At 35.0% G+C, this 72,089-nt stretch overlaps 1 protein-coding gene across 1 annotated transcript; it reads left to right on the top strand.

Moving 5' to 3' along the window:
* Positions 1 to 9,037: 9,037 nt before the first annotated feature.
* LOC128988449 (paired box protein Pax-6-like) lies at positions 9,038 to 59,428 on the top strand. Its single transcript, XM_054409741.1, has 6 exons — positions 9,038 to 9,316; positions 35,445 to 35,597; positions 42,062 to 42,202; positions 55,597 to 55,842; positions 57,041 to 57,237; positions 58,946 to 59,428. Exons 1-6 carry the CDS (start codon positions 9,070 to 9,072, stop codon positions 59,426 to 59,428), a joined length of 1,467 nt encoding a protein of 488 aa, XP_054265716.1. The 5' UTR covers positions 9,038 to 9,069.
* Positions 59,429 to 72,089: the final 12,661 nt, after the last annotated feature.

Consider the following 72,089-nt stretch of genomic DNA (forward strand, 5'->3'; position numbering starts at 1 on the left):
GGGTTCGTTCATGGGTCCGTCGTTTTCTTAAATGTTCATGAATGATCTGCCTCCTGTAGTGTATAATTCCAAGCTGCAACTATTTGCTGATGATACTGCCTGATTGATTCCAGTCCAAATCATTCACAGCTAGAGTTCCAAACATTTATTGAGAGTGGGCTAATTTTGTTTTCCAGCGGCTTCGTAGAACTTTCTACGTGTTTAATCCTCAGAGCACGTCACTTTAAGACTTTCGTATACGACAGAATTCATCTAACCCATAACCCATCTGAATCAAATTTACCTGTCGACAACATCAATATTATCTCATCTTGTGTAACATATTTAGGAGTAGTCATTGACAGTTGACAGCAAGTTCTCCAGCCACATCAAGAAAATTCACAATAGGCTTAGTACTAGTGCTTTCCCTCTTCGTAGGTTCTCCTGTTATCAAGAAAGACAGACACGTCCTTCTGAGAGCTTATTACGGCTTATCTTGTTTACCATTTTCTTACAAATTGTGTGCCCGTTTGGGGCAACGAAAACTTCTAAGAAAATATTTAAACTGAAAAGAGAGCAATCAGCAGATTAATCTTCAACCAAAAATATAAAGAGTCTTGTAGATACGTTTTTCGTAGAAATAATATGCTGAACAGAACTTCCCATCAATTTTCATTTTTAATCTTGGTCCTTCTTGAAAAAAGTTCAACAATGTTTCATGAGTCATTGACCTACCTATTCCACTATCTCGTACCACTTAAAAAAAAAACAGTCATTCTCCATGTGTATCGTCTTTTCAATTATCTTCCTAATGCAATTAAAAAGGCGAAAATTATTTTAAAAAATTAAGCATGGTTTGAGGGAATATTTGAGAGTTTGTAAGGAATGTTACAGTGTTTCTTCATTTTTTTTAAAATGTAATTAGTATTTAGGCCTACCTCTTGAAGTCTTTATCTCCATTTAAATGGGTCTAATTTTAGGCTACTTGTTTAGTTTTAGTAACTTTTTTCCTGTACATTTTTGTATTATTATGGCAATAAAACGATTCTGATTCTGACCCTCGTGCTTGTAGTATAGTTCTATTATTTAAGAGTTGGTCGGTCAATTGTCCTTAGAAAACTATTTGTAGTTGTGGTTTTGTCAGGACATATTTTACTTCATACAAGTTATATAAATCTACCCTACCAACGATCACGAAAACCCAAAACCCAAGTATTCAAGTTTTGAGAATTTAGAACCCCAACCGGTTCTAAAAAGTAATATTCAAACACCACCAGATAGGAATACAACTTTTCATAATTCTTTTGACCAACAATTCAAGGTCCAACGCTTTCATAAGAATCACTCCGAGCGAACCTTTGATGTCCACCGAAGCCAAAGGTGCCGAGAGACTCGTAGATCCTAATACGTCTTATCCCCAAAGAACAGCTTTTTTCTAAGCTCTGAGAGCGAGCTCGGACCCGTCAACTCGAGTAGCGAAGTGTCTTTGACGAGTTTGCTCGCTGTGCTGTCCCCACCCTGGCCCCGCCTCGCGTTCTCATTGGTCGTCAACCTAGTAGGCGTGGTTTCCCCCTCCCCTCACCGCGACATTGAATACATTGCGCGCCCCGACTGCACGACACGTATCTTGCATTAATTTTTAACCCTGGGATGTAAATAAGTTGGCCAGATAAGACTAAGCTGTATCGGGGAAAAGCGACTACTTGAAACCCTTGGCTTGTTGCTGCTGGTTAGTGAAATACGTCTCTGGGTTTTCTTATTGTGCAGACGTGCATGCAAAGCAATCTGGCGAATGGTTTGAACTAATTGGGGTGTTGTTGGGGTTGTAGGATTACTTATGTTTAAGTTTAAGGATTATAATTTACAATGGCTATCGCCGAATCACCACTTAATTAATCAATGGTTTCAGCTTAGACAAACTAGGCCTACACGGTAAGAATTGTAGATGACATTATTTGAGTAGTAAAAATGCAGTTTAAAAATTATAAAAAACAACAGGTATTCAAACTTCTTTAATGAACATAGTGAATGAGTGTTAAAAAACAAAAGTCGGATGGTGACATAATGATGTGATAAGGAAAGAAATTTCACAAACACAAAATAGAAGGGGAGATCAATTATAACAATATAAATAAACGGTATCAGCATTCTGACACATACATTCTCCCATAAGCTTGTCAACAACCTTTATCATGGGTAAGCGGTGAGAGTAAATAAATATATTTTATAGTTAAAAATCACAAAAGTTGCAATAACTTTTGAACGGTAATTGTTACAGCAATGGGTTGTTGTACTATTTTTTTTAGAATTATAAGGACCATAATATATTAATTTCGAACAAAACCAGCTTTTCTCCTAGAATCTGTTTTTTTGTTATTTTATGGGTTTTTTTATGGGAAAATAACATAAGTTACAATAACTTTAGAACCGTAATTTTTACGGAAATGGGATCAGAATTTATAGGACTAATTTTTTAAGAAAATCGTTCGGGTAAACTTCGAGAGGATCAGATTTTCCGTTATTTTACGGGATTTTATGGAAAAATCCCCATTAAAAATCAAAATAAAAAAAATAAAAAAAAACATTTACAATTTTAAGTACCATAACATACTAAGTTAAATCAAAACAGATTTTTTCTAAAATCCTATTTTCTGTTATTTTATGGGGTTTTTATGGGAAAATAACATAATTTACACTAGCTTTTGAACCATAATTTTTACAGAAATGGGAGTCATACCATTTTGTTAAGAATTTAAATGACCACAACATAAAAAATTTCTGTCAAAATCATTTTGCCATTTTTTAGAAATTCCGATTTTTCTGTTATTTTATGGAAAAATCAACATTAAAAATCAAAATTTGAAAAAAAATAAAAATGCCTGGAGATACCATGGATTTGAACCTACACACCAAATTTCATTGAAGCCGGACCATAGGTGTAGTCTGAACGTGTTCCATTTGAAAATTCCAATAAATTTGCTACTGAAAAAAGGTTAAGTCTCTTTTGGGGGATATTAACGCAAATGAATGAAAATATATTTTTTAGCTTTTTAATTTATAAAAAAATTTTAGACATTTTAAACGATGGTTGACTGAAAGTACTGTCTGTACGATACTACAACTACGTTTCACTTGCTTACATTACTATGCATTTGGTCTGCACCAATTTATTTTATTTTATAAAAACCATAGTACACAAACAATTTCTGCATTGCAAAACTCCCTCTATAAAATCCCAACTATATACACACTATTAACATAACAACATACCGGAATATCAATTGCAAAAAGCTGTGTATTTAGGATGCACAGGTGATTATACGAATTAGTATAACCAGGTGACACAGTACCAATTAACAGGCTTGTTACAGTCGCAGTTAGTATCAACTCTGCAGTTGTCTATGTAAATGTATGTGACTACGTGTGATGGGAATATTCTGCTGTCTTTAGGATAGGTAAAGTGTTTTTAGCTCAAGCGAAGTGTCTTGGGGGGTTTTTAATGCGTAGGCTGAATAAGTACAATGTAAAAAAAATACTAAAACACATTTCCTTCATCTGATACACAATAAGAATTACAATATTTTAATTAAAATGCATAATATAATATGCATATTTAATAAAAAAAACTCTTACCTTGTCATCAGATTTCTAATAAAAAACAAATTACATATTTAACTCGAAATAAAATCTTGTTTTAATTCATTTACAGCCAATTCTATTTAACTTTTCTTCTTATATTTAACAATTATCTATTTGAGAGGACGGTCTAAGCCCCCGGACTTCGGTGTGAGAGGAACAGGCTCGAACCCCTCTATATATATATAAAAAAAACTGAGAGATTTGACCAGATTTAAGTTACAAGAGTTCAAATTACCTTACAAAAATCCATTGGTGTAGACCAAAAAACACTAAAATATTTAGCGCTCGATTGTGGATATTCTGTTGGTAGTGCAAACCTTCAATTTCTCCACCCCCTTGAAACTCTAGAAGGAAAGCTCGCAGCTAGGGAACTTTGATGTCTCTAATGGCGGACTGTCCATTATGCGAGATAGACACCCGATACCACCACCTTGGCGACCAGGAGTGTGAAGGGAAGCCTTGCAACGTCCCTGCGAATCATGGGTGCCTAGAGCCAGAGAGGAGGCAGGTCGGCTGTCGCAGGGGAAGTTTAGAGACGGTGGAACAAGGATTGTTATGTTTTGTGTTCTTTTGTAGAATGGGTATTTTACAGTTTTAAGTGTTAACATTAGTTGAATACGAGTAGTTTACCTTGAATCGCAAAGATTGTAGAAACATATAGTATCACCATTGATTCAAGTTCATTACTATCATATGGTTTTAATAAATAATTAGTAGGGACACAAGCTAATGCAAAACATATTATTGTTATATTTAAACAAACTACGAATAAAATGATATTTCACGCAGCAGCTCTGAGAATTGTTAAGTTAATCATTTTTTGATCACTTTAGTGAAAGCAGAACTCTCTCCCATCATCCAGCTTGCATCTAACTCTCACAATTTTAATTTTATAAAATCGACTACAGAATATAGATAGTCCCAAAAAAAGGACGAATGCATTTTTCTTAACCTAACAAAAATTCTATTTATTTATTCGAACCTGCTGTCTGAAGTTCCAATATAACAAGTAAAAGTAAAAATTATTGCTAAATTTCCAAAACGTAAAAAATATAGAAATTGCGGATTTGCATTTCGTTAATATAGAGACGATTTATACTTACTACTTGAATAATTAACTCAGAAATTTGAAAGCCTTGGCTAGATTATAATAGAGTTAAATGTTAATAATGGCACTTAACTGTTAATTTGTCAAGTGTCTAAAACTTTCGATGACACGTAAAATCGTAACTGTTAATTGGTTGTTAGTATTGATTGATATGTCTCATATATAAAAGCTGAAACATTATCGATTATGTATTTAAATCGCCCTGTTAAGCACCTTGTTTTAATAACACGCATTTCCTCTCAAATAGATTCCAATGGTAGCCATACAATTTACATACATACAAATAATTCAACTTAGTTATCCATTTGGAAGTTTTAAATTATTTTAATCATTAACAGTAAACTAACTTAACATTAACAGTAATTTAACTAACAGTGACTTTTTTATATATTATTTTCATATAGTATTTTGAAATATTCGTTTTATTTCATATATTTTATGTTTCTATTTTATATGTACAGTATTATTTGGTAATATATTATGTTTTATGTTTTTTAACCGAGTAAAAAAATAAATAACAATATCTCCTTTAATGCTCACTGATATAAATGTTGTCAAGTACCTTTCTGCAAAATTATTCTAAATGTGGGAAAAATAACTGTATATACTTTAAGTGAAATTTTACTCATCACGAATACAACAGAACTTTGAGTGATCTGTTATGCGGTTTTCTTAGATTTCATAGGTGAACGTGCGTTACAACTAAACAATTAACACAGCCAGTTTTTTTTTTTTTTTTTTTTTTTTTTTTAACATAGTTGTTTTTCATTTCATTAGAATCCTCATCCAAATTTTGTTTATTAATTCTGTCTAATAAGATGAAAATGCAACTACAGCCCAAGTTAATTGTTCTACATAGGCACAGCCTTTAAAATATTTACATGTCTTCAGGGCATAAAATATAATTATGGTCTGTGACCAATATGATTTTTTAAACTCTTTATAAAAAAATCAAACCTTATGGAAATATTGACATTTGAAGCTGCCTCTTCGCTGGCTGCTTCTTCTTGCATTCGAAACTTCCTAACTACACTCGATTTCTGCATTATTCAGTGATAAACATTATTGCAGAAATAAATAAAAATAGAATAAGTTAAAGGAAAAATATGTATAAAATTAATTATAAATTACAGTATATCAAAATTAAATAAATAAAAAATAGATCCGACAATTATAATGAGGTATACCTTTTGTGTTTCTCATTTTATGCTGGTTTAAATACAGAATGACTTAATTACTACATGCTACAGATTTCGAAGACTTCTAAATAGTCTAGTCCTAAGGGAAATAGAGTATGTTTTCAGTTTTCAGTAGCATTTCGCTCACTAGATTTAGTTATCGAAGCAGCTGATTCCTCAACATGTCATCATAAAACACGAAGTAATTATTAATTATTAATGGAGATGATTTAAAGTATGTAAATGTATGTAAAGATTATGTAAGGAGGAATTTTTATTTAGCCGAATTTCGAGCTAATGGCTATCGCCACAATAATTCAGCTCAGCAACAAAACGTTGTAACATCATTATATTCTTCTAAGCACAATTATTATTTAGTTGTCACATACCAAATCATTGGACAAAGTATTATTTGCGACTCCTTATCAAAGTGTCTTTTTACACTCGATAGGTTGGCACACCCAACAAACCTCGAGCTTCAGCATTTTCCTCTCGTTTAACAAAGTTCCAATTAGCTCACTAGTTGTACTAATAACTATCGTTACTGACTGTTCTTCGATCTTGTACTGTAGTTTCAAAGCTACGAGAATACCCAAAGGTATCAATCATATTCAATTGAACCTTCTTCGTTAGCTGCTTCCTATTTAAGCTTATTAGAATACAATACTTCTTTCAAAACACTTTATGGAAGTTTCTTAAAAGCCTAAACAATAAACTGTACACCTACACTCGCAAAAAGTACTTTACCGATAAACAAATCCAGAACCGATTTATACCTCATTAAACTGAAACGCAACCGGTTTCGTCGAAGAATAACAGCCAGGTATAAAGGATAGGAGCAAAACGGCGAGATCTAACAAGAAGAAGGAAACATAAATAAATAAAAACAAGACCAGTGGTACAGTAAGGTAGAGTCTAGAGGTAGTGCTAATAACCGCGCGACGATGTACGTGTAAATCAAGGGAGCAATGTAGCTACCCACGCTGGACCCTGGACGGCTGCCTCATGCATCAGAGATAGCAGGGAGGAACAGAGAAGGCGCGAATGCGACCAAAACCTAATTCATTGTGTACAAAACTGATTATTACACTATTTTTTTACACCGGGTGTAGGGGTAGGTAGAGAATAGATCAAGCAAAGAAAATGGAGGACTTGATTCGATGGTAACTTTTGTCACAGGAAATAAGAACGAAAAAGGCACGAGTTCCGAACAAGGGTGGTTCTTTTTGTACATAACTCAGTTTCATAGTCATTGTCACCACAGAGAGTAGAGAAGGGATACATGTTCTAATCCATTTTATACTTAGCACTTACGTTTTGACCAGCAGGGGAGGAACAAGTCCTACAAAGATGTAATTTATTAATAAATATCATCAAATTAAACTTATTTTTATTTCAGGATGTAGTGTTAAAAAAGGCACAAGCTTTATGCAATGAAAAATTGCCCTTTTTTGGTTAAAAGCTAGGCCTACAAGTCCAACGTCAGTGGAATCCAGTTTATTCCCAATACAATCGCTTTTGCAACGGTGTGGTGTACTGCCTATGGTACTTGCCTCGGGACATGAAATTCTGAAAATTGAATTACTCTAAAATGCAATGTTGTAGGTTTGTCAATTTCCTTCAAAAATTCAACAAGTTTTTACTTTACTTTAAGTTTTAATTCGTGATTTACAGTAGGCTATATAGTAATTGTATTTATATGTAGTGGAAAGATAAAACCATATCGAGCAGCATTTTTAAGAAACTAGCAGAGTATCCGTCCTTTGTACGGGTGTTTGGCGTATAAGTATAAAATGCTTACTGAAGTAATACTCGTGCTTTGCGTTTGCAATGGGGAACGACAGTGTTTGAGAAAATAATTAGGCTCTTTAAATTTACACTAGTATAATACATCTACCATAGCAATAATGATCTATTACTGCTTCTAACAAAAGAAAAGAATAAATCATCAATTATTTGCATAATATCACAAATTATTTATTAAATTAAAAACACAATCATAAACAATCCTATTTTGTAAGTTCTCATTGTGTATCACAGCTTTTTGTTGCTGCTTTATTAAAATTAGCTGTTGTCATAATTGCAAAAACATTAATAGTGCTGCACCCTGTAAGTAACCATTTAAATTTTTTAATGATATTGATTAACATAGAATCAACATGATAAGTTAGTTGAAACAGCTGACAAAATTCTTTTTAAATATGAATAGGCCTACTCATAAGGTTAACCCCAAAAGGATTTTTGAGATAAGAATATGCCTATATGGTAGTCGGGAATGTGAGCTATCATCTTGCCAAATTTCAGTTTAATCCGACCAGTAGTTAATGCTTGATTGAACTTCAAACAAACAAACATACAAACAAACACACAAACATTCACTTTTATAATATTAGAAAAATTAGTAGGATGACACAAAATGCCAATGAAAAGAGCCAGTATAAGTTTTGACTGTTTTGTGACACAAACATAAACTATAGATTATTTCCATCGATAACATCGTTTAAGCGCTAAACGAACACTTTTGTCCACTTGCCATGGCTTTAGATTGTACTATTTGTCTAGTTCGCCGCATTGGAAAGCTAAATTACCAACTATCAAAATTCAATAAAACACTCAACTGTGCAATCTGCAGCATAAAAATCGCACCAACTAATTGAAGACAAATCCGCAACCCCGCCCGTTATCGCTTATGGCGTACTCGCGGTTGTAAGACCATTAAACGCGAGGATAAAATGGAGTGGGCAAGTAGAGTGTGCACAGTGGGCAATAAATAGTGACAGTAGTGAGCAGACTATTGGTGCCTCCGTGAGCAGGTGGGGGAAACTGACCCCCTCCCCCCAGGTAGCTGTGCGCGGCCACCGTGAGCTTGAAACTCAAAGACTGCCAGAGATCCGAGCGCTTCGCATCGCTGCTAGACCTGTTTCCGGCCTCTGATTTGTTAGTGCGCGTTTTTGGTGTTCAACAAGGTTGGGTGTTGGGACCCTGATTTTTTTGGACTGTGATGAGTTGTGTAGTGAACTGACTTTGTAGTTTTTTGACAACGTTGACGGGTATATTTTTGAAGGAAGTGTTTCTGTAGTAAATTCTCACATAAACTAACTTTAGTTTACACTTGGACAATAATGACTGAAGTTCCTAGCTAGTCAACTATCCTTGGACGTCACCATGTTGATTTCCACCACCAACACTTCCACTGCCAACACCAACAACAACTCCTCCTCCACGACGGGCAAGTGCAGCGACTTCTCGGTCTCCAGTTTGTGCCGCGACCTCAGGACCTCCCCTGAGGCCAAGGAGGAGAACACCCCCGCCGTCATCGTCGGAGGTACAGGAACCAACTGGAAGCTGGACATTCCCGCTCACCCTCCGGGACTCAACCCCGCGCTGCCTGTCACGCCGCCTCAGACACCTGGTGAATATATTCATCTTCATGTTCAATTTGAGCATTTATGATCTTATTGTGTATCTTGTTGATCTTGAAGGTACCACACATTTCATTAATGATATTGCATTTTATCTATACCACAGAGAAAAAAAAACTGCTACGTTTGCAAAGTTTATAAGCTGGCTCAGCTTCATATTTTAAAATACGGTAATATTTGTATTAACTTTGCCAACCAAGAGAAGTTCTCATAAATAAGAACAAGCTTGAGTACTCTGATTAAAACGACATATTTAACTTGATACTTTAATCAGGACAAACATTTTACCAACAGTAAACCTTTTCTTGTTCTAAAGAGTCTACCTCAGAGAAGGAGTTGCTATATTGGGTGATATAACGCAATTTGTATGGTTGACTGAAAGTTTAGGCTTGGGTATAATTTCTTTCTCTTAGGTACATTGAAAGTACACAATTAAGGGGTTTTAATGAGAAGAATTTATTCGACGAATGTTTGTAGAACTCAACTAACATTTGATACAAAGCGATGATACTCAAGAATAGATCATTCGCAATGTTCTTTATTCTTTCAATGAAATATAAAATACATGAAGGAGCCTCAAACATACTGTGATAACTTACTAGTAGACCACAAAAAGTAAATACTGTAAAACAATAAGATATATTAATTGAGAGTCAAATAGTTTATCGAGAATATTTAACTAATGACATGTCGACAATACCAATTAGATATTAAAATTTGACAGGTTTAATAATATAGATAATTACATGTTATAATTACACCCCTTTGTAGACATAAATGGCTTTATGAAATCAGCACAACGTTATTTGTTGAATAATTGTTAATGTTAGAAAAAAAAAAAATTATTTCAAACAATGCAATAATATTTTTGTTTTTAGCACATTCTTATTAAATAGTTTTTTGGTAGTGCATGTGGTGGGGGGAGGGGTAATTTAATTCAATGTTATGCCTGTAAAATGTTTAAATGTATTGAGCACGACTTTCAATATCGTAGTAAATCTTATTGAACTTTCTCAAACCCATGCATGTAAAATGTCTTAAAAAGTTCAACATTCTCAAGTTTGGATTTTTTTTACTTCTATAGAAACTTCTATACAATAGAATATTATATTTATATGGGATGGATGTGTCCATTATCATAAATGTAATATCATCTACAGTATAAATGTTATTTAGGTTCTATATTTTATTGTTTTAATGCTATAGTTCGAATGCATAGATGGGTTAGTGTATGGCCGGTGGCCTGTTTTATCATTTGGGTTATTGACAAATTATGTTGCCATCGAACTTGCGTATCAGTTTCATCACAGATTTAGTGTTCTGAATTTTAGTTTCGTTGACGGTTTTGTCCTGTTATACAACATGACCAATGATGAGGTTGTGAAACTTTTAACTCAGCAATTATATTTAAACAAAATATTATACTATCCTACTAAATTATACAAGGATATTAAATATGTAACATTAAGTAATGATCACTGAAGATTACCATTTCATAACTATTATTTGTAGTCTTTATGCAATTGCATTTAGATGCAGCTTAAACGTAACGAGTAGAGTATTGTAAAGAGTCCTGAAAGTATAAAACTAAAGTTTAGAAAGTAAACTTAATTTAATTTTAGTAAATTTATACTTTTTTGACTAAAATAGAAAGGGTTTTCCATCATTAGTTCATTTTAAAGTTTTTATTTTATATATGTAACTACTATTGGATTTTATGAGGTCAATACCAATAAAAAGCACATGAATCTAATTTTTTTATTTTAATTTATTTTTGCCAATGGTCAGTTTATGTTATTTGACATTTCATTGAACTATTGAGGACATTTCAAATCACGATTAGTAAAAACAAGTTTTTGGAATCAGATTCCAGATTTCAAACACCGTGGAAACATGTACTACTAATCGCGATGGAATATGTTCGCAATAATTCCTCAAATAGAGAAGATCTCAATGTAAAACAAAAGAACATGCATTCATCTTTGCTTTAACGCTAATAGCTTTACCTTATTTTTCTTGATAAAATGTTATTAGTTGTGTTAGAATAATGTGTTGATTACATTATATAAACATTGTAAACATTATAGTTTTTTAAATAACAGTATACTGAGTATACATATAGATTTTTTATTGGAAGCTATATGCGTATAAATTAATTAATGTTTGTTTAAATGACTTTCGAATTCAAAAGAAAGAGTCATTTCAATGAAAAACAAATCAAAGAAAATATTCAAATTACCAGTGGTATGAAATTTCAACCATGATTATTACACTAAATTAGGTGTAAAATACAATTTGCTTTATAATAAAACAATAAACATACATATTTTTAGGCCTATTCCATACAATATTTAAAATACAAATGTTAAACATATATATTTTGATAAGGATCTATTGGTTTTCCTTCGTATTCCAAGTAAAAAAGTATATCTTCGAACGTACCTATACACGATCACGTAATTGCTATACCGAAATACAAATAAAACTTTAGATTTTAATTGATTTATCGATGTAGGGCCTATTACTAACAATGCAATGCGATATCGAAATTTGCTTTATTCATTCCTAATAAATTACCTTCTAAACGTGTAAAGAGTCTTAAGGATAAAACATTTATCGAAACATTTCAAACGCTGCTTTTAGCGTATTGACAAATTTGTATCACACTCATTTGACATACATATCCTGACATGACGATGATTTGCTTCCACCAAGAGGGTCGGGCACACGGGGTAATCTACATATGACTTATGCTCTCCCCTCCTTTCTAAGGGATGATAACACAGCTGTTATCGTAACACGTGAGTTGCATGCAACTTAGCAGAGTGTTAAGCGCTAACCCATATACACATATGTTAACCACTCTACGAGGGGTCTTAAGGGCAAATAAATAGATGGAGGGATAAGGATGTCACAAGAAAGGTATAGAAAAGAATTCACATTTGTGTTGCCTCCAAAGCTGATTCTGAAAGTATAAAAAATGCCTACTCATAATTTTGATAAGCGGTTTAATTTCAACTGGGTAAGGTACTTTTCATCCTGTGAGATGCTATAAAGCTAAATATAAAAGCTGATAATATATTTTTAAATTTCCATGAATTGATAAATGGATAAATTAGTTAAGTTATTAATTTAAGATTGTCAACATATCTATTTAGTATTCAAACTTCCATTTCAATGAATACATAGTTAATATAGTAATTCTTTTATATAAGATCTACGTTTGTTGTTGCTGCTTGAGTTCTTGTAGGTAAGATGTGTTCTTATGCATTTCTCCACCTTGTTTGGCGTCTAAAATAAGCTACACAACAACAACAATGTTAAATCTGATATAATCGAAGTTCTTGAAACTGAGACATAAAAAAAGTAATTTTTGGTTATATTGTAAACCTTCATGGTTTTTCTATCCCATGTGCACTAAAATACCATTATTCCTCTTTTATTTGTATTAGCAAAGTTCTTAAATCCAAGTCATTTTATTTGTTCTGTTTTACAAACTAGGTACAGTACAAATTGAAAAAAAGGATATCACTAAAGATATTCAGAAGTCGTAGCCTTTTTACTAAATAATTTTAACCAACAATACAACAATAAGAAACATAAACAAATTATCTATTGGAGATAACCAATAGCGAATAATTTTATCCTACAATAGTCCAAGAATTTAAAGTCTTTCAACCATATTATATTTATATTGTAATAACAGGTACATTTATATTTTATATGACTCTTGGTCAAATATTTTAGACAATGTAGTCCTTACTTCTGGACGTTTGTGCCTTCTGAAAATTGAGAGAGTGCAGTTAAACTGCCTAAAATGCCAAGAGACTTAATGATTTTAGGGTAGAGAGCAGGAAAGGGGCAAAAACTATAACATTCATTACATATTTACACTTTATGGTCAAGTCGCATTAAATGAATACAAATTTCCTTGTACATAGCACAACGTTTTGTAATGAGTGGACACCACAGTAGTATTAATATACAGTCGATATAACATGAGTTTTAGGTAAAAGATCATATCAGTTAACTATGAGACAGTGAATAACAATCTTAAATAATGTGATGTACATTAGTAATTTAAAGTGAGTACTAATCATATTTTTTTAACTACGAATAATTTTTACAGTAACATAATGTTACCGAATATATCCTACTTGACTGTAATATAAAGATAAGGCTCTGTAACGATAATATTCATAGCGTCGATAATCTTATATTTAACATGTTATATCTCATTTAAATCTTAACCTTTTGTTTTTTTTCCTAACGCATGGCCAAGTGACTGTTTATTTTTTGTAACCCTATTCAATGTGTTACTTTTCATTTAACTATTTATGATATGCAATTACTATTTTCCACATGACTATTCATTTATAGAACCTTACCATCACCCTTCCAGTCTTAAAACATTATCAACACATGTTTACAAATCATAAAGCATTCAAATCCCGGTTGAAGCCTAACACCAGTTGGTTTTCCAAGATTGGTCTGTGATGGTCCCAATACCCTGTGCTAAGCCCTCATAACTCATACGCAAACTGCCGTATAAATAACACGGGAGATAATCCTGGATTACAATCACGGCACTTGTACTGACCGATCTTCATGGTCGTCAATCTTCCACAATTATCTTCTTGTCGCCAGCAGATATCTTCATCTGGTCTGATTTAAGGTCTGAATCGGTTGTGATTCTCGCTCATCTGGAGAAGAAACTGGTACGTAGAGTCCCGCAAACTCGGCGTAATGTGGACTATAAGGGTGCCGAGTTTGTGAAATGCCGGGCTATTGGGAACTAGGGTTAAAAATAAGAACTATACAATTGTAAAGCTTTTTAACCGCCTTTTTTATTTATATTTATATTACAAGTCAGTATTAATTCATCAGATATAGTACAACAAATCCTTGGTACGAGTTGTGAATGATTTGACTTGAACTGGCTTGAGTCCATCTTTAACTCGGACTCAAAAAATCACTAATTATCTGAGCCAGGTGATGGCTGAGTTATCCAGACTGCCGGGTTATCGAGTGCCGAGTTTGCGGGACTCTACTGATGTAAATACAGCTTGTATGATCCTTTAGCCTATATCTATTTCGGTTGATGATTAACAACTCTTGGGTATGTTATTAACCACAGAAAAACTCAACTTAAGAAGAAAAAAACAATACATCCTTAAATATAACGTTATTGATATACAGAAATTAAATAAAAATACGTTTAATAACACTAAAAACTTATACAGTGTTCAAACAAGGTCGGAACATAATTCACGTGGTGTCCCATAAAACAATTCTTTATCAAGGGTCAAAATAAATAAGAGTAAAATCAGCAGTAGAACTTTTTACAAAATCGCTTCGTTAACCAAATATCCGAAATTTTCTGTTTGTTACACTGTTAAACAATGTGGTAAAATAAAGATCATGCATATCGTGGCTTAGTAAAATCAAAGAATATTATAAAAGATTGTACAAATTTGTATTTATACACTTTCTTTCAAAATAACTTTTTTAGCCAATAATAAACAAATATAAAAAGGCTAAATGATTGTGTCTATATAAAATTATTCATGATAAACTCGGAATAAATGTGACGGATTCAGAATACAGGATTTAACATTTTCAGTTATTATTTCCTATTGGCCCAATGAATTAATAACAAAGAATAATTATTAACAACAAGAATAATAACATAGAAACATTTCAGTTAAAAAATTGCATACAGAAATCGTTTTGTAAACAAACAAAAAATTGCATACAAAGATTTCTTAATTCTGAGTAGATTTAGTGATGTTATTGGTTGGTAGTAAGTGGTTTAAAATAGTTAAAATCGTGAATCTAATAAAAGAGAAAACGCATTGATAAACACAGATACAAATTTAGTTTTATATTATGTTGGTCTATTATACAAGTTTATTTCATCAATCGTTAATCTCTTGTTTATTATAAATTTGTGAATGTTACGAGTATATATAATTTTGCTGTCCAAAGCTTAGACAAATTTTAACATAAACTATTTTTCCAATATCGTGCATATTAATGATTGCATTTTTGAATTGTTGATTCATATCTTTAAATAAATGTAATCTAAATGTTTGTACAGAATTACAGAATTTAGAGATTCACAAGGTAACAAATAACCACAACATGGTTTCAAAATTCACCCACATTTATTATGGTTTTTAAACCTTACCTCCCAGAAACACCCATCCTTTAGAGAGTTGATATTTTGATACTAGGTTAGTCATCCCATCCATTGGGAGCAGCACAAACCAACTTAACAATTAAAATAGAACAGTCAACTTGGCTACTTACAAAGTGTTCTACCGTTAACACTTTTATATTTCGATAACACGATGTTCTATGAGATATTAAACATGAAATAGCCTAAAATGAAAACCATTTAGTTTTGCCCGAATATAAATATAAGGAAATCATATAAATTTGAATGTATAACTCTTTAGCAGTCAGCATACCATGTCGGGGGCCGTATTTAATCATACAGTTTTATTTTATAACTGACCAAAGCGTATGTGCATAAAATACATTATTTTTGCAATGAATAATTCAAAGATTTTGAATAGCTTAATACATTACGTAAAATACTATAACCAAATCTAACGTAGATGTACACCATAGCTGCAAAGGATACAGATGTTACTTTTATTATAACTGTGAATTACTTGAAAGAAGGGTCACAAATCCGATTCTTTTATTACACAACTATAATTTATAATATTTACAATCAACATTTAGTTGGAGATATAAACCATTACGGAAGCCAGCCGTGGTCTGTCGAAGGTAGCCGTGATATTAATTGTTGATTGCAGTATTGGATTGTCGATTTCCCAATTCATGAGTAACGATCAACTGAAGTAGCCTTGGTCTGGTTTTGTTTCATTGGTTGTTTCATTGCCAATCCTTCTTTCTCCAATAGTAAATCACTGGGAAGAGGCATTTATTCTTAATTTCGTCCATAAGGGATTTCAAAATAGGTCAAGTTTTGTCTTGGTTCATTAAACAATCTGACTGCTGAAGAGTCTGTTCGAATATTAGCTTTTTTAAATTACAAACACAAATTTTTTTAATGAAAACTCAGTATTTTTACACAACAAAATACTGATAACAAAATTATTTGTAACCTAACATATATTTTATAAATATAGTTGAGCAATTCAAGCTAATACTAGTTAAGGTTATTAGCAAAAGTTGTATCCCTATTTAGATAGCCCCTCGGCCTGTTTGTAAAAAGTATAAACATTCATATGAATGAACTCAATACAATCCAAAATAGGTTCATACTGTATTACATTGACGATTTTTCACCATCGTAAGTTATGTAATATTTTTACCATGGATAAATGCTACTCCTTAGTTAACTTTTTATATTTCTGTATAAGAGAAATAGTTATTTGTGTAACTAGTGGGCAAAGTGGCACTTTGCTGCACATGAGAGCAACGTTAGTTAAAGCTGTAAAAATATCTTTGATGAAATAGTTATTTGTGTAACTCTGCGGAATGATCTCGAGTGCAGCAAAGGCCTTTTGCACTCGTGTTACACATTATATTTTTCCTACAGTCACTATAAAGCATATAAATAATTAGTCTTTCAAACACTATACAACACGTTTTTAGGTTCAGCTGGCAACACAAATAGGTGCCCTATAGAAAGTAGTACCCGCGGTTCGTATCACTCCGCTATTTTTCCTCGGCATGAAATGTGCTCCGCGTTTTGAGAATATAGTTCCGTATGTTTTTGTAATTTGAAGTGGTTTCTGTGCCTAAAAAAATGCGTTAAAGGTATTTTCTTGTTTATTAAGATCGTAGGAATGTTTTATAAACGTTTAAAAGAAAAGTCCAGAAAGTTCAGAAATACCGAAACTATAAACACGAAATGACAGGTTAAATCGTAATTATAATAGTATATCAGCTGCTCATAGTATTATTATCTTTAAGTGTTGCCAACCTATTTCCAAGCGTACAGAATTACGTGCATAATAGAACCACGCTGTTTTGTGTTGTTTCGTTGGAATCCTGATGTGCGGCAAAGTATAAACCGTACGACAATGTATAAACCGTACGGCAAAGTATAAATATGCAGCAATTAGCAGCTTTCTGTACTATAAACAGTACAAGGAAGCCAACTTTGTAGGAAATAGTTATTACAATACACCTTGAATTTCCTTTTTAAATATTAGGTATTTTAGAATGAATTCTATGTTATTTCATCCTTTATATTTGAAGAGTGATGATCCATGTGTAGACGGTGGAAAGAAGATCGTAATTTAATAATTATTAGCTACAGGTAAATTATTACTGGTTTTTGTAACATATGTAATTTAAAGGTTATACTATTTAGGAATACGCCGGAATAATAATAATATACAAAATATCGTAAAAAGCTATAGTTTAATTTAATTGTGTAGAAAATATTTAAAATGGAATTTTTAAAAATTTTATTTTCTACGGAGTTTTGAGTTCATAAGTGTTACTAAATGCATCGCTATAATAATATAGCTCACAAAAAATAACGCAGTTAAAACAATTTAGAAAGCAGCCCACTTAGCCTATTTGAATATGAACAATGAACGTATTTTAGACATATTTTCATGTTCGTATATATAATTTGATATTTTCTGAAGTTAAAAACAATTATATTTAAAAGGCATCTGCTTTTCGGGTGTAGTTAACTGATTGAATTAAACTATTTCGACCAATTAAAGCTGGCACATTAAAAGGTCAAATACTAAAATCAGTTTATGATTTTACGATATGCCTACTATATTACTAAAGAAACGAAAATTACTTCTCAATCTGAATCAAATTTAACCGACATTAAATTGACACAGTTACAAAAATTAAAAACTGAAATATAATAATAACTACGATTAAACGTTTGTGTATTAAGCCACAACTCACTCAGAAGCTTGTAATTAATTGTGGTATCAGTATTTAATATATGCAATCATTTTCATCGATTATCTTCGCCGAAAACCAGAAGCTAATGGATTTACATACGATAATTGAACATCTGTGAACACCGGCCAACGGACCCCAAGTCAAATCTCTACCGGCTACTGTAAGACTATCTTAACTGTTTGAAATTCATATATTCACTAAATCAATGAATACGAAATGCAAACTAGAATTATAGCATGAAGCATTTCAATTAATAATAAAAGGCAATATGGGTTATACAATATACTAAACATACTCCCTCATAGAAACCTACCAACACATTCATAGTCAACGAATACACATCCTGCTTCGTGGAGTTATCATCGTTACGAATCAGGTAAACACAGTTTTATAAACTTAAACTATTACTACCCAGAAAACGATCTTCATGGTCAAAACTTACGTTCTGGTATTATAACTGAGGAACGCACAAGGTAAAACTGCTCTACAAAAAGCGGGAATCATTTCCTTGGTAACAGATCTCTCGAGCAAAAGTGGACATGAAAACACAAACAGGCTTCAAATGTTACAATACGATTAGGAGTCAACTAATCTTGACCCAAAGGAAATGGCTATAATAGCTGAAATATTTTGATTTTTGATCACTTAGTCATCTATCCACAAATGTTTTATTCGTACGTATTTTTGACAATACCAGAGAGATAGACTAGTGGCATTTCTTCAACTTTTGTCTCACAGATCCAGTTCGCTGTGGACACTGTTATCATGTACTAATATTTCATTACGCTTGATTTCGTTTATATTATTGTAATACTTATTACTAAGAATTTATTTTTGGTGTTTTGCGTACATGAAATATCACCATATTTGTACAGCAACTTACAACCTTTACTCTACATTTTATAGCAGAAATAAATATTATGCTTTTATTCTCAAAATAATTTGTTAACTACTTGATGCTACAATATATTTACTTACTACAAAACACTTTGTCTTTGCTTATTATTTAAATTTTTTTTGTCTAATCTCTGAAGAGCTAGAACGTCACTTTAAACATCTCAGATCTAGGTTGAAAATTGTTTAAATATTTTATTTCTAAGGAACGTAAATTAATCAAAAGAACATTCTCACATTGCTCCTGCTGATAAAATCATACTTTACTTGTATGTATTTTAAAAATAAATTTCCTTGTCAGGTTTATAAAATAGCCTTTATATACTAGTTTTTGTAAGATTATTGACTAATTAAGCGTAGTATTTTGAAAAAGTAATATATAATCAAAATTCTAAATTGAGGGCTTTGAAAAATGCATATTAACTAACTCTATCATCATGTTTACATGCTAATATTAATATTAATAATATAACTTTAAAGATGTCAATGAAAACATCATTGTGATGTGGATAAATAGTAGGGTCTCGACAAAAATGATCTTTGCCTATGTAGATTTTTCTTACAATAACTTCTCCTACTGTAATTGTATGTATTATGGTTAATCCTACAAAGCATTTTACATCGTGACTAAAGCTGAAATGAAACAAAAATAGCATGCCACAGCAAGAGGGCGCAAAATTATTGTTCAGTGAAAACATTTTACTTAAGTTTACCGACACAATGTTACAAAACAATCTCCTATGATATATTTAGCTTACTACAAAAAAAAAAAAAAAACTGTTGGGAAAAAAGGAACTGGTGAACCAAAAGAGACTGTTAATATTCACTTATTAACAAACCGAGATTTTCTCACGTACGATACGGCAGCGAATAGACCATAAATAAACTGTTGGGCCGTGACTAAACAGAAGTTAAACTGGGGTTAATTGGGGAATGGGACCGAGGCGCATCGCTACCCAAAAACAATTAAAATTGCCGATCAGACACACAGTCACTTTCTCGAACTCACTCGGATTTAAAACATTTTCTCTTGGTAGTTTCTATAAGGATGCTGAGTCTTTGCTTTGGTGCTGAGCGATTGGAATAAACAAATTTTACTGTAAAACATATATTATGTTAAGAATATTAGTTTGAAAAATAATTACGTAGTAAAAGGCATTGTTATAAAAAACATATAATAATTTGATATTTTCTACCCTGGGTAGTATAGGGGTGAAATTAATTATTGCAGTTAAACTAACCATAGACGGAGTCGTCTTAGGGAAATTTGAAAGTGTTATTACTCGCCTAACTAACAAAACTTCACCACGATTGTATGTGATGTAGATTATTGTGATACCCTTTTGACATAATTTACTAAAAACCTTAGATAACATGATAAAATAAATACACAGCGTCAGAAAAATTATTTTCTACAATTTTTACTACAGTTTCTAAACAGTCTAATCCAAATACCCCCGCCGCAGCAAACCTGCAGACTAAGCGAATTTCCAATTGCCTGATTACACTAAAATGTATCCTTAAAAATATCACATTTATACCCTATTTAAATATCATTAGTTTAACGAGTACTTAGGTATGCTACGACAGGGAGGGTAAAGTTTTTTTTTTTGTAAAATGTGAATAGTTAAGCATTGAATAAAATGAAATAAAAATAGTTAAGCAAAATAAAATAAAAGCATTTTTCAAATGCGATAAAAATATGTTCATAAACAAGCAAACTACAACTGTTTATTATTCTATATAGAAATAACATAGGAATTTTAAATTAAAAATTTTTTGAATTGTCTCCGTAACCTTTAGGCGCATAATAACGCTTCAATATACGAAATTATTTGTTTTTTAAGCTCTACAAAATGGTTTGGAAAGAAATTGGTAAATTATATGTTTTTTGGACACACTGACTACTAATCACCCTGTAAAATTTTTTCTATATATTTGTACTTATTGTATAAAATACAATTTTGTTATTTGATGTAAGTAACATGACTATGACATAGTTTTCGCAACTAGTCGTTGTTTTAAATAGAATGTATTCAAGAGGGGTACTAGTTGTTAATCATGTGTTCAAATTTTAAAATAGTTTAAATTTACGCCCTAACCACTATCATATATATAATATATGAATTTTGGAAATACAGTTAAAGTATAGGCCTACAATTAATTTTTGTACAGTATCATGTATGTTGTAAAGTTTTCATCAGTCCTTCAGTGACACCGAGCGTTAAAGTCACTAAATTCTCAAATCTTAAAATGATTTGTTAAATATTAATATACTGTACTGTGTCACCGCTCTAATCTTATATATTAAAAAACTGTTGCAAAACTTATGACAGCTAGCTTGACCATTTTACTGGACCAAATTACATGCGGGTTGTACCAAAAGAAAGGATGTAGGTCCTATATGTGCGGGCTTTATTTGTATTTTGAAAATATTTTTGTTAATTGGGTCAAAAATGGAAACTAAACTTTTCTTATGGAGATTTAACATAGGGAAAAATAAGCTTACGATAGCCACCCTGACCATACTACTGGACCTATTTACACGCAGGTTGTACCAAAAGAAAGGTTATCAGTCCTATATTGTGCAATTGTGCAGGTCCTATTTGTATTTTGAGAATATTTATGTTAATTAGGTCAAAAATGGAAATTGTACTTTTCTTATGGATAATTAAGAAGGGGCTAATTATATATTTTAATTCTATATTTTTCTATGGTCAATAGACAAGCATGTTTATTGAAACCCTTTTTTCTTAGCTCCTGTTCATCACAGGAAAAATCTACGCATACTGTTAGAAAGATATACCTGTAGATGTGCAGAATCCATTAATAAAATAAAATAGGCTCAAAAATAAGCACAAAAAGTGAATTTAATATATATAAAAAAATTAAAATAAGCCTTATGGTTGCCATGTTGGTGACGAAATACAGTAACATAAAATATAAGCATAAATCAAAACAAACGAAAGAAATTCCAATCATATTTTTTATTTACAGCGTGGGGTAAAAATTAAGAATTTTGCAATCCGTACTTTTGGTGGAGTTTTCGACCATGGGGCGATTTCTAGTATCAATATTAAATTAGTTTTGAATAATATGACAGAGTATGTTTTATCTATGATATGACTCTTAACAAGTTACCCTAAATAAAGAACAGCTGGTCTTAATCAGCAATAAAACAACGCAGATCATCTTAATCTATTCGTATACTGACTACGAATTCTGATATAACATTCAAGCTTAAAATACGCACTATTTTATTGAGTTCTATAATCGAAGTCGAGTACAGGAAAATAATTTAGCAAGTGTTTGGAAATGGTAATTTCAATCAAATTGCAAAACCCACATTGCAGGTAAAATATCTACAATATCTATTATCCATACGGAGGTAATATTTTCTTTGGTAAAACATATATTGTATAATATGTATTGAGATTTTTTGAAATTCGTAAATAATCCTAAATTTAACCATTAAATCTACGAGGTAATAGAACGTATCTTTGTTACATTTAGAACCATCCCTTTATTTCACTTAAACTCTGAATATTCTTAATTCTTTGTTATTAACTCCCAGCAGCTAGATTTTTTTATTACTATTATTGTAAAGGGTGGGACAGGAAAGTATTCCTAATTTTGAATATAAAAGACAACCAAAAATGTTAGGTCTAATCTTAGAATTGGGATCAAAAGGTTACATATGGGAGTTTATTTAATATAAGTTTTTTGAGTTTTAACAGCACATCCTGCAAGTGGTGTCCTTCATTTTTAATACACTGCTGTCTGGTTCTAAAGCTACTACCATAGGGTTAGCGCCACTGGAATAAGGCATATTCTGTTTATTTACTAGAAATATGGATGTGTGCTTCTTCAATAAATTAAACCCGAGCATCTTTATTCTTGAGGCTGGTCCGCAATTACGGGTTCACGTGTCGCCAGTCCCGTTCTGTGAGTTCATGAGCAAATACCATCTTGTATGGATGGAGGTGTAGGTCCTCATAGAGAATACGAAGCTCAGTACGATTAGAAAATGCCAGTGTGGTGCATGCTTACCAGCAGAAAGTTGAGAAGACTGCAAATTCGATCTTCTAAGGTCAAAAAGGCGAGTAGTTAGGATGGTTATGTAAGCCTCAACCCCTCTTTGCAATATACTACCCCTTGCACACACAACAAAATTGATTTGCGATTTGGAACAACTTTGTGACAGATCATCCAATTACCAGTTCGCAACGCACGCTGCACAGCACCAGTGGACAGAATTAAAAAAAAAACGTCTTAACTGCAAAAGGTCATTCAAACAAGCCATGTCCATTAATGATAGTGATGTTATTAGAAACCCCCAAAAGCAACTGCATCATTCAAGCATACCCCATTCCTCCAGCACATTTCCAGTACTCACAGCACCACTTTATCCCTGCCCCATCCTGTATATTATTATAATAATATTGTACCAGTACCAGCACGTTTGCAGACTGATTTTTGTGGCATGTGCCAGTGTTATTCCAGCGTTAATGCTGACTTCTGATAATCGGTTAGCCGAAGAGTATGGTCAGGATTGTTGTTGATTGCTCACAATCACTTTGGTCCAATCTAAGGCTAGAATGTTTGTTGTTTCCCCGTCATTTTGCATAAGTGCGAGGACAATTCACTTAGTTATAGCGCATGGCTAGTTTTCTGTACTGCTGACGGATAGTTGTTTGCGCCAGTGTGGCCTGGTTAGCTGGAGTGGTCAGGAATGCCGGCGGAGCGGTTGCGGTGCCAGTGTCAGACTGAAGTGTGAGATGCAAGAAGACCAGCTACTGTTGGGCGGCTCGGGTTCTCCCGTCACAACAAATCGCGTCAACACGCGCGGTAACCGGACACCGAAGTCCGAGGATTTCGGTAATTTATTCATAGAGTCAACGGCGCGGTGATTAATCGATCAATGGTAGCTTGGTCATGTGGACGACTGTAGAGGTCTCACCGCCCAGGGATGTCAGCAGTTGAGTGTACCTTCATCGAGTGACGTCATCAGTTGGGGGTCAACCTACACTGTTAGTCTGGGGCTTTAGGTGAACTTCCTCAAGTAGCTGGTCATCAGTCAAAAGAGTTTAGTGTACACTCAACCGTTAAGACCATCAGTCCGGGCGTTAAGAGCACATACAACCATCAAGACTGTTGTCCGGGATGTCATATGTACCTTCAGAAGTTGAGGTCATCAATTTGGGGCGTTGAAAAGAATCAATGACATGATCAATAAGGTAGTTTGCATTAGATAATTAAAATTATACATTTTTATCTTTCGTAACATTACTATACACGTAGTCTAAGTTCTTTTACAAAATTATACAACTCTGCCAAGACCTGCTCAATATAAAGGTGGTTAAAATCCGATTTGAGAGTAAATGCAACTCCTATAAATTTAAGGGGGGGGGGGGGCGGTGTTGGTCCTGCATCAACCATGTACCTGTGGGGATAGACTCATAGGATGTGTCATATCTAGATTGATCTAGAATGATTCCTTTCCCTGAACATTATCAGTTAGGTTAACCAAATGAGGATGTGAAATACTACCCCCCGGAAGACCACCAACCTAAGGTGAAACGTGACGTCACGAAATCTGCCAACTAACCAATATGGGAGCCGTGTCCGCGACTGGAATACTACCCCCTAGCAAAATGTTATGCTATGTGATTATAAATTAATTCGAGTTATTCTGATTGATAACAGTCATGTGCGGAATATCATACAGAATTTTGAAACGTTACAGCAAGTTTGATTAGTTAGGTTAGGTTGGTTTAGAACAGTATAACAACGAGTGTCCATGACTGGAAAACTGCTTGGAGGGGTAGTTGTCCGGGAGGCAGTCTTCTGGCGACCTAACCAAACTCCACAAGCAGCCTTTTGGACTCACCAGGGTGAAATAGCGATAGATTGTATAACCGATCAAATGGTCTTTGTCATGATAAAAATTTTCCATCGGTAATTTAGTCACCAATTTGTTTACTTTAACAAAACGTTTATATAAAACATACTCGTTTTATTATGCTATAACACAAATAATTTGTTTGCCACCTTTCATAAGGTTCATGTTATCATGTTTAAAATACTCAAATTGTAAACCAGCTCTCTAATTCACACTCATCGAATCAATATCTCGTCGTCTATACCTAGTTTCCATAACAACCCACAACTAAACCTCCCGAACAAGATCACGTTCATTTTCCGTTACACATAGAAAGTTTCTCTACGCGTTTAAGATCGGACCAACACGCATCCATCGTAATTAGATTACGATAATAACCGGTGATTGTAGCTCAGCTTGTACCAGTGTAAACACATTCATTCCGTCGTTAGAACGCTCCATTCATTAAACCCATTAGTCGGGTCTGGCCGGAAATGGAGATATAATAGTAAAAATTATCCCGCATTGTTGAGTTTTCATTGAGTGCGTCTGCAGCCACTTAATGTTGCCCATGAAACTGATATTACGCCGTAGTAGTCTGAATGGGTTTTGGTCCGCGCTTTTGAATCCCGTGAATGAATGTGGTAACTGTTTAGTTTTGTTGTGACATTTGTGTTTTTATGTGGACTTGCGATGTTTCTAAAAGGGTAGTTTAGTAAATACAAGCTAGGTATTTAAAAAAAGTGTCATTCTATTTGCTGCCTTATAAAAAAAAAATCTCATATGGACAGTTGTAAAACAGTCCAATAATAGATTCGTATATTTAAAATATTAATACGTCTCATCTTAAACTTTTGTAATGTTAAGTTACGAATTGGAACACCATTACCGTCAAAGGCAAAACTACCTAACAGCATCTTTTGAACACAACCTCTCCTACCACAAGGTCTCCTGGTTATCCTCCCGGACGGAATCACTTCTGTAGGCTTCACACAGGTTTCGCAAGCCAAGGAAACCCTAGCCCTAGGTTGCGAGGCGTTGGTATTCAAGTAGACGCCATTTTCTACAGGGATACCGGTTTACACCGTCGCTCGGTGCGGTGGGTGCGTACACGAGTGTTGTGTGTGTGTGTTTGTGTGTGAATGTGAGTTTTTGTGGTACTACGCAAACCTGTGGTATTGTGGTCATTCCCAAGCAGTCTTGGATAAGCTAATCTACTAATACGGGTTCGCCTGTTCGCACCCCGCCCACTGGGTTTCAAATGACTCTGGACTCCTGTTCCCGAAGTATCCCTGGTCGTTCCCAGCCCTGTTTATTTATACAATGTGTCTGGCTCTGGCACCAAGGTAACTCAATCGAGTTAAGATTTTTCTGCCAACTATTTATTTTCAACGTTTGCGTCCTACGTAAAGCAAACTTTGGCTCGAGAAGTTTGATATAATGCTTAATGGGTATTTGAAAATGAAACACAAGGAAATTAGGGAATGATGAGATATGTTATGACTAAAGAGTAGGTAATGAGTCTGTACTATGATAAAATTACAGTTTAATGAAACTAGTTTTTATGAATAAAAAATATAACTTTTATAGAGCACCTATTCAATACATGCTATACAATAACATGACTAACAATTAAAATACTAATTATAAATAGATGTATGTCCAAAAGTAAAGCAAAAAAACATAATCGAGACAGTAATAGTAGGAATTGACATAGTTTCTTGAATGGATATATGTATCACATTTTGTGTAGTATTCCCAGTAAAAAAATTATGTACAACAAGTTACGTAAGTTCATCTTATGGATATCACTCCAAGAACATACCAACCATGAGGTCCACATGTCATAAAATATTACTTAAGTAGCCTTAATCTCAGTTGTATGTATTTGCACTTTAAGATACTAAGTATTCAAATTTCCATATAAAAAGATTTAACAAAACAGAGATTTCTGATCCATATTTTTAGCATAGTGTGATTAATCTCAGTCTGAAAAGTTCAAATTATTCAATTTCAGTGTTTTGCTATTGATTAAAATCATAGTAAAGTTTACTTATAAACATGATTGTTATTTAAAAGTTTGCACCAAAAGGTAATTGGAAACTCTAATAACGGCGTGTGAAAATAGTTAACAGTTTTGAAATCACTTAAGAAAATAGTTAGACATGAGGATCTTAACAAATTAATGTTCAGGAAGAATTTTGAGGAGATGAAATTAATTGAATTTAATATTTGAATCGAAATTGAATTTAATATTTAAATCTTAATGTTAATATTATCTCAGTATCCACATAGTTTTAAAATTGTATTATACAGCATCTTATTATTACTATGATCCATTTTATAATTTCAGCTACAATACATCAAAATTTAAAAAGAAAAACATCTAGCAAATGAAAACGATTCAATGTAGAGTGAATATCTTGTTGAAGCCTCCTACAAGCTATTTTCAGACAATGTTGTAGTTAATTGTTTCTCATGTGCATGTTTCGTATCCACTGCTCAGCTGTCTACAAGGCCGACGGTCACAAGCATTACCATCTTCTTGTCTACAACATTAGCAGCAGAAGCCTGGCTTGTTTGTATGGTTCGACTCTAACTAGGTATTTAACGCTTCATTCATAGGAAAGATGGCTTGACCCGTTGAATCTGGAACAAGGACTTGTATAATTTGCAGTATTTAAATTATACCCACTATACACTTACAACTAAAGAACCATAGTTTACAAACATAAATCTGTCGTAAGGTAAAATTTATTTTGAAATACAATATATTTCCCAATTGATAAATATTAGGGGTTTCCATATTTTAAATTCCTACTTAAAGTCAGTACACCACAATTAAAACATGTTATCTTAAACATTTTCAAACATTTACAGCAATAGGTCAGAACGAATGTCAAAAGGTAAGAACTGAAATCAAAAGGTTGTTTTGAAGGCCATATCGATCCTATGAAAAACTGCATAAAACTCACTTAACCCCTAAAAACCTTAGCAACCATTCAGTGACAACAAGTTTGTATTACCTTAAATTTTTGGTACTAGTATAAATCTTTCGTATGAGGTTTAAACTAAATGGATTCAGTTCGTCAATTGTATTAATAATACGTTAAATTTTTTATTTAACACTTTTTACATGATAAAGCCCTTACATGAACCCTTACATGAAGCCCTTTTTAGCCTTAGAATTTACTTATTTGCATAGTCCTCAAAATTTGTTGTGAATAAATAAATCTAAGTAAGGGGTTGACATTGCAAAAATGAACAGAACCGGCTGGTGTGCCATAAACCCTCTTGGCTTGAAATAAATAATAAAAAAACTAAATTGTACAACAAAACACAATACAACACAACACAATAAAACACAAATACAAAAACGACTGCTAAAACATCAATGTTAGGACGAGAAGGATACATAAAACATCCCTATAGTTACCCTTAGTCGGAAACGTCTCGATCAAGTTTGATAAACGTTGAATATGCTGTGATGGACTCCACCGCAATGTTTTAAAGTCCAATTCTGAATACTAACCATATCAAAACGATACACTTTTCACAGTGGGGCAGAACAATTCTCGAAAGCCTGAAAGAGTAAATAGTTCTGCCGTTAGCGATGTCCCTTATTCGACATGGGTTAATCTTCCACAAATGCAATCACATATCGTAGCGGTCCAGGTCGGCGACACTGTTGTCAGCTTGTCACAGCATTTCCATCGCATTATGCCGTCAATCAGTGGTCCGCTATGTATTGGTGTCGCGGATGTCACAGGGTCGTCGCGTGTGACGGAGCGATGGAGCTTTCCCTCCAAATCTGGGAGAAATGGCGCGAAGTGGGAGGAAAGTGGACTAGCGGTGGCGATTGATGGGATGTTTACAGAGATGAGATTTGCACATATTGCGCATTTCAATAGGATCAGACACTTGTTTCGAAGTGAGATGAATAACCTTTTACCTTTTAAACATTAATTTTGTGTTTTTGTTGTTATGAAAGACAGTTATTGGGTAAATAAAACCACGAATTCACTATGAATAATTAAAATTGTTGACTTTAGATCCTTTACATAAAGATTTAACTATCTAAGATTTTTTTTGAATTGTCTCCTCGATGTTCCCAACAATTCCAAAAGAAAACAATATGGTGTAACAGAAATAAACAACCCAATTACCTATAACATACACTTTACCTTCCTTAATCTAACATATATGTTATGTAAACTGTAGAAACGACACCTCAATCCTAAAAACAGTGAAGTAGGACGGGTGGAAAAGAAATGATACAGAAAAAACCCATAATGTATTAAGTATATAAATAAATATAAATATAGGTAGGTAGAAGATTGTGTGGGAGCTATATTTGTAATGGTAGGTTTTTAAGGGAGAATATTACACATTTTTTCCAACACGATTAGTAAAAGCCAAGTTATATAGACATTTCTGAATGTTTTGGGTACTTCCTCACCTGAAGACGAGATAGGATCCAAAATCCTTTAACGTTGTGAATATTTGTAGTTTCTCGTTTTTACTGATACTGAAAGAAAATGTACGTAACAATTTCCCACATACAAAAATTGTTTCCGTTGCAAAACTACAAAATATATAAAATACGAGTATTCGCGATAATGCATCCTCCTTAAAAGCATCTATCACGAATACTAGAAAAATACCGGTATGTTTTTTTTTGTTGTTTTCAACATAAACAAAATAAAGTTTTTGGCCCTAAAGTAAACAAAACCCCTATACTAATAGCATTAATTAGCATATGGTTTGCTTACTTTCGGGCCAAAACGTCATTTCTTTATTTTTATGATCCATACCGGCGGCATCTATAAAACATTTTTTGGTTTCGTCTCATCGAATCACACCGCTCCTTTGCTTTAATTATGCTCAAGCAAACACTATTTTACAAACAATAACTGTTTGTCAACGATGAAATCTATGGAAAGTACATAAGGATTAACTGTTTGTGCAGAAGCTAAAGATATTCAAGTGTAATGAGATTAGTTAAGATTTATGGGCCACTAGAAGTTGTATTGCAGTTGTTGTAGCTATAGTATATAATGATGGCAGTACCAAAATAATGTAATAATAACAAATAGATAAATAACAAGCAAAGTATAGCAACGAATGGTTAATTTTGTACCAATACTTAAAATGATTCAATTGCATTGTTTAGGTCATAAAACAAATCAATCCTGGAAAAAATACACTGTCGAAAGGTGTTGTTTTGATTCTTTAAAACATGTCTACATGCATGGATTAATTGTTACAGATTTGGATTCAACTTAGTTGTGTTCAAAACCAAGTTTTAAGTTGTTTATCAACATTTCAGTTTAAGAGTTAAACGAAAAACTAACTATTACTGAACAGAGCTTAGCCTAAGTTTTTTCATAAAATTAATATATTCCCAACAATTAAAATGAAATTAACGGAGGCGTTTCTTAGATAACTGAGCAAGCATAAATACATACAAAACCTACTCGTATCAGCGTATAAGATTGTATTGCCCTCATGTATTATCGATTGTAAAAATGGTGTTTACCGTATGATAAATAAATAAATAAATAAATAAGATAACTTATGACTCGCGTGATAGGCAAATACATTTTTCATGAGAAATAACCACAAAACCATCCTTTTTCAATTTAATATTCTACTCATTAGATTTCACAAGATATGTTTGGCGACAAAATTCACCAATCACAATCCCCCACAGCAGCCTCCACTATACAGTCACCCCAGACCGGGTATAGAAGCATTGACCTTCTAGGCTATGCGGATGCGATCACAATAGCATAAAAGCCATTACATAAAATAAGCCACTGATTATATCGATATGGCTCGATGATCGATTCGACTCGACCCGTATATCGATATCATGATTATTGTGAATTTCGATGTGAATTTCTGGTCGCTCTCTTTCTCCTCTCGTAATTCTGATTCGCCCTGGTGTTTAGTGGTATTGTACCCATGAAGCCGCGATTGTCATCTTTCTCGCTGTAGCTGCTCCGAGGCAGCAAGACCCGTTGTGTGTGTTTCATTGTATTTGTTTCATTTCTCCTAATTGTGTACGCAATATTGGTGGCTATTGGCATAAATAGGCACAACAAACATTATTAGTTGTTAAAATATCGGTAGGTGTTGACATGCATTATTGGTTATTGAAGTACATCGATTATTGTTGAACAAGATGCATTATCGGTTTATTTTACAAAACTTTTAATAAAGACATCCTTGCACTTAAAAACACATGTAATTGCTTGGAAACCCCTAGCAATATTTGACAAAGAATTAATCTATCTTTTCCGTTTCGTGACTTCGACAAAATATCTCCTTTATAGCTTTATATTTTAGCAAAGAAATTACTCGTGATCTTATATATTAAAACGTGACAGGGGTTTTTTTAGTAGCTACTGTACTCAAAGCCAGTGTTTGTCAATCGGCCACCAAGCTGTAAACTAGCTGTTCTGAATCATATTCAGTTTTAATTGACTACTCGATTCCCGTACGTAGGGCGGGCCAACAGCTCGTTGTTATAACAATATTGTGTCTATCCCACAAAGTAGTACATACAGTATATTGTTCGGCAAGAACTAACTGTTCTCATTACTATCACAGAAGTGGCATGTTTGGTAGGTTACACTATAACTAACCCTCTTTCAGTCCTACCACTGCACCCCTGCATTTCACCAAACCATACAAGATGATGTTGTGGCAGCCACTACATATCGAGGGACCTCTACACCATCATTGTGCCCCATACTGACCAGCCATATTAGGGTTTTAGATGAAAATAATTCTCTAAGGGGTGAAACTTTGCATATGTGTAGTACTAGTACCCTCTAACAAAATATCTCACATCATTTTGTTTGATACATTTTATATATAAACCTTGTTGTTTAAGGATTTCCTTCTAGCAGGGCCGCTACAATGAAATATTTGTTTGAAAAAATTAAACTGGCTGAAATTAAACAAAACTAATGTTTTTTTTTATTAATTTCAATTTTCTCAATAACCGTTAGAGATAGGGCAAATATGTAAAAGAGTAAAAGATATATTTTTGTGTTTTCTTTAACACGAATTTGCACAAGATTTCAGTATTTCCAACAGTTAGTGAAATATTAAAAGTGAATGTGGGCATTTTCCAAGATGGTGGCCGTAGCAAAGCATGCACGAATGTTGATTTTTGATATGTTGTTACTGGGTACTAAATAGTACTACAAATGTGCAAGGTTTCACCAATTAGGGAATTATTTCCAGGTTGTGGGGTATTTCCCCCCTAAAATGACTGGACTATCTATACTAATCACCATATCGACCTCAAACCTTACATTTAACCCATGCTATGACACCCCGTACAACACGTTTCTGCCATAACTACCCTTACATACCATCACTACATCTCACTAAAGTGCTCCGCCAAACACCATAGCGACCCCTGTAACCTCCATGTCGTCGCCTGGACTAACGGCGCGATGAACATTACCCGTTCGCTATTCAGAGGACCAATTTGTTTCGTCACAGCTCGGTATGCAGACGACTCTTCTATTGGCCATGTATAACGCGAATCGAGTTTCAATTATGGTCTTGGCTGACGCCCCGTCGTGCCCCCCGTCGTCCGAGTCTAAACTACAGCCACTTGTTTTTGTGCCTGCTTTTGTAACCGCTAAACGAGGGGTAACTCCCATAATGATGCGTCAATTCCTGAAAGGAAGTAGCGGGACAGACGGTGAAGTTTTGATTTCTCCTTTTGTTTATGGGAAGAATAGGTGTGATTGTGATCGCATCCTGCGGTTCGAATGAGAATTTGATTTTTGAGTTAGAATGGGAAGCTGTGCAGTTCTGGAGAATTTTAAAGTTAAAAAATAATGGTGGAAACTCAGATTAAAATATTTTTGAATCAGTTACAAACTTGCGTGATTAAATATACAAAGAAACTGTGAGACAAGGTCGTTGATTAAAAGTTAAATCAGACTTTTTGTTGGTAAAAAATGGGTCTAGCTGGCCTTGAAATTGGGTTTCCATGATATTTAGTTCTAGCATCTACTATTGGATACTGAAGTTGACTTCCTATCTATATGGAACAGCTGTAGCCAATAAAAAAAAGAACGTAGTTGTGTGAGCCAGTCACAGAATGCACTACTGTCTAAAATTCTATTTTATACCTTATTTTTTGTTGCTGACCAGGTTGATGGGTCATGGCAGTTGCTATAACCCATCATAAGTAATTCCCTAAGTTTGACTTGGTAAAAAAGTTTGTGTGTTTGACAGAATTTAGATCAGCGCAATATGTAGGTGGCTCACATAAACTAATTTATAAAAAAATCTGGCATAAAATTTAACATGGGGATGGAATTTTTAAAGGTTCTAGCGAAAGAAACAGCTGGTCCAAGTATCAAACACAAAGCTACAAAGTTTATCTCACACCATTCAACAGCAAACACTCGGTGCGTCGCCTTTTAAATAAAGTGATTTATTAAGATTTTCTTACTAATTCCCGTGGCTCCTAGTTCGAGCAGTTTTGTTAATGCAGAACTATCAACTTAAGTTTCCAGGAAGGGCTGTCATCTTCTTACGGCTCTTTTCCTCGGTGTCCTACTATTTGCCACCAGTGTCGTTTGCCACCAGTGTCATTTGCCACCAGTAGGGTCAGTTCCTGGAATTCCCGCCGTGGCCGTTCCTATGACAACTCCTAGTTACAACTGTGAATTGTGAAAATTAATTTTACCATCTTGTTCGGCAAAAGAAAACGCACATTTTGAGTCCAAAATCACATAATCACAAGTTAAACAGTATAGGCCTATCTATGTTAAGGTATTTTAAGCTATTTGAATATTCCTTACATGGCCTAAGATTACATAAATAATACAGAAATAACATTTGGCACAGTATACAACGCATCAATGAGATTAAATCCCATTAAAATACTTAAAAAGACGGAGTTTCAGTGTTTAGTATTCTGCGAATATACAGGGTGAAGAACTTAAATGTACCACCTTTGCTATCTCAGAAACTATTCGATTTAGAGAAAACATTTTATGGGGAATTTCAACTACTATCTTATGACATTCAAAAATATGAATTCTCTTCCTTAAAGTCTGATATTTTCAATATTTAACTTAAAAATTTCTTATCGGACACCTTGTATTTTAAGACGATTTTAGACTGTAATTTTAAAAATGTTTTCAGTTTATCTTTTTTTATACGTAAAGGAATTACAGCGTGTAAAATTTAGATTAAAGTAGTTTTTTGTTACATTCAGCATGATATAGCTCCTAAACGAGTAAGTTTGGAGAAAAAGTGCAAAGAATAAATTATAAATGTTTTAAAATTGAATCTACATTCTAAAAAGATCATAGAATATATTGAAATTATTCCTTTGAGACGTTAGGTTCATGTAACAGTTATGGGATAAACAACAGACCTAAAAACTGTGTTTTGTTATAATAAGTTATCTTGATGTTCTTTGGAAAGAATCCTTCATATGTCGGTGTAAAATTCTGCCTGATAACTTCTTAAAAATAAGCAACTAAAACATTTATGTTAACCAAGTCCGTCTATCGTCTAAATTAATTTGTTGATTGAATGTAGTTTTATTTAGTACGTTATTAGTTTACATTTTTATTTAGCCGCTTTAGATATAGTTTGTATTGAAGATTCATTTAACTGTGATGTCATTCTTGTGCAATATGCATCTACTTATATATAATTCAACTTTGAAAAATCTTTGTACAACTATCTAGAGTTCTACTGGACCGATTTATTAATTAGTGGGTCATTGGAAAGCTTAATTCATGTAGATTTGCGAATAATTATGAACGTGTTTAGCGAATTAATAAATAAATAAATTAGACTAACACTTTGCAAAACTTGGTGAGAACAGCACTAACTATGTCGTAACACTACAAAACCACAGATAGGAATGAGCACAGATAGGAATGCGTAGGAATGAACAACAGATAGGATGTTTCCGTCATGTATTTCCCTACTCCTAGAGAGAGTGTTGAAATTTTTACCATAAAAATGTTGCAAGAGAGGGTGATAGTGTGAATTATAGGTATTCCTTGGTCCATCGGCCGGTGCCTAGAGGGGTGATGACCCACAGACTAGGGTTGGGGCTGATGACTCACCCAGCCAGGTATAAAGTGGTGGCAAATGACACAAATCCTAGAGTGGTGGCAAATGACACTGGTGGCAAATAACACATATTCCTTTTCCTCTCCTCCTGTTTCCTTTCTTTGTCTTATAATTTCTCTTCATCGTTGTCAATGAGAATCTCGGTCCAGTCTTTCTATTTCCATGTGACCCATCCACGGCCATTTTATTTTAATTTTTCCTGATTGGCCTGTTTTCCAATTTGTTTAAATAAGTCTCTCAATAAGTTCAAATTTGAAGTGTGTATTGTTACTAAGTCCATTTACTTCCCGCAGGTGGGACGCTCAGAGAACTATACGCTCTAGCAGCCAGTCAGCAGCCTCTAGCTTCACTGGTGTCTCAGCAGCAGCAGCGACTGCTGGAACTCAGCAGATTCAGACATTATGATCTTCTCAGCCATCAGCAAGGCGCTGTTACCAAGCTGCTAGGTATGTTCTATAATTTTATATGAATAGCACAGTTATTCCCACCACTAGTTGTTCCCATTAGTTGTTCCCACCACGTTGTAAGTAGGCCTATTTTGGATTTACTCAGTCCCCGAAGGAAGTTTTGACTCCGGAATTTGAGTAAATCAGATTACCCACAACCCTTTCTGGGAATTTGATGCGGCCAATGTCCGAATAAAACGCTCATTCCGCGACGCGGGTATTTTACAGTTATTTATTAATTCAGTTTACACTTAAGTATTAACTGTCTACAACACAGAGTGCGTCCAAATGTTGGACATTGTCCGAATTCGGAGTTTGGGAAACCCATAAAATACAATATATATAAATTTTAGTTTTATTGCTAATACAAGTATTCATTTCAAGTTTGTTATTATTACTAGTGACTTTTTATTAAAATGTATTTGTTATTATTAAAATAGCTACTTTAAAACAGTAACGCAGGTATTGCATACATTAGTTTCACTGCAGCACAAAAAATGTTTTCAGAAGGCAACGAAACCATCAAATGTTAAAGAAGGCAAATAAAACATGAACGGATTTCGTTAAGTTTTCATCCATAAAACAGATCAGAAAGTAGAACATGGATGGTGCTGCTGTGCTATGGTATGGGTACCAATGGAAATGAACACATACTTGTGACAATGCCTACATCACCTAGGTGCCTGAACAGTGAACAACGAACAGTTTCACCGCGCTAAACTGTTGCCTTGTTACTTGTGCGACAATGGCAGCTCCGGACAATGCTGCTGATGAAACCCACTGAATATGTAACGAGTATGAAAATGATAAGCCTTTCACCAAACAAAAGGCGCCCTAGGCTCGGTTTCACGGCGAAACAACAACAATATCATGATCGGCGCCTCGTCAAATGTCAGATGACACGGTGCCTCTGGGCTTACGCTTACCTTGTAAAACAGCCACTAAAATACAGCATGTCACGCTTGGAATGTAAAGGCGAGTATTACACTAGCAGGGTGACATTGTTAATATTTATAGGGAAAAGTTGTGTAATGAGTATTCAGTCATATACTGTTCCTGGCTGATTTTTTAACGTTTCCAGTACTCAACCACACAAAAAAGTGTCTAAGAAACTAATTCGACACACATATTTTATTGAGTATTCTTCAATCGTTAAACAACACGATCTAGTACTGATTCAAACGTTTGAACCTGCATCGTACCACTTGCACATATTACGTTTAAAACTTCCCCATTCACACAAGAAATTTAGTCGAAATAAAACTGTGATCATTTTGTAGAAAGTTGTGAACAAGAAACGATGGGAAAGATGTGGTAAAATCAAATGTTGCAAACTCGTTGTCAATATAAATATATTCTGGCAATACGCTTTTTTGTCCTTTTTAAGTCGGGAAAGATATGGTCAAAGTGTTGCTGTGAATACTTTATTTTTTTATTTTTCGAAATTATGATAATCTCAATCAATAGAACTCACGAGTATTTTTCTAGTATTCGTGATAGATCTAAAAAAAACCTTTCCGGTAGCAAATGTTTTACTCAGCTGTAAAATTACCTTACACCTGTGCCACCGCGTTGACAGACAAAGCTCAGCGAACAAATGCGATTACGACCGAAGCTCACGCTACAACACAATCCTGTTAGGCACTAGTTAGGTTTCTGTCCTCTCCATGCCTCTGTTGTGTAGTTCAGTAATAACAATGTGCAATAATGATGATACAGTGGACAATTTGACAGCAAGTTAACGTTTGTTGTGGTGTTCAGTAGTGCATCTACGACAGATAACGACCAGAATAATTATGTAGGAACTATTATGTTACTTAGAAAACGGTAGAATAATCCTTTTTCACACGTTTTATGAGATTTCATCCACTGGACCACTGGTCTTTTGAAAATATATTGTCGTTTTATCCAAAGACGAAATCCATTAGCACTAAGCTACTTATATCACTATCACATCATCTGGGAAAATGTATGGAATCTCTATGAAACATCCACTCGCTTGTGTTGAACCAACAACATACATATTTGAAGGTGAGCACTGTAACCACTCCGTTGTAGACAATCGTTACACCTACAGTCTGAGATAGATAGCAATGCAGTGAGTACCTTGGAGAGTAGTGGCCATCTTGGATTAATTTCAAAAAGCTGCTGAAAAGTTATTTATCATACTAAAATATTTTTTCCCAGATACAAAAGTGATTGTAGTTTAAATTAGTGATGGTCAAAACCAGAAATTTCGAATCTCAAAACCGAAACTGAAACTTTAAAAAATCGAATCCCGAATCTCGAATCTCAAAACGTAAACGCGAAACTTTTTTACTTAGCTGGTTACAAAAAATACACATAATCATAAAATGTTAAGTATGCAATCAAAACTGAAAGAGATCGACTCCTCCTGGCCGTGACATAACATAAATATGTGAATGTGACTGATAATCTTAAAACCCAATACAACATAATTTTTCATAAACTACAAATAAAAAAAATAAATTAAACTTCTAACGCCATAACATAAACATGACATGAATATTAGAATAATTAGAACATTTAGTGGTCAATATTTCTTTGTGTAGTAAATATTGATGTGAAACTGAATTGTACTAGTTATAGTATTTAAGATACCTTTTGAAGTTCAGAAAAAAAATTACTTGTTTGATTACTGTTAATGGTGATGTTTGCTCTGTTGCTACCAGCTTGTTTGGAAACAGTGTTAAAAACAATAACAATGGCACAAAAAAATGTCAGCAGTTTCAAAAATAAAACTGCCAAAATCTTCAATTTCGAAACTTTTGAATCTCGAAACTTGGTGATCGAATCTCGAAACCGAAACTTTTCCTAAGTTTTGATGGTTTTGAGATTTGAGATTTGGTTTGAACACATCCCTAGTTTAAATATCCAGGGCACTGTGGGATTAAAAATTTTCTTTTCCTACTTTAACAAGATTGCTTTAAATATACAACTTTACCGGTTGTGACGTATTGTTCAATAGAATATACCGACAGTATACTCGTATAAAAAACACAGTTAAGTTTTTTCCATTATAAGTTATGTTAATCTGCAGTTGAAAACAGTAGTAATAACAACATAAACAGTATGAGAACAATATTTTGTGGATCAAACTAATCCTAAGCGATTATACAATTTCTAACGAAACAAACACCTTTCCAGATAGTACTTCAAAAGATTTCCCAAAATTTTTGTATTTATACACGAGCGACTCCATTTGATATAGGTATATATACAATATAGGTCTATTGCATTTTCATATAGTGTATGTTTCAACAATATATAAAAAAAACAAACTGCCCCACAACTGAAATAATTCAAACAAATAGTTTTTTAAAATACGAATATTTTGTGACCAATTTCGAACAAATCACAAAAAAACTTCTTCCAACCCTTTCTGACCATCATTACAAACCCACACCAACCACAATTACACAGCCCTTCTGTGCGTGACATCAAATTAAAAATGGCCGCCACCCTCCTGCGTGACTCAGGAAAGTGAATATCGAATTAGACTGGTCAAACTTGCGTCGCAGTGCGTAACACGACGCCATGACGACGGACAATGGGCGAGGTGCTAGAATCATGCCAACAATGCCATAACATGCCATAAACCATGCCAGTGCACGCTTCTGGCATTTCACGCGTTCAGTGTTGTCACTGGCTTTGAACTGCGACCACTTGCAAATCATCAGGTCATTTTAGTCTATGAAGCTTTTTGTATAAAATAATATCAAACTTGAAGGGGAAGCAGTTACGATTCCTCAAACCCAACCCTTTGAATTTATTTGTAAATTTGCTTTGTTAGAAGGTCAAAATTTCATATATTAAATTTTAAAAAATGGCACTTACTATGATCATTAAACTATGCATCTATCCTTTGTGATCGTTCTATGGATTACATGGAGAAGGAATAGTGGATCATTCTGTACCTCGTTGGATTCCTAGGAATTTCTTAAGTAACTATACAATTGTCTCGATACACGGTAAGTGATTGGTTTATTTAAAAAGTGTAAGTGTAGATTTCTCAACCTATTGTAACACTTGTGTTCCTGTTTGAAAGCGTGTTTCTTCTTCGTGTTATTCTTGTGTCGACTGAATCTGTTCTCTTATTTGAAATTTAGTTTTATGGCCTAGGATTAATTTGACTATAATACCTAAGCGAGAATCTTGTTAACTAAACAAGAAATAGGTATTCTTAGATACATTTTTTGTTGGTTGAAAATGATGAATTGGTTTAAATAGATTTAAAAGAATACTGTACATCCTAACGCACGCTTAATATGTCAGGTAGAGAAGAGACGTAATTTGAAATTCGTCTTCAACCATAAATTGATTAACTATATGTCAGCTTAGTTTTAAATGATCATTTTAGTGAGTAGTGAGAATATACACTGAAAAACACAATTCTTCTTACCCTCCAATTTGATCAGATGGTATTTATACAATTGTATGACACAAAACCGTCCTTCCAACACAATTATTCAGGAGAGTTTGATCAATCTCTGGTATTCCATATGTTGCCGTAATAGTTTATAGGCAACTGTTAACACAAGTAATCTTTACATCTTTAACATTCGAGAAATATTCGTTTCACTAACGTTAGTAACTGTACTTATTGTAACGTTTTCTAGGCATTTCTTTTCCTATGTACTATTAGCAGTAAGTCGTTTACATGCATTTAGTTGGGCATTCAGGTTTGGGCACCTGCAGTTCATTCCACACCAGGATTTGAAAAGGGAATAGTCAAACCCACGTTGTGTAAAAAAATAATCTGTTGTAATAACTATTTCACTTTCATATACACGCTATTTCTTCACTGTTTCTTCTTTTAATGACTTATTAACCACCAAACCAAAGTAACCGACAAAAGAACATCTGTATGCAGACCTACTTTAACGAGGTCAAACGACTCCACGCGAACTTTAAATTAGGCAGTTTGGCATGCAGCCCGACTGTCCGCAAAACTCGTAATACCAATAATTGAGTCATGCAGCCCGCAATCAGGCGTAAACAGTATAAAAGTTGCAAATCCAGCTGGTCCATGTTACGCGCACGAACTACATTTTCTTGTTGCATTATTGAGCTCGAGTACCGTGGACGACGTTTCGTGCGGGTTTGACCCGCCCTTCGCGGGGCTATTTCCCTTCGTCGGGGTGGACAGTGGACAGATGGCGTTTCATTGTACACTCGGGATCGTCTCCATAATTTGTCGTCTGATAATTGATTTCAACCGCGTTGCCTGCGGCCACACTTGTCGTGCTGGTCTCGTGACTGAGGAATACATTGTCAGTTGGACAGTGAGTGACCGCAGGCGCTTTGAAAACGAACTATTCTCATGTTACTGGAAATCGAGTGGAGAATCACTCTTGTATTTTTGATCATGTTTGAGTTGAAATAACCTCCAAAAGATTAATGAAACGTATCAACGTTTGCTGTGTATCATTGTAACCAAGTAACTTAATTGGCATGGTTCAACTATGGAAATAATAATTTCATCATTTATTTTACAAACTTTCCATTCTAACAAAATGCCAATGATGGAGAAGTATTTTTTACATAGACTGCATTTTGGTTATTTATGGCTCGCTAGGTGTTCACTGTTCAGTGGTAATACTTTGTTGACTCATGTGATCCTTTCTTTAACAATTTAATGTTAGCTCAATTTGGCTGGTACAAATACATGTACACGAGTTTCGATCGATAACCGTCATTCCAAGAGTTATCAACTAATGCATAGATCACATAATAAATATATTGTATGACTATTCATTATAGGAATATAACAAATCCAGATAGGTTTCCTCGCTCAATTACATTTATTTCTTGATGGGCTCCAAGTATTGCATCAGATCGTATCATTATCGCTTAAGAGTCTTCGTCAGTGGTAGCCATATTGGATTTTAGTCCTATAAGAGCAATGTTAACGGAAATTCTAAAAAACCTGTTGTGATAAAATAATGATTTAGGTGTTCAAATTAAGGTTTAGTGGTCCTATAGGGAGTGAGGTTTTTAGTATTGTCAATTTCCCTCCACTCAATAAGTTAATGATAATTAATTAAGCCTTGAATTAAATAATTTACTAAGCCAAAAACAAATATTTGAAATATCATTTCCTCATTCCCTAGTACTCTATGTTATAAACCTAATTATACATTTTCAAAACTATATCTTTATAAATAACACCGGCATGCTGCTTCAAATGATGGTATGTTCTGTCAAATTTAACATTGCTCTTATGGGACTAAAATCCAATATGGCTGCCACTGATGGAGACTCTTAACTCCATTAGTTATTTACAAGATTCGTACCCAGGCCTCCAATTACAGAAACGCCATTTTCTTTCTAACTATCAAAGAGAAGGCTCAAACTACTTGACACGTTTTTATAAACCAAATGTCAAATATGAAATTAGAATTGTTAAATGACAAAAACTTGACCACATTCTTGTTGTACAGGCACACTTCGCCCCCCGGGTCTGATCGGAGGCAGCAAGCCCAAGGTAGCCACACCCGCCGTAGTGTCCAAGATAGAGCAGTACAAGAGAGAGAATCCTACCATCTTCGCCTGGGAGATACGCGAGAGACTTATCTCAGAAGGTGAGTAAATACTCATATCTATATTGTTCATAAAGCCTCTACAACCTCTATACAATCGTAACGGTTTGACACGAATGTTTCTAAAGACTCGCAAATCTTTGCTGTCGTTATAAGTAAATGAGATCGGAAAAAAGATGTAACCGTTTGGTAGGCTACTCATTTTACTTTAAGTAGTATATCTTAAATACAGTAAGTATATCTTGAAGTACATCTTGAAGCATTTCTTAAAGAGACATAAATAATAAAATATCATTCCAAATAAGGTAAAGTAACTTCTTAAAATCAGGTACAGTATTGATGTTTAAGAGTCAAGATATTCTCGCGTATGATTCCCATTATTTTTGTTTTAACTAATCGACAACAAGGCTAATAGGAATATTAAATAGGATGTGTATGCAGAGGATGTAACTAACCCAACTGTTTACCGCAGATCATAAATGTACATTTGTGTTTATACATTAGTACCACTAGGCCTACTTATTGCGGCTAGCTTCCGTGGCTGGTCTGGTGATTTTTTTGTCAGTTGCAATAGTCATTACTGCAACAGACAAAAATTCAGAAACAGCAGAACTTTCCTTGCATAGGTGTCATACCTATGCAAGGAAAATTATAAATTGGAGAACTCCTTTCGCATCCATCATGCATCCCAATGAATGATTTAGACCACGTAACCCTAACACTGAAACCGACCCCAAAATGAAATACTTTTAACAAGAACCTCCTTCTTCGTCAACATCCTAATGAAGCTGTCACCCACTGAACTACCTTGGACCTCTTCACACCAACTATAATTATACTCGTCTACTCTTCCAAGCGTTATCTGTCCATCTCGACTCCGCATTTCGATTTACGATCTGGATCCACCTGCAGTTTTTCCCCGGGTCGCTGTCCTCAGATGAAACTGCCCTATAATCTATGGGTCCCAAAAACTGCAAGGTGCGCACCATTGAGCTTCGGGGCTTAATTTGAAAAAAGGAATTTGAATTTGAATCGATTGGCAGTCATCCTTTCCGATTACGTTCTGAGTTGATCGAAGATAAGTTTCGCTCATTAGCTCGGCAATCTGTTTTGAGTTATAGGCTCACTGAAATAAACCGGGATCGGTTTCTTATAGGTGAGTTGTGAAGTTGTTTTTGAGCTGCAACGCCGTCAAGGAATGGTAAAAGACTGATTTAACCTGTGCTAGAGGTATTTTAAACTTAATCTTTTCAATAATGGCCATAATTCTGCAAATTATTCTGCCATATCAGTTTGATCTGTGTGAACCATATTCGTTCATTAATGGCTCATCGATTACCACATGGTTTGAAAGAGTTTCATTTCAGATTAAAATTTCTTGTCGTCAGATTAGATAACGTATTATAGACAATTTCGAGGATTAAAAGATTAAGGTATTGAAAGTGATTTAGGCAATCACAATTAATATAAAATAGGCAATAGTTGTAAGTACCACATGCTTAATTCTTTAAAATATCCAATAAAGATTTCAACTTAATGCCAAAACTCGTTTAGCACATAGCTACGGACAAACATTAGGTTAGGACCCGTTATATCTAACCAATAAGTTGTAGTTTTATTTATTTGCTATGCTATAACACAGTGTACAAATGTTAAGCTACATCGAGCCAGAATATTCATATTAACACTAACATTTATTCTGCACCTGTGATTTTTCAAATAGCTGAATATGTAAGAGGAAATGGTTATACACTGATAAACAATTAGGCTTGTAACATTTGAAAATGAATTACATTTAGTCAGATGACAAAGTTATATTTTATTTTAATTTGTTCATCGCCATGTAAAGATTACCCAATATCATTTCTAGTTAAAAATAATCTTCTTTTAAAAATTATTCTTTGAGACGGTTTAGTAAAACGCTCAATCACCAGCCTAGACACAGACGCTTGTTAAATTCCTTAGAGATTACAAAGAGTGTTTTGTAGGCACAAGCCTTGTATTGATAGGTAATAAAGCCATTTATAAACAGGTAGAGGTTAGAGCGAGGCCCGCAGGAGCTTGTACATAATTATTATGAACTCCTTTTTACTTGACGTAACCAAGACTTTCGATTTAGTTTAACTTTCAAAAAATGGACCCTAATTTGTGTCAAAACTAGTATCAAACCTTCTTCTTTGCGTTTCCATCAATTCCACACGAGTATCGGTAACTGCGCCGTCGAACGTTGTTCGCTGTAGGCCTATAATTATTCCTGTATCTAGGGACACGCGTGGATAGTAGTAGTGTAGCAGTGTAGCACTATATAGCGACATGTAACGACAGTTCTCCCCTCACTTAGCCGGTGATTAGCGCTTATAACTTCATTACCGGCCTTCTGCATAATCACGAGTGCCTTGAGAAAGTACGGTGATAAATGTTGGAAACGTTGGCTGCCATCCAACCGCAGTTGCGGCAGCGGTGGAGAAAACAGAACCTTGTTGTGATACGTTAGTTAAGTTGTAGTTGTAGTCACAACGGCACAATGGTTATTCAAGCCTCCATAAATGTTATAATAGGAACCTCGCTAAGTCACAGAACGAAGAAAACTATATGTGTTCTCTATATCCTTGCGTGAAAGGATAAAGCTAAAATATACAATGAAGTAGGGTGGTTGTCTCAGCAGACGAGAAGTATATGCTCCTAGCGAGCAGGAGCTTCCCAAGACGTGGCGCTAGTCGCCACAGCCATATACACCTGGACCTCATTTTTTAATAACGATAACATTAAACACAAAATGTTAACATGTGAATGTATTTTTATTCTGCTTCCTAATAATAATGAAAATATATAAACTTGGCATAGCCAGGGAAATACAAAATAAATAACTAAAACTCATTCAAAAAGTCTGCTCGGGTCCTTTGCCAATCACCGTTGTGTCGTTGTGTCAGACGTGTCTTAACACTTCAGCACAGTAAAATTTCGGCCCGAAATCCTCAGATGTGGCCTGCAGTCCAACTCTCTACCTGCCCACCAGTAACATTTGGTCCCCAAAAGTATTTGCCAGGTCTCCACTAACTATTTGGGAGTATAGTAAAATAAACTAACAACAATTTAAACTAAAATACCCCGCCGCGTCAATCCTGCCAACTATAATAAGCGAATTCCCTTTGTCAGAATTGACTTTCAATTAAATCTATTTAAATAACATTAAGTTTAACTAGTACCTAGGTTTCCTGCTACAAAGAAACTAATAAAGTGTGGTTTTTATTAAAATATTATTAGTTTAGTATAAAATAAATAAATTTGCCGAGTTTGATCAAATATATCTATAAACAAGCAAACTACAAAATTTTAATTAAATCTATTAATATTTTAATATTTAAATTAAAATTTAAATTTTTAAATTTACAATTTTTAAAATTTTTTCGTTTACCAATAACTATACAAAACACTTTTATATACTAAATTATTTTCTCTTTATTTAAAAAGGCCTAAAAAGAAATTGGAAAATGTTGTGTTTTATGGGTCAAAAATAAGAAAAAGAAATGTTTACCCCATATAATCCCGTTCCCATGGTACGATCACGCTAGTTCGTGAACTCATTCAAGTTTAACCCGCCTTACACCTTTAAACAGAATTTCATAAAAAACTGACAAAATTTACTCGAGTTATTACGTTCATGCACATAAGATATTATATATATATTTGTATGAATGGTGTTTTGGCCTCTGGGGACATCAAAATGAAAAAAATAAATTAGTCACGGGCCTATGTCTTACTGTGCCACCTACGGTCACAGCTACTTCCCTGTAGGGAAATTCGCTAAAATGGCATTAGATTTAAAATTTACTCACCACAAACGGTCTTAGGTTAGGTCAGGTCAGTTTAAGTGAGGTAGAGGTTAGGTTAGGTTAGGTTAGAAATCTGGTTAGTCCAGATTTATTTATTTATTTATTTATTCTTTCAACAGTAACACCATTTTTACATTCGAATATACATTAAATAGGATTAAATCACTTTACAAACATAGCATAATTAGGTAATAAAATATGAGCAAAAATAAGAATTAAGAGGTTACTAGTAGGTTGCAAAGTATAAAGGTCAAGGGCCTCTTACTACCTGAACTGCGTTCCTCAATCCTTGTAAATCTGTTAAGAAATTTGAGTTTGGCCGAAATGTTACAAAACCGTAGGCGTCAGAGCAGTTTAACATAAAATGCCCGTTAATAGTAAAATAATAGTTTAACATATTATTTTCTAATGCTCGTTAATAGCTAACCTTAAAACTCCAGAGTGTGAAAATCATATTGTTATAATGCCATTCCACCTTTGATGACTAGCAGAATTTATCTATGAATAGTTAGTTGTATTTTGTTGTAATAGTTTAACTGTTTGTAAATTATCACAACAAGCATTTCAGGATATATAAATTATTTGACATTGTCTTTAGCTGATCCATCTTGCATGACATATTTGGTACTCTTTGCTATAATTCAAGTTAAATTGGTAAACAAAAATATACACGATAGATGAATTATTTTTCTTGACTTTGAGCGATTTATTACCTTTCGGAATACAACGAGACCACCCCCTTTTGCAACGCAATTACTTTCCCACCAATACCATTCAGACCAAGGAAAATATATAGGCATAACTATCACCATTTGAAATATAATGTAAAGTTAACCAAACAGTAAATTAACATATTTACTTATTAAAAGCATAATTAAAAAAATACTCATAATTCTTGGGAGATGAATAAAATTTTGAAAGACCTGACGAGCAGACAGCAAACAAATCCAACGGTATACGTCCTGTCACAAATCTGAACTAGGAAAACTATAAAACCGCTTTAATAACCACTAAACCCGAGCCTGCCACGCAGTGTAAAGTTTTAATGCCACTATCAGCCTAAGTGGATAATTAATTAACATATATTTATGCAAGAGACGCAGATAATGAAGCGGTAAAAGTACTAATCGAATTAGCGGGGCTTGGGGCACAGTCTGTTGGCCATTAGACATTCCTGAACGCCATTAAACCATGTAGCCTCGCTGTGCTGTGTAGGCGACAACAATTAAGTGATCAACCCATTGGACATTAGACTGCCGGCCTGCAGGGTAATGGCTGATGTATGCAGCTATGATGTTTTGATCTTGCGTCTAGACTTTAACTATGGTCTGACTATGAAGATTTTAACCCTGCTTTAATAATGGAAGGGCTTGGTGCTGTGGCTATCCATTAATTTAAACTCTAAAGAATGTCATGCGTTGTTATGATTAAATACAAAATGTATTTATTGGATAAGGCTAGATTATTATTTAGCCACGATTAAATTTAGATCAGCATTGCTTAATTGGATCTTAGGGATTTTTTTATATGTGTAGACATATATTCATTCTGACGTCTCTTGATTTTTTAAGGGTAAAAAATAACCTTCTTAGGAGTTTTAATTTCAGCCAAGATCAAACTATTTTCTGACAGTAAGCTATTCTTGGGAGATGAATAAAGTTTTGAAAGACCTGACGATCAGACAGTAGATCCAGTAACACCCGCGCTACTGACCGCTCGGAGGGAAAACAACGCATCACGGCTGTCCAGAACACAATGGCCACTGGCCAACTCGGAATCGCCAGTTGAACGATCAATTATAAACGGCACTACATTCCCAGGCTGTAGGTGTAAAAAGCGCGGCCCGCCAGAAGAAACACACCGAAGTGAAGTGAATCCGAGGGCCGTCGCGTCACGCGCACCAGACATCAAATCGATTACGGTTGGACAATAGACAGAAGATGTCATGGGAGATGTCCGTCTGACTGTGCAAGTGATGGTCAGGTACAATGGACAGTGGGAACATTATAGTGACCACTGTAGACAGTGGACTGTGGACTGTGGACTGGAGGTTGCTACTTGGGAACAGAAACAATCATATGGAAACCCACCAAACATCTGGCCACTTGCTGATGCAGTGATTAGAGTTCAACAAGTAATCGTAGCACAAGGACATATTTCACGTTAACACACAGACAGGCCATTCTTAGATTCATTACGTTTATGTGCCATATAAGGCAAGACATATTTTTGTTAACTTTAGGAAGTCGTCCCTTAAATGACTGGGTAACATAGTATACATTAAATATGTGTTTTTCTGCATGACAGAAATTCCGCATGATTTGGATCCTTCGTGCCCAATTTGATATGGCGGGGATGCAATGGGGGGGGGGGGGGGGGGTTTAGTTGTCCTGGAGGCAGTCTTCCGGAGACCCATATGGGGGTCAGTTTACTTTCGTATGTTGAAATTTATTCGTTAAACGTTTGAACATAACGCAACTAGTGATAATGATAAGCCTAAACCAAAGAGAGATTTACCCTTACAATAATATCTATATATCAGGCATTATAAAGTTATTTCTCTTGGATTGCTGATTACAAACCTGATCATGCTAATAATGGCCCGACAAACTAATAACAAGAGATTTTTTTTTTCAAATCAAAAAATATTTCAGAAATATCAACATTACATCGAAGAAAAAATACTTTGAAATTATGTCTCTGCAAAGCAAACCTTGTCTGCAGAGACCAAAATTGATACATTTGATTCCTCAGGGAGTTAAAGATGCACTTAAAGACTGAAACCACTTAGAGCACAAACATAAACCCCAAAATATACCCAAGTACGAACTTCATTGCTGAAGGAGACAGATCTAAAGACACCTCTATAGACTTGGTTGTCTAGTGGTCACGTCCGTAGTCGATGTTCGCGCCGGGTGATCGTTGTGAAGCCACGTCAAACTATCGTAGCCGAGGAGAATGATCGCAACATCTATTGTGGAACAATCGACTGTCTTCTGCTGGGCACTCGGCACGTGAGGGAGTGTGCGTGACATGATCACAGAGCTGCGGCCTTGGTCACCCGGTGTGGACAAGTAGGAGAATTGTATAGTGGTCACGGACACCATAGACATAGCGTCACAAAAATATAACTAAATACATTACGAAAACAAATATATCGCACATCATCACAAAACATATCCTATCAGTTATCAATTATCAATTATTTAAGATGGGGACGCCACTATGTGCGTATTTTAACCCAAGTATGAGTGAAGGATGAGTGTAGGATGAGTGGCGCGATCTTGTAGTCTTGTTAGTGACTAAGGCCGACATGTTCCTTAGACACAGCTGTTAATTTTTAGCCCATACAGCTAATGGTAACTAAGGGACCTACAGTTAAGTAGAATCCGAACCACATTTTGTCCTTGTAATTTACGAATTGGTGCAGGATAGTACTGCGGATTGTCGTAGTACTCACTAGTGTGGACGTTAATCCACACCAGGGAGCATCGCATCCACAGTGCATCCCTATAAATATCCACAATTCGTGACCTCCTAGTAGCTGGATTACAGGACGACGCCACCCGTCCCAGTCCTAGTTGATTTTTTTATGGTTAGAAACTGGACTTATAACTGTACTTATACATTGAGAGTTATAATAAATTACCCTGAAAGAAACTGCTTATATTAGTCAGTAAAATCTACACATATCATTCACTCTGATCTACACTCACCCTCCGTTCACATTCAGCTTACAAAGTATGGAGAAAAGCTAAATAATTTGCCACACTGTCTTGTTTAGAGACACTTTCTCATCGACATGGATATCCATTTTATTTACAAAGAAGAAAGGTTACATCGTACACAAAGTTGAAAAATATGATTAGTATTGAATATATAATAAAAAAAAAACGATATAATAAAAAAAAATACCGTAGAAGATAAAGTGACCTACAAATTTGAAATGTAACCGATTCTCCCCACAAACAAGTTAGCGGTCGGTGTTGGAAGGTGGGTGTTGAACCAGAACGGAAAGATTACCGAGTCAACGTGTGAACAAGTTTATTGGCCGATGATTGCTGCGTTCCGATGATCGATCTGGAAATCAATCAATCAATCTCTCGTTTAACGCCACAATCTCCCTAGGTCACGATTCACTCATGTGTAACCTTTTGATTTCGTAAACAGTCAGTTTTCAGGTTAACAGCCTTTTCGAGGACCAAATTTATGTGATGAATATGACGAAAAAATGTAAAACAATTATATACAAAACGCCGTCAGCGTACAAAACTAAAAAAAATATTTTTTGTTATGATTTGATTTGGACCCATCCGTCCTTGATTATTTGGCTTTTAATTTTAGTCAGTAACTACGTTTTTATTTCATTCCACACTCATAGTTCACTCATCTTCCTCCTTAAAATACCCACCTAGGTGTGTGAGCATCGTAAATTTCTAATCCTATCATTTGTAATAAAATGACTCATAAAATGCACTATAATTTTAAAAAGAGTGTTAAACCTATTTTAAGTTAGTCAAAAGTCGGAACATGGTTAAAGCCCTTTGTTCTCCTCTTTATGAAGTCTTTCGAAATACATCAGTTTTAGAATTACGAAAAATGTTAAAGCAAAATTACCCAATCGTTGTTGGATATTGATGACCAAGAAAACTTTTAGTTTAAACGTTTACAGATAATTTGTTGATAAAATGAAGTACATATGTGGGAAATTGATCTGATACATTAAAAATTTCACCAAAGATCTGTGACTTTTTATCAATGGTGGACGTTTTATTTTTAAATCTTGGTGCATAAAATTGTTTTAATCTTAACAAATAACATTTAAATTTTAATCACATTATTGGAATCAAACACTAATTTTCATCTTGAACATAGTGCTATACTTTATACTGTATTGAGAATAATTCTTGTTCAAACAGATGATAGGAAGATTTCCGTGTTTTCTAAAATACGTTTACACAGTGTATTGAACGACGCCAGTCGAATACATTATTTACTTAGCAAAGTAGTGGCGATCCATTTACTTGGATCACTCTATACACATTACCAGACTCGTTGAACTTGTAAATAATATACAAGTTTTGTTTCCAAACACGTATTCTTGTCTGGTCAAACAGAATATGTAAGTGAGTACGCAAATATGTAGACGCCAGTTTGAAGATCTGTCAACTTGAGTCTTTTATTCGATACAAGTAATCGGCTGAGTGTTATAACAGTGTATAAACGTGTATTTTTAATTAGTGCTGATAAAAATATTGTTTTAGAATTGCTAATGAGTTAAGATATACTCTTTTATCTGGTATTTTGAGAGTTTGTTATCGTTCCAGTATCAATCGATCCATAGATTTATCTGAAGATTATATATATTTCCTATTATTATACTCTTATATAAGCAATGTTTGATTGTTGTATGTATGCTTGCCCAACAATCTTGTAAACAGCTTCGACAATTTCCTTCATATTTTGTAATTTATTTCTGGCCTAAAATGTGTTAACTGCAGTTAAAACTGCCAACAAAATCTAATTATGAAAAAAATTCATTGAAATTCAAATATTTTTAACATTGGTCTTATGGGTTGCCAAGCTACCATGTTGGTTGAACAAAATAACAAGGAAAAATCATCGAAAGACTTATAGTATGTGTTTATAACAAGCCATGCCCAATCTACTAGCAAATTACAAAATACAGTACAAGGGAAAGACATCAGTTGTTACTATTTCGGGCAAAGATTACTCGATTTAGGTGAAAGTAGTTTCGATGAAATACGGATTATTTTACTTGGCTCTCTCCTACCAAAACTTAATCACCGAACTACTAAGCAATTTTTAGCAAACTTTGGTTTTAACAGTATAGTAAATATTTAATAATATAATATTTTATTTTTTGTAGATTAGAATCTAAAAAAAAAAAATTAATCAGTTGTTTTCATTTAAACAAATTGTCAAAACAATGTTTACGCAAGTATAGGCTATTAATCCACAACAAACGAGTGACTTTTACCACCGACTATTAAATAAATTAATGTGTTGTACATTTCCATCATAATAAATTGAAATTCAACTAAAACTCAAATAATAAAAGACAAAATTAGTTGTAAAAAACGCGAGTTTCCTTTATATTGTTTTTAAAATATAAAGGAACTACACCGAGCCATGGCTCGGTCCCCAGGTTTTTTATTTGAAACTAATTCTAATTCAAAATAAATGTTAGTAGCTCGTGAGGATTAACAACGCAAAATTTGTACTTTTGTACATGAAAACTACATATACATCGTATTTTACTTAATAATAAGTTTTATTTTCACCAATAAACCATAATCTAACAGTACATTTTATTATTTACTGTATACGTTTTACATGTATGTATGATAACATAAATTTTTTGCCAAATTAATCTATTATTTACGGGAAATGACTTTCGAGGGTTCTTATACTGAACAATTGAAAAAAACTAAATAACTAAAAACTATTTGAACCACCTATCTTTACCACAATATGGCTCACACTGGTGGGGATTTTCTTATCAAGTACAACCACAAACTATAGAACCAATAATTAATAGTCTGTTTGTGGTACAACCTACTACCACAGACATAATCATTTGTCTAAGTGACTACATACATAAAATAAGCTGAATAAGTTAAGTCAAAGTTGATACATTGTTAGACTAGGTTTTATTGTAAAATAAACTAACGTGCTACATGGTTTTTTTATAACCCAAATGTGTTTTTTTTATTTTTTCGTGTATATAAAAAAAGTAGTTAGAAAGTTTTAAAATGTAAAAATAATTGATACATTAGTATTAGATTATTGCGTTATATTGGCGTTAGCACAGAAAGTACAAGTACTTGATGAAAGTACAGTTAGATGTAAATTAAACAACTATAAATTAACCCAATATCGTAATCAAACAATTGCTGATTTTTCCGGAGAAGTGTTTTATTTTCAAAATATCCTTACTTTCTTTTTAACTACTTATGGAAAGTACATATTTCCGTAGGACATAGAAAGGTGTCTAATTTAAACCCACTTTGGGTGTTTATACTTTTATAGGCAGTTAACAATGCCCACCCAGAAACCGTCGAGACTAAAACATAAACAAAAGAACGGAAATGAGTGAAGGTGTAACCAGTTACAATGGTGAGTTACAGACTCATTCATTCGTCAGGGCAAGTCATATTGTTGTGATGTGCATTGTTTCAACTTACCTTTTATACCTTGTATTCTCTGAGATGATTTCTAATGAACTGATTTCCGTAAAGCTTAGTAAAATGTTTTGGTTGACTAACACCAGGTGTATGTATCTTTCCTATAACAATTTTTCAATCCTGGGTTCACTATAGCTTCGTAAAATGTTAGTAGTTATCGTTTTGGAAAGACAATTGAAAGTTTTTAGATCAAATTGGTATTTATTCGGAACTATCAGTTTTCTCAAGTTATCCTTATTACGGTCATTGAATTTTAATGACATGAGTTGACAACGACATTTAAGTGAGGAAAAGTGCGAAAAAAGCTCTTAATTATGTCGTGGATTTACTCTAGCATTTTCGTCCTACCCTAAAACATGTAATTCCATACTTTACTTGGTGATATTAACTGTCAGACAACAATATAATATTCCTAGAGAAAATAAATAAATCATAGTTTTTACAACAATTCTAAGCTGTAATTTAAATTGGTTCAATCTACCTTTTGTTTAGAACTTTCCATCGGGCTTATATTAGAAGCCAAATACAAACTCGAGGGGACTAAAATATTTTCCTAACAGTAAAAACACCAAATAATTTGTGTTAGCTCTTGTGTTAGCTTTAACTAAACTATGTTATTTTCTGAAAAAAACACATTAGAACCCCCTTTATTTTAGAGGGAAGAATTATAAAACAAAATAACCATTTAACTATCTCAAGGCTCGATTCTCAGCGCAAATAGAAACACCGTTATCCAAACTGAACAAAAACAAGATCACGTAAAAACAGGACAGTAGTAAAGTAAAATGTTGTACACATTCTTTATCTGCACACAATTAACTAACAAGATAATGGCCCAGTAGACAGTAGTTATGTGTTTCAACAGGTGTAATGAGGTTTACAGCAAACCCTCCTAAAATAGGCACCGTCTACGACTGCAGGCGCCGAAATAACACACTAGTTCTGCAACAACCAACGGTTAAAACGGTCACTAGAAGTGTCATTGTTCCTATTCAGTCAGTTGGAAAAGGTAAAAAATTAAATACATAGTTTGGTTATTGGCGACTCCAAAATAATATTTTTAACTTCGAGAAACGTTTACAGTGTAACCGTATTTAAAATAGAATGTGTAGACTTTTTGAAATTTACTAAAACAATTAATAGTAGTTTACGCAACGATTGTGTTACGTTAGTCTTTACGACACGAGTAGAAAATTTAATAAATTTAGATTGTCATTGCCACTGAAAGTGATGCAACGACTTATTGTATAATCAGCTGATTTCATGTAAATACGTGTTTGTAAAATTTCGTTAAATAATACGTTGCTATTTTTCAGGCAATAGCTTCTGCTAGCAGCATTCTTACCATAAATACTGTATCAGGTACAATTGGGGAAATATTGCATATTTATTTGGACAACTGAATAATATAGTGAAACAGTTAATTTACAGTTAGATCTCAGCATCGAATATGTGGTCCACAACGAGTTGGGTGAAACAATGGTTAAGAGGTTTTAAAAATAAACCAGAAGCACATTTTCATTTATCAATCTAACCTTATTTTGTTTCGTCCATTTAATAAATTGTTGGTATGTAATTTCATACATTTGTTTCGATTTGGGTGGCAAAAGATTAGCACAAACAGTTTGTGCTCTCATTTTCATTTCGTCAACTTCACTTTCACTAAAACTGAAATTTTTAATTCAGTGTAATCTACCTTCCTTTAACCACCAACTTAGGTTAACATTACGCGAGTATCAACAGGAACAAGACGGACCAATAATTAAAATTGTCAACTGATCAGGTGATCAGCTGATTCAATTCTAACAACCAAACTGAAATGGCTACTTTAAAAAACGGTCGTAGGTAAAAGCTTTTTCATCTTCAGTATAATGCATGGTCACTCTTGAGAGTATCTATTTATCCATCAGTCCGACTCGATGTTAAAACATGGTTTGTACAATTAAAAAATCGTGCTTTCTGTAAAATTTAACCAAGCCCTTATAGGTTAGAATTTAGACGCCAGTTCTCACAAACACAATCGTTTGTTGAAATTTCCCATGGGAGTATAATTTTGATGGATTTAAGGCAATATTCAAATGTCCGTGATACATTAAGCGGAACCCAAAAACTAATTACCGTATTGTTTGTTAGAACTCTAAAGAAAGGCTCGGCACTCTCGAAGTGTAAAATTACTGCTTGTGTATTTTCCTATTCTATTAAATGAAACCTTAAATTTAAACTCTGGAAAAAGATAAAGGAAGCATTCTAGATAACTACTACGAAAAATCAGTTGACATGCTTAAATAAGTGGCGTTAAACATAATTCCCTTAAAGTGTAAAACATTCGAGTTACTGTGTATATATTTTCTATCAAACTAGACAAATGTTATAAACAGACTGTTTCTTGTTACAGGAGTGTGCACCAATGCCACAGCGCCCTCTGTTAGCAGTATCAACCGCATACTGCGGAACAGGGCGGCCGAGAGGGCGGCGGCGGAGTTCGCGAGGGCGGCAGGCTACGGGTTGTACCACCCTCCAGCCGCCCACCCGTACGCCTCCTTCCCCTGGCCACCTCCAGGGCTGTGGTCCGCCCCTACGCCGCCTCCACAACAACTCAGGGCACCGGGCAGTCCGGGCGACCTCATGCCTCGCCTCATAGGTGAGTAGTTCTCATTGTAGAATGCCAAGCTCGGAAGAGTTTTATACCTCAGGCTAGGTATAGAGGGTCGGAGCATTGACTGGTGTGGTGAGTTTAGAATACTGAAGGTGAGGTCGGAACCCTGCGATCAACTGCCGTACCAGACCCCGACGAATTAATGGTGACTTTTTTTTATATGTTATCTACGATTGATTGTAAGGGAAATGTCGAAACGCTGGTATTGCTACCAAACCTTTTGTTAGACAGAACAATAAATTGATAGCCTAATGACAAATAGCGTCTGGGTCCAGTAACCCAGAAATACAAACCAGCGACATTCAGATGTGAAGGCTAGTATTTAAAGTTGTTAAACAGCCGATATGAATGACAAGATCTTATGTCTTTATTTTTATTAAGATTTAATAAAAAACGCAAGGGTATCCGCGATGCTTGCGGACACCTTGTAGACACATCAATGTGTCACAGTATGACCGTGTTTTGGTTACGGCTGATAGGGATCGGTACACGCGTGCAGGATGCGCTGAGTTTCCGGCTACCGAGACATGGAACACGCGTTTGCAGCTTGTATCGTGTGTAATGATTTGTACTTTAAGTTGTTATCGTTCATCTCTGTGACGGGCGGAAGGATTTTTCAAACGTAATTGTTTATTCTTAGAAGATTCACAGATAGTGGAATCCCTATGTACTTTTGAAATTCTAGTTTGAAACTTTAGACCACCGAAATTATAGCATTAATCATTACCAGAGCTGAAAATCATTTATTGATTGATCATATTCAGAGTTATGAGTCAACTCTACCCAACTGTAGCTGGATTACCGAGTAGAAACCTATTCACACCAGAATCTAATAGTCTTCAACGATTAAAATCACATTCCTCGATGGATGAAATCACACATTTGGAAATAGACATTTTGACCTACTATTTTAATTGTAATACAACGTTTATATTAGTTAAACATTATTTTAAGCTGTATCACAATGTTTGGCTGTTGTTCTACTGAAAAAATATCAAGTGCACCAAAAACTGTGACTTCACGACCAGGGTGCAGTTCGAAAGTGCTGGTCAATTGAGAGGTCCAAGAAGTAGTAAGGAAATGATTCCACCCAGATACAATATTTAGTAGCATCTTTTGTGTTCGATAGTAAGCGGTATACTGTATCGGTTGCTGTAGTAACCTGTTCTGTTCTATGCAGGAGACCTTGACGCCAAAGACGACGAGAGTGCGAGCAGCGCGGATGGCTCAGAGCAGCCAAAGTTCCGGAGGAATCGCACAACCTTCTCCCCTGACCAGCTGGACGAACTGGAGAAAGAGTTTGACAAGAGTCACTACCCTTGTGTGTCGACGAGAGAGCGACTGGCCGCCAAGACCAGCCTCAGCGAGGCCAGAGTCCAGGTGAGGTAAACTAGAGGTTACCTTGTATAGTAAGTTAAAATTATTATTATATCCGCTCATCCTAACAGCCCCGTCTCTAAATATTTATTTCGAAGCCTCCAAAAGAAGTGATAGCCTCAAATCTTCCTGGGCCAGGATTAGAAAAGCCTATCCCATTTCCACTCACCATTCCGTGACTTCTTCAACCACCTCGGCCTGAGATACATTGACCAAACCCGAACCTCAGAAACTCACTGCAGCAGTTTCATCCCCTGCTACTTCACCAATCCCCCAAGTTTTTTTATATCCACCACCTCTTAAAACTTAAAGATCAACATTACCCAAACCAAAAATAAAACCACACTAATTGCATCAACAACTACAATAACTCCTCACTAACCAGATTACCTACCTAAAACACATTGTGTGGGCACAATGGTAATTGGCAAAACTAATTCACATTCTGTATTTATCTTACATCACAAAAGGGCTTATATTGTTGACATAAGACTTATATAAATTGTTTCGTTTCAATGTAATTTAAGGTAACGTGTATTAATGGTTCTCTTGTCATGTAAAGTATTTACTATATAAACCGATACCGTAACAAGAAAAATATTTATACATACAATGTGTCAGTGTCTTGTTATATAAGAAATAACAGGTAATTAGGTTTAATTTATTGCATATCCACTTTCTGTACCAAAAAACGCTTTATAACGTTTACTGCAACTATTGTAACAAAACTAGTTAACGCTTTATGGGTAAGGCATTTTAATTAAAATTGTCGGTTAATAGTTCACTGTTTAACTGCTTATCATTTACTTAAGAGTAAAGACTTTTCGTTTCATTCAATTTATTAGAGTGAAACGAGGTAAATTTAGAAATAAAAAAATATTATGATTCTTAAAAACCAAAAGTCCCCGTTATAGAGTATCCTATTAATTGTCTACGGCTTGTTCAGCTATTGAATTTATGATGGAACAATCGTAAAGCGTAGACAGGGAAACAACTCAATTATTTTTAATTGGCTGTCATAAAACGATCTAAGTGACATCTATGTAGCCTTGTAAGTGATGGCAATCAACCAATGGTCAGTGATGCCTCTAAACAGCTTAACTGTGGGAGAAAATGTGGGTTTTACGTGCAATAAAATAAAGAAGCGTTTTGGAATTGTGGTAGTCTTGGAGTAGGTCACATTAGTTTACTTTCCATCCATAATAATAACTGTATTTATCTGCTTTGTTAGGTGAATAACATTTTAAACTAAAAATTGAGGCTCATGAATAATAACATGAGTAGCTCTACCGGCTTGGTTTAAAAATAAGAATTAGGGCTCACCGAAAGGATATTTGATCTGGTTTTATTGAAAAGCTTTATTACAGCATGTCTATTATGATTTGACATTTGTTCCTAGATTTGAGTTTGTATTTTAATATTTTTCCCGAGATATTCTTTTTCTAACACAAAACTACGGTCAATTTGTACCCGCAGTGTGAGTGCAAGATCATGAAGATGCTATATTATTCCATTCGTAGGCGTCATCACTGAATTGTCAATCTTTCGGTGAGAGCCGCGTATGTCGTATCAATGAAACACACAATCGACACAGTTGGAATGCACGACATCGACTAGCCTAAGTTTAATCAATGCTCGTTTACATTTACTCAGCTGATTTACTGTTTGCCCAAACCAAAACAACATCTGATTCAATCTGTCTGACTGACAGGTGTGGTTTTCCAACAGACGAGCCAAGTGGAGGCGCCACCAGAGGATGAACCTGCTCAAATCTAGGAGAGCGGGAGCCACCAGCGCCACCAGTCAGGGACGCCAGGGCGCCACCACCTCGGAGACACCTCTAACCCCACCATGGGCGCCCCGTCACATGGGAGGAGAACACAGCGCGTTCAAAGCGTTCCCACAGACAGCGACGGAGGGTGAACGAAGATACGCTTCTTCGGAAACGTCTGAGGAAATCAACGTGACGACGGACGACGAAGACTCGAACCTCGGCGAGGACCGAGGGAGCGAAGAACTCAGCAAGTTATCACAGGCTGACGTCAGGGCGTCCATAGAGTCCTGGCGGGAGATGGCGGCGCTGAACGTGCTGAGGAGTGATCCGTCCATGTTCTCACCTCCGCCTTCGCTAGGAGAACCTCTGTATCCTTCTCCGACACAACCCTTACCTCTCACTAAACACGACAGACTGTGACCAGGACTAACGCATATCGTATGGGATAAGTTCAATTCCTTTTAGTCGTTAGTATAATTTATTACGTAATTGTGACGAAGGCTTAATTCAGTTTTATCTCTTTTTGAAAATTAAATATATCAATAGTTGGGCGTTAAAAAAACAATACACTTCATACACTTCAGTCTAACGATTGTACTTAAGCGAATTGTATTTACTATCTGAATGGTGTTATGGAATCCGTGATGGAAACGTTAAGACACGTGATAAGACGATCACAAATGCAATAATTGTGTGAAAATCTGGACTTATGGTTTCAAATCAAGGATCAAGGATATCTGGCCTCAATGAGCTCATATTGTAATACAAATCTTAGACATTTAAATTTATACTTTTTAGTTTTCATATAAGCAGCCTTGTAAAATAATATCTGAATTAAAGCTATTAAAGGCAGGTATGATTTAAAAATAAATCCTAAACAGGTGTATGCCTAGTTAATAAATACATAATGATATTATAATTTCTTACAATGGTTATTGAAGCTCCAGTATACACTCAGTTTAGTTTTATTAGAACTTTTTTTCTAAGATATTTTTTTGTATGCTTCTACTTGAAAAATGGTTACGTGTATAACTTAATAAAATAAAATTACGAATCATCCTCCGATTAAAGAACACTAGTGTAAAACTCATTAATATTTACGTGTAAATTATGTATCTAGTAAATAGTTCGGGGTTTCACATCGAGTAGAATAAGCACTAAATTTATACATTTCGCGTACTAACATGTAGCTTTATTAGCCTATGTGAAGGTAGGATTTGTACATACGCGATTCGAATGGTTGTGTAGCTTTATATATTTAGCTTTATAGAATTACATTGATTCCTCATTAAGTTAAGGTATTTGTTGTTATTTATTGCAGAATTTCCAAAGCACAATTTTTACGTATAGAGCAATATTTGTATTTATCACTGTACATAATAAATATACAAGTCTTCATATTATTATTGTATTCTAATATTTACCTTAAATGTTATTTGGTTTCCCAACTCATTAAAATATTATTTGCACAAACTAAGCTCAGTTAAAAAAGATAGTCAATTTAAGCTAATTATACACTAAAACACTCATAAATAGTTCAAATAACAACGCACACAAATCCCAACCGATCTAATGAAACCTCTGCGAAACTCTTTTATTACATCCTTGGTAAATTTCTGAAAAAATCCCGCACCTAAAGGGTCTGCAGCTATTTTATGTACTGTATATATAAGTATGAGCAATTTATTTGCTATCATATAGACTATGAGATGTACCATACCATGAGTTTCAAATTCAAATCTCCAAACTCGAATCTTTGATAATATATAACATACCTAGACATCACATTACCTTATAAAGGTGCTGCCAGTCTCTTTATAAAAACACTGAGTTAAATTTCATTAGATTTAACTTCTGTAAAACTTTGTCATCTTTCTGAGAAATATTTTGACCACGTTAACATAGATTAAAAAATATTTCATGTCTCTGCGATTGAACCATTCAATATCTTGAATGCAAGTCAATATTTACCACTCAGCTATGTATCAAGGCAGTTTGGCCTTGTCATTCAACGACTTGTCTGGTGGTCATAGTCAATTAATGGTAAATCTGTAGTGCACACCTTCAGATCTGAAGGCTGCTGGGAACCAGATGTAATTTTATTTTGACAGTGCCGTGAAAGAAATGGGTAACGCTGGATAGTTAGAAGACCATGTTTTAGACTTTGACAAAAAATTAAAACCGCCAATGACATAGTTGGAAAACTTTAAACAACTAGAAATAGTCGGTTCATAAAGACTGGAAGTCTACTCCAGTGTCTATAGGTCCAATCCACGGCCCAACTAAGACTTATTGGGTTGATTGATTTACACCACCGAAGGATGTTTAAGGAGACTCGCTTGTAAGAGTGGGCTGGACCTGCACTTCCTTGGACGACTTCATCCCGAGTTTCGGCTGTCGCCGTCGCCCATGTTTATGTAGAAGGTTGCCCGTGTTAGTACACGCAGAGGAGGCGGTGATAATGAGGCACTCCTAAACAATTGAGGGCCAGCCAAGGTGCAGCTTTTGGACTGTTAGTCTTCCAACAACCCTGATACTAGGAAACTTGTAGCTCGAAATGGAGGATGATAATAGTTTAAATTATGTACTCCTAGTTTCAGGTGCCTAGTTGAATAACAGTAAGTAATGTCCAACACGGATAGTGTGATTGACTATATTTTTTGGGGATAATTATTAAGTTTACTCATTCGTCGATTAACGCGAGCACGACCTCTGAGAAGACAATTTTTTATTAGATAGAGGAAAGGCAATTAAACGATTTTTGATCGACGAATGAGAGTCCTAGTGGATCGGAGCAAACCGTAGACTGAATGAATATGAAACAATACATTTTTATTTCAAAGACTAGCCAAGGATATTCCTTTCATGAGAGAATAGCTTTTACGCCGCACTACATTATTTTGACGAACTTCCCACGCAAGGATTTAGTCCAGAAAACAGCTGTTTGCCGCCAGCTTATTCAAATGGGGTTTCATTGCGTACTACTGTTCTGCAATGAGTTTTACCGGACACCAATCAGCTGATTATACTGTAATTGCGTGGCAATTAGTGGTTATAAACAAAAACATAACCTCTCTCAGAGGTTATGACTAGTGATTTTTAGTCCTTTAGTTGGTGGAAATATATAAGGATTTCTACGAAATAAGTAGTATGGCGTAAACTGTCGTACGTAACTCGTCCAAAATGTGTGTACCGGACTCGTATGGTAATCCGGTACTCGACTTTGTCTCGCACGGGAACGACCACACTCGTCCGGTAAACACTTATTTTCAGGACTAGTAACGTAATATACTATTGCAGCATTGGGCAACTTCTCTTCTAAAAATCTTTATAACTTATTACTGACTGCAATATATTACGGTCATCCTTCCCTTTCCACTCCAATTACGGTAGGCCTATTTTCTCACCAGCTCCATTTAATTAGAGCCAAATTTTCATATTTAATTTGTTTACCAAAAATAAATATCGTCTTGATTTATTGAAGGCTGGTAATCTTTTTATACAAACCACTACACTTTTACACTTACCACAATTTTCTGTCAGTCCTCTACTGTATTAGTTTCCGAGCCTCCCAAAAAGACGAAAAATCGCTTATAAATTACGACCTCTTATGTAACCGTTCCAAATCCAACGAATCAAACTCCCCAATCCGAATCAGACAACGAATTACCGAACATCTAAATCGCAGCGGCACCTTGAAACAAACCCCGACTAAAACGAGTTTCTAATTCGGATAACTAATTCGAATCCATTCATCCAAGCACGCGATTAACCGTTGCGTTCTCACAGCTACCGGCGTAATTAAAAAGTAGGCTTTAGCAGTAATAGCTGCTACCAGCGATCCAATACATATAAATACGAGTGTTGCTCGTAGATCATTCAGCACGCTTTGGTTAATTACGCGGGGTGAGTTACGAGACGGCCGCTTTGATCTTTGGCTAGCTAATTGCGTATTGTTAGTTTTAAATTGAAATATTCAAATATGTCCGACCAAAGGTCATAATATTGTGTTAAATCTCCATCGGATAAATAATGGCCAGTGTAATGTGAATGTTTGCTCGAGATTGTATCCGGGTTTGGTGTTTTGAGTTATGAGTTTACATGTTTGGAACACCGGTTAGTGGATGTGATTACATTGGGCAATGGATCGCGTTTTAATACGAATTAGAGGTGATTGGTCGAAAGTTCGACCAAAAATATGTAATGTACAGACTCTTATAGTTTCACCCCACGCTGTAAATAAAACATGTGATTGGAATTTCTTCCATTTGTTTTGATTTTCTGTTTACATTTCGTAGTTATTTCATCACCAGTATGGCAACCCATAAGGCCATGTTAATTAAAAAAAAAATATTCATTTTTTGAACTTATCTTTGAGCTTATTTTAATTTGTAAAGGGATTCTGCACAACTACAGGAAAATATCTCTCTAGCAAAATGCGTAGATTTTCCCTGCGATGCTTACTTATAAGATGCGAGAGCTTAGAATTTGAACCTTGTACTGAGAGCAACAACCAAGGACTTTATTGATACTGATAATTAATCAAATGAAATTAACCCACTCACAAAAAGTTAGTTTAAAGATGTATCATAATACTATGTGGGCTGAGTCGGGCAGTACATTAAAAAACCTTGCACGGACCAACATTGTACGAGTTGCCTGACACTTCATAACGTCAGTCATAGTCCCTCTGTAGTTGAAATTATGAAAATGTTATCAACACTTTCAGTAAGTAACTTTACTGTATTTGAATTGAAAAAGTCAATATTCAAACGAATCCCCGTCACAAGATTAGTTCGCAGGGTTAATATGTTTAAACATAAGAGTGCCGATTAGTTAGAACAAAAAAAGAATTAGAACATCTACGTCACATTGTATCACTAATGTTGTTTTTTCCCGTTCTTTTATATGTTAGGATTTGATAAAAAGTTGCCTGATAGTTATCATTAGAGTATTTTTAAATTTATAACCAAATACGCAAGCATAAGTAAAACAATACTTCACAATACCACTGCCAATGTGATGGTCATCTACGATTAATTTTATATCAGCCTTGACACCTTTAATATTTTTTACTATAGTATAAAAAAGGTTATCTACGATTTTTAGTTGATTCATTTTAATTATTCCAAGTAAATTGTTACTTGTAAATAGTTAAAAACCTATACAGTTTGAAATTAATTAAGTGAAAAGTTCTTCTATTTTTCGACGAACCTACGTTTTCCTCGTTCTTTCATCACGATTATAATAAAGTATATAGTTATTTATGTCTATAAAGTTTTTTATAAATATTATAGAAAGAACTGGTCCCAAAAGTTTGCAACGTTTAAAATGTCAGAAAAAATATGAAAATAATAACCTATCTCAAGATTTTCTTGGTACCCGAAATAGAATTGGTAGCTAATAAATAAGAGAAAAAGCACCAAATAAAGTACACTAGAATGATAACTAATATAATCTCTCTTCGTCACAAGTAAAGAAATGATTCCATTCTGCAATACAGTCGGTTTATTGGTTTGATAGTTTATTAAATTGCCTAGCCCTTTTGAAATCCTATGTAGGAAGCAGAATTAAGTTTATCACAGCGAGTATATTTTTTCACTTTTCGTAAAGTGTTAACTAACAGGCTAACAGAAAAAATGGAAACAACTAATATAGTCCTGTCAAAACTTGTTCCACCTCCATTTTAAAACATAGTCACTTATCTCAAGTACCAGGGCAGGTCCTTTATCATCAGTCTAACCTAGGCTAAAACAGGCACTACATATCTCAGATTTATATTACGCCCATCCTCTGTTAATTTTTGCGTCAAAACACGCGTTAGTTTAGTCCCTACTAAAAAATGTAGCGGATTATTAAAGTTAATCTCAGCAGCAGCGATAGTTTTGAAGGTTAAATACAACAAATACGTGATGAGATACAACGAACACCTCCTCCAGTTTCTATCTCCCACGCTGGAGGAAATGGATTTATTCTGCAGAAGTTGTCGTGCAAAGGACAGGAGCGCTCCGCCCACTCCAGGAATGTAACTGGAGCTGGTGCTGGAGTGGATTACACATACACACATGGGACGTTGCATTTAACTGGGAGATCCGCGATAGAAGTGACACTCGGGACAGTGGCAAACCTAGTGCATAAGGTGTCTGCCGGAATGTTCATAGAAATGCCCTACAGAGTGTAAATGCAGTAATTTTAAGGCCTCTTTTATGCACGACGTTTTCGGTCGGGCGAAATCGTCGGGTGGAATCGATGTACCTTTTATGCAGTTTCTCCGCCGAGCGGAATCCGCTGTTTTTTTAAGATTCCCGCGGTAGGGGTTGTCAGTGCTGCCAACTTTGTTCATTTGGCCATCATCAATGACCCAAGATAGATTCTTGTTTATTGGTTTATACCTATTTGTGCGTAAAGAAAAATAGACGTCGGCGAAGGAGTTGTGGGCTGTACACCCGGTGAATGAAATTCGTAGGGCTGGAATTTTGTACAAAAATTCCCATATCAATCCCGGGTGATACCTTTGATACAAAAATCCCCATGTCGGTCCCGGGAATACAATAGTTATATTATTCATACGAAACAGTAAGGCTGTATTGTTCCGCGGATTAAAACAAAAATTTAATTTTCGCCCAGTACATTTTTCCCAATTAAATCTCTTTATTTGTACTCTTCAATCAATGAATAATGATAATCTATTTACAATGATTACCGTAGGTGATTTCAATACTGTCGAAGACAAAGCGTGGGGTAGGTTGGCAGCGCTACATTTCGCCCGACGGAAAACGCAGTTGCATAAAAGGGTTCCATTTGAACCTATGTAAAAACACGCTCCACGAAACGCCGAAACTCGGCGGAGTCTAATGTCTAATGTCCTCCATCGGCCTCCGACGGAACGCTGAAACGCGACGGTGATTCCGTCGTGCATAAAAGGGTCCCATTTGATCCCATGTAAAAACACTCACCGACGAAAAGCCCGATAGATTCTGCCCGACGGAAAACGCCGTGCATAAAAGAGGCCTAGATACAGTCAGAATTTCAATGTACACATGCGATACGGTTGTGTGCAATTTAAACGAAAAACAGTTTAAAACTTGTTGGACTACATAATTCTTAGAACATTAGTCTGGGAATAAGATCAGGGTTCGGAACATTTCTATAGATGAACGTAAAAAATCTCAATACATTTTAGTTTTGCTCTCATCCATAATGACGCAGTCAGCCAAAATGCCAGATAGTTTTCATAATGGTGACAGTTTTTGTTTTTAGACGGATATATATTAAAGGGTATTTGGGGTAAAGACAAAACGAAGGTTTGCAATAATAGACAAATTTTGTGAATACTTTTCTTAAAAGAAATCTAATATTCTTTTTCCATAATTGTACACAAATAACTTTCAGTGCATTTTACCAGTTCAAACACTGGGTTCCTCTGTCGAGCATCTTCAACTTCAAACCCCCCAAATGCAGGGAACTAAAGAAATTTTTACCCCTGCATCTTTTCTTCAGATACTGCATAATGAACCAGTTTCCTCTTCGAGCATTACCATCAGGCTATGCTGGACTGTATCACCCAAATAAAGACAGGATAGCTTCAACTATATAGCTAATTTTGGTATTGTAAGGAAAGTATAAATACTTTTTTAAATAGTTGTATATAATTTTTTTCAGGTTTTAGACGATTGATACCACGAGGATATGAATATATTAAATTATAAATTATGGATAGCTGAAACTTTATGCTTGGTATAGATATTCCTATATTCAAAAACACTTTTCAATACCCCCACCACTTCCAGCCCAAGCCCCTTACTGATCGTACAGAAGGCAGCGTCAGTAAAAGCAAATATCAGCTGAGCGTTAGCGTCGCTGAATGCGTCGGGCAATGTTTATAGGCTAGTAAAGCAATTATACAAGGGTTCTGTTTTAAATGAAGCCAACACTCTGAGTCGGATTGAGACGTCAGACTGGTACTGGCGTCGTAATGGGCAGTTTTTGATAATGAAGAGAGGAGAAAAGGTTCGTACGAGGCTGAAACTCGTAAACCGAACTTACTACGAGCTCAACGCCGATGCTATCACAGGCTTAATTGATTCCTCCATTGACTCGACGACTATCTCAGATGGGCAGGCGTTTAAGTGGCTTGGAATTCAAATTTGGGAAAAGGGCGCGTTCTTTTAATGCTGAGATAATTAGGCGCTTCTCGACCGAATGGAATTAAGTAGTTGATCGCTGCGCTTGATTTATTTCATTAAATTTGAATTAGTTAGTACTGTATACAAATTTAGATAATTGTGATATATTTGAAAGCGCAATTTTGTTACTCACTTAGCATAGATTTTTGCTCCATTAAGATCCTTACAAAATTGTCCTTATTAAGTATGATTTTTAGTTTCGTTTGTAGGCACTTTAGCTTGTCGTAACGTAAATCATTATTTTGAACTTCTTAAATTTTATATTTAAATCAGAACCATACATCTTTTTTATTACGTTTTGCATTTTAATCGTATTGTTGAAGTGATTATACGCAATGTAAGCCGCTCTCATAAAATTTTTGAGCTCTTCGAATAATTTTCAAAAACTACATAATCCAAAAATAGACATTTTGAACCGATAATGGTCTCAAGAATATTACAATTGGGAATACCACCTACAGAAAAACAAATTTTACCTCTGGTTTTTGGCTGCTCAGGCAGTTTTAGGCTACAAAATACTCTTTAAATTAGTGCAAAAAGGATGTGGTAATTATGAGATCTTGTAAATTCTGGACATGACTGATCGACTGGTTGATTTTTTACTGAGGGCATGATTCAAATCTTGTAAAAAACGGGGACCTTTTCTGAGTTTGAAAATCCCCTTTAGTATATACTTTAAGTTTTTAATCCGAAGATTATTTATGAAAAATATAATTTACCAAGTACCACACTAGAGCAGCGATTACACCACAAGGCCACGGAAGAAATGTTGTTCACTGAGAAATTAGTTAAAAGGGCCATTATAGAGTGTACTGCTGTAAAGTGATGTTTAATAGAGACATAAACCATACTATGGTTTACGACTTTGATTACTGTAGACCAGTGCGGAAAATTAGAGGTTATGATAAAAATATATATTTTTTTCAATGAGATAATATGTCACCCTAGTACATAACAGTTGATGCCATGGAGGAAACAGTATTTCACATTTACCCACTTACTTAATTTTAAAATTAATCAATGCTCTAAAACTGCATACATCTTTAACATGGGAACGGTATCTATAGTTAGATAATATACGGATCTAACCTAAGGTAATAATATCTAATTAAATCATATTAAATAAAAAACTTCTCTAACGCAAGATCATCTACCATATTTAAGATGTACATCTAAAGGCAGCACATACCCTCAACCTAAACAACCTTAACCGAACACAACTGATCACGAAATCCCAATCGAATTTCAGAGACCAAACCGTTTATTCAGTGGTGACAGAACTGGTAAACTGGTGAAGTGGTGATCACGGATTCCAGCTTTTACGAGTACGTGGGCCGTGGATACATAATGAGCAGACTAGCTGTAGTTGTAAATAAGATGACCGGTGACAAAAATCACCCTCCTCACTTCCCTAGAATGGTGTTGAAACCGAAGGCAGATTCTATCTTCTGATATAAAATCATATAAAACTTTATGTATTTGTATCAATTAAGGGTAGCCCAGCTGTTAATGCTGATGCGGTCACATGCGCATACCTGGGGTTCGGGAGGCACCGTTAGGTTCAGGCTGTGTTTTAGAGCAGAAACACGTGATAATGAACCAAAAAGCAAATTTAAACAGTATTAACAAGCTCTAACTTAACTTTAGACATACTGCGCCGCAAATACGGAATAGTATGCAAGTTATACAGTACTTGTTTAGATTACGTTATTACTTCAATTACATTGCAAGTTATCTCACGGAACGTATATAAATTGATGCATGCAACACTGATAAAGCTATAAATACTCCGAATTCTTGAGTGACCCTTATGATCCAGTCACTGCCTGCGTTGTTAGCTGTCATTGCATCCACGGCTGCGAAGCCCCGTGGATGGAAGATTTAATGAAAATTTAACCCGTGGTTTAGGTTAGGTTAGGTCAGGTTAGGTTAGGTTAGGTTAGGTTAGGTTAGGTTAGGTTAGGTTAGGTTAGGTTAGGTTAAGTTAAGTTAGGTTAGGTTAGGTTTGGACGGAAAGTCTTAACGCAGGAAGTAACCGAGGATTATAGGGGTCACTCTGAAATTCGGAGGTAGCGGTACACGGAGATGGCGGGACGCGGAGATAGCGGGAGGTAACCCTAGCCTAAAGCCTCAATAGTCAATGATAAATAAATAATAAATAAATAAAAAGGCCTTTATTTACAAGCGAGTTTCATATACATGATTTTCAAACTTACTCAAGTCAAACTAAAACTAAACTAACCTAATATATACAGAAATTTAATATACAAAAAACTACAAAGAAAAAACATTTACAATTTACATTTGTTTTTATGCATTGCGGCCCTGAATGAGCCATACGATTTGGAGCTCTTTATGTCCTGAGGGAGGCCATTATACAACTGCGGGCCAAAATAAGAAAATGACTTTCTTCCAACCTCAAGCCTCACTTTAGGAAAGTGAAGCCTGCGGTCGGAACGAGTACCACGCAGGCAGATCTCCCCCCTGTACTTAAGCCTCTCGCTGAGGTACTGAGGCTCTCCCAGCGTGAGCACTTTGTGGACCAGGCAGCAGGTCAGCCTCCTGCATATTTCATCCATTGAGATGAGCTTTGCAGCATCTCGGAAGGAGGACACGTGGTCAAAGCGGTTAAGGCCAAAAATGAACCTTACTGCAGAATTTTGAATTCTTTGAACTCTTGCCATATCCTCCTTAGAGATGCTGTTTCCATATGCAGGAAAGCAATATGTAAAGGCTGGGAGGACCAAGGACCGCATGAGTTGCATTTTGGCATATTCTGGCAGTAGAGTTTTAAATCTGCTAAGACCTCTCAGTCTACCCACTGCACGTTGAACTGCAGATGTGACATGGTCAGAAAAAGAGAGGTCTTTGTCAAGTACAACACCAAGTGTGTTGACAGTGTCGCAAACAGACAATCTCATGCCATCAACGGTGATTTCTATAGCAGATTTACTCAATTCCTGCATCATAATGTTTGGTCCAGTATGCATGACTACACACTTGTCAACATTCAATCCAAGGCCATTCATGACAGACCATTGAAAAATGCTGTGCAAATCAGCATTGATGAGCCGGATTGCTTCTGATGTCTTGTCTGGCTTGTATGACAAGTGTAGTTGGCAGTCATCAGCATACAAGTGTGCCGTACAATATTCTACACTTCTGGACAAGTCAGACGTGTACAAATTGAACAGCACAGGTCCTAAACAACTACCTTGAGGAACACCACGCAATTTGCAAAGCGGATCTGATGTCTCACTCCCAATTTTGGTAACCTGCAGTCGGGACTCCAAATAGGACCGAAACCAACAAACAACTTTTTCACTACAGCCATAGCACTTCATTTTGGCCAATAACAATTCATGATCAATAGAGTCAAATGCTTGGGAATAATCTAGAATAGCTAATGTGCTGTATAGGCCTTTATCTTTGGCATCGAATAGATCCGCAAACATATTAGTCAGTGCAGTACAAGTACTGTGGTTTTTTCTAAACCCTGACTGTAGCTTAGGCAATATATCAAAGTCATCTAGAAATGAAGCAATTTGTTTAGTTACTATCTTTTCCATTATTTTTGACATTGCAGGTAACACGGAGATAGGTCTTAAATGCTGGACGGTTTTTGGCGCAGCAACCTTAGGCAATGGTTTCACATGGGCAATCTTCCAACTTGTAGGGAAAACACCTGAGGCCAGACTCATGTTTATCAAATGTGTTATTGCTCCAATTGCATATGGGCTAACAGATCTTATCATTTGTATCGATATACTATCAACACCTACAGCTTTTGATTTTATTGAGTTCATTGCCTCTTTAACATCATTTTCTGTAATCATTTTAAATTCAAACTTATCGTTATCTCCATGTTTTTTATATTGTTGAAGTTTTTTTAGCAATTCAATGTCTATGATCAAATAACATCATTACCAAAAGACCCAATAAAAACACAATAAGGAAAAAAAATTGGACAACATCAAGTGTTGTACATCAAGTTATGTACTAGGGGGTTGTGATGGACGATTAGCTTTAGCTTAACTAATTACACATGATATAAATTTGCACAACACGAACACAAATTTCAATAATCTATTTTATGATCTGATTCAATGATCGATCAATGTTTATCTAATATATTGTGATTTTTCTCTTCATATCAAGAATTGGATAAGATAGTGCCTCCCACTAAACAGGTCGTCAAGGTAGTTTGGGAAGGTCGTGAAGATATCACACTCGGTTGTTGAATGCAGCTAACACAGTTGCTAAAAAGGCCCCGCTAAGCAGGTCGTGGTCGAGGTAGCTTGGGATGCTAGTGAAGACATCACACTCGGTTGTTGCCCATTTGGAAAACTCGATTCCGATAAAGCCGGGTGATATATCCTCGTGTGTACGAGCGCGGACAAGAAGCTTTTGTACTAGTCGTTCTAAAAACATCCACCGGTCGGGGCCTGGAATCGGCAACTCATTATCAATTTAAATTGGTCGGCGGATGGGCGAGCGTTGATTTGTTTTTTATTAGGTTAACACGGACTATAATTTACCCTTTTCTTATCCGTTTAACGGTCAAACAAGAGTTTTTCTGTTGATTTTCACATTTGGGGCTTACATTTAATAGGGTAACTGACTGTTTGACTTTGAAGGCCTTTGGCTCTACAACACATGTTGAAAAGACAGCTGGTTGTTGTTTAAAACATCCGATAGAACTAGCTTATAATCGTCAAGGGAATCTATATGTCATGGAAACAGAAAATACTTTGTTTATGGTCAGTAACTTTCAACACAACTACGATTCCAGTGTTATCAGGCACAATGGGTAACATAAGATAACATTTATTACTTACCTAGGTCTACTAATTAAATGGCCTGTTCTTAAATGGGTTTTATGTACAGTTTCACTA

The sequence above is a fragment of the Macrosteles quadrilineatus genome, unplaced genomic scaffold (assembly GCF_028750875.1).
Source record: "Macrosteles quadrilineatus isolate MER2022 unplaced genomic scaffold, UCM_ALF_1.0 Scaffold_3__2_contigs__length_128488019, whole genome shotgun sequence".
NCBI lineage: Eukaryota > Metazoa > Arthropoda > Insecta > Hemiptera > Cicadellidae > Macrosteles > Macrosteles quadrilineatus.

What these genes read in the sequence shown, in the direction of transcription:
- LOC128988449 (XM_054409741.1), top strand. Translation starts at nt 9,070, where the DNA reads ATGTTGATTTCCACCACCAACACTTCCACTGCCAACACCAACAACAAC. An exon ending in CACGCCGCCTCAGACACCTG is followed by an intron (nt 9,317 to 35,444) that starts GTGAATATATTC and finishes TACTTCCCGCAG; the next exon opens with GTGGGACGCTCAGAGAACTA. An exon ending in CGCTGTTACCAAGCTGCTAG is followed by an intron (nt 35,598 to 42,061) that starts GTATGTTCTATA and finishes CTTGTTGTACAG; the next exon opens with GCACACTTCGCCCCCCGGGT.